General features: G+C 42.1%; 9 protein-coding genes across 11 annotated transcripts; 6 read left to right on the plus strand and 3 right to left on the minus strand.

The window, feature by feature from the left end:
- Window positions 1–7026: 7026 nt before the first annotated feature.
- prss16 (serine protease 16) lies at window positions 7027–17806 on the minus strand. The gene is made up of 13 exons (XM_085794409.1): window positions 17746–17806; window positions 17046–17212; window positions 15495–15594; window positions 14291–14420; window positions 13482–13605; window positions 12084–12161; window positions 10660–10707; window positions 10447–10566; window positions 10151–10315; window positions 9872–10016; window positions 9330–9509; window positions 8768–8925; window positions 7027–7217 (listed from the first exon to the last, which is right to left on the minus strand). The coding sequence occupies exons 1-13, from the start codon at window positions 17804–17806 to the stop codon at window positions 7143–7145; spliced, it is 1551 nt and encodes a 516-aa protein (XP_085650535.1). The 3' UTR covers window positions 7027–7142.
- A 3152-nt stretch (window positions 17807–20958) lies between these two features.
- Window positions 20959–22024, plus strand: LOC146975718 (lysophosphatidic acid receptor 4-like). Its single transcript, XM_085794410.1, has one exon. The coding sequence runs from the start codon at window positions 21041–21043 to the stop codon at window positions 21905–21907; it is 867 nt and encodes a 288-aa protein (XP_085650536.1). The 5' UTR covers window positions 20959–21040; the 3' UTR covers window positions 21908–22024.
- Window positions 22025–23321: 1297 nt separating this feature from the next.
- Window positions 23322–24281, plus strand: LOC146975719 (lysophosphatidic acid receptor 6-like). Its single transcript, XM_085794412.1, has one exon. The coding sequence runs from the start codon at window positions 23350–23352 to the stop codon at window positions 24208–24210; it is 861 nt and encodes a 286-aa protein (XP_085650538.1). The 5' UTR covers window positions 23322–23349; the 3' UTR covers window positions 24211–24281.
- A 1451-nt stretch (window positions 24282–25732) lies between these two features.
- Window positions 25733–26816, plus strand: LOC146975720 (lysophosphatidic acid receptor 4-like). The gene has a single exon (XM_085794413.1). It carries the CDS (start codon window positions 25761–25763, stop codon window positions 26613–26615), a length of 855 nt encoding a protein of 284 aa, XP_085650539.1. The 5' UTR covers window positions 25733–25760; the 3' UTR covers window positions 26616–26816.
- A 3554-nt stretch (window positions 26817–30370) lies between these two features.
- Window positions 30371–31259, plus strand: LOC146975721 (lysophosphatidic acid receptor 6-like). The gene has a single exon (XM_085794414.1). It carries the CDS (start codon window positions 30399–30401, stop codon window positions 31257–31259), a length of 861 nt encoding a protein of 286 aa, XP_085650540.1. The 5' UTR covers window positions 30371–30398.
- A 3766-nt stretch (window positions 31260–35025) lies between these two features.
- On the plus strand, window positions 35026–36006 carry LOC146975722 (lysophosphatidic acid receptor 6-like). The gene has a single exon (XM_085794416.1). It carries the CDS (start codon window positions 35026–35028, stop codon window positions 35881–35883), a length of 858 nt encoding a protein of 285 aa, XP_085650542.1. The 3' UTR covers window positions 35884–36006.
- Window positions 36007–37401: 1395 nt separating this feature from the next.
- itm2ca (integral membrane protein 2Ca) lies at window positions 37402–45009 on the minus strand. Its single transcript, XM_085794962.1, has 6 exons — window positions 44702–45009; window positions 42866–43009; window positions 41919–42107; window positions 41227–41337; window positions 38764–38914; window positions 37402–38566 (listed from the first exon to the last, which is right to left on the minus strand). The coding sequence occupies exons 1-6, from the start codon at window positions 44792–44794 to the stop codon at window positions 38475–38477; spliced, it is 780 nt and encodes a 259-aa protein (XP_085651088.1). The 5' UTR covers window positions 44795–45009; the 3' UTR covers window positions 37402–38474.
- A 3305-nt stretch (window positions 45010–48314) lies between these two features.
- On the minus strand, window positions 48315–58903 carry cab39 (calcium binding protein 39). Of its 2 annotated transcripts, none has more exons than XM_085794944.1 (10): window positions 58666–58903; window positions 54740–54895; window positions 54437–54601; window positions 53646–53764; window positions 51726–51894; window positions 50600–50659; window positions 50108–50173; window positions 49448–49591; window positions 48486–48689; window positions 48315–48455 (listed from the first exon to the last, which is right to left on the minus strand). In XM_085794944.1, exons 2-9 carry the CDS (start codon window positions 54851–54853, stop codon window positions 48501–48503), a joined length of 1026 nt encoding a protein of 341 aa, XP_085651070.1. In that variant the 5' UTR covers window positions 54854–54895; window positions 58666–58903; the 3' UTR covers window positions 48315–48455; window positions 48486–48500. The 2 variants fall into 2 exon arrangements, with proteins under 2 accessions (XP_085651070.1, XP_085651071.1); XM_085794945.1 differs by lacking the exon at window positions 58666–58903 and adding an exon at window positions 56660–56934.
- A 4874-nt stretch (window positions 58904–63777) lies between these two features.
- Window positions 63778–66415, plus strand: her8.2 (hairy-related 8.2). Of its 2 annotated transcripts, XM_085794418.1 has the most exons (5): window positions 63778–64054; window positions 64146–64241; window positions 64352–64430; window positions 65678–65828; window positions 65862–66415. In XM_085794418.1, the coding sequence occupies exons 1-5, from the start codon at window positions 63992–63994 to the stop codon at window positions 66094–66096; spliced, it is 624 nt and encodes a 207-aa protein (XP_085650544.1). In that variant the 5' UTR covers window positions 63778–63991; the 3' UTR covers window positions 66097–66415. The 2 variants fall into 2 exon arrangements, with proteins under 2 accessions (XP_085650544.1, XP_085650543.1); XM_085794417.1 differs by having other exon boundaries at window positions 63779–64054; window positions 65678–66415.
- Window positions 66416–69634: the final 3219 nt, after the last annotated feature.

A 69634-nucleotide genomic window follows, 5' to 3' on the forward strand; every position in this document is an offset into this window, starting at 1 on the left:
GTTAATCAATGAAAAAAACTCTTTAAAACTTATTTGCTCTAGAATAAAAACACACAACGTCGTCCACTTTACAAATAGAACGATCTAAATTGTGACAGTTTTTGCATCGTATCATTTATTTCCAGGAACTTCCAGTGTGTGCACATTACAGTATTTAGAGGTTGAAAACACAACTACATGAGTGGTGGTGGTGGTGGTGGTTGATTACTATAATACACTTTGAATGTGAACCAAAGGTTTCTTCATGTGGTTTCTCTCCTCCAACAGTCGGGGTGTTTCTCCTGCACCACAGACAGTCAGTCAGTCAGCTTCACTGTGGGACCATCCTGCATGTCAACGCTGCTGCAGTTATTTGTCACTCCCTGTCTCTGCTCATGTGCTCAAGCCTCCTCTGCACCCAACAAGGCCCTGTTGTTGAGTGTGCACAGGCAGGCGGACCCGCAGGAGTGTGTGTATGTGTTTTTATGTGTGTGTGTGTGTGTGTGTGTGTGTGTGTGTTCACAGATTTGTTTGCATGCTGCTGTGCGAGCATCAAGGTGTTCATCTTTTAAGTCGTGCCTCAGTGCAGGCGATGCTCAAGGCTAAAACACAACAAACAACCAGCCAAGAGTGAACATGTGTTTATGAGAGAGATGTGTGTGTGTGTGTGTGTGTGTGTGTGTGTGTGTGTGTGTGTGTGTGTGTGTGTGTGTGTTTACCTGCAACGCTTTATGTGTCTTGACTCATTTCATCCTCATGTGTGACATTAGAAACAGAGTTAAAGGTCAGACTGAATTGCAAACAGAGGCAAGCAGCTTTTCCCCCCAAACGAACTCCAAACACACTGCAAAAACTCAATCTTTCCAAGAATATTTGTCTCATTTCTTGTCAAAATGTCTCATTTCTAGTCCAAACTAAACTCTTTCCACTTAAAATAAGACTCATCACCTGTTTTCGGATAATTTTCACTTGTTTCAAACTAATTTTCAATTGAAATACTAAGTAGAAAAATCTGCCAGTGAAAACAAGTTTTTTTTTGTGCTTGTAATAAGAAAGAAAAACTTGCTCCACTATCAGATTTTTCTACTTATTTCAAGTGAAAATATGCTTGAAAGATGTTAAAAACAAGCTACTTTTTAATGTGATGAGTCTTATTTTAAGTAGAATTAGATTTGTTTTGACTAGAAATTACATTTTGACTAAAAGATTTTGAGTTTTTGCAGTGCAGAAACGATCCATCATCTGTAAGTTGAACAACAACAACAACAAGAAGAACCTGCAGTCGGTGCTGCTGCCACTGAAGTCAACTAAACTTGACTCCACCAGAGAGAGAGAGAGGAAGAGAGAGAGGGAGAGAGGGATAGAGGGAGAGAGAGAGGGAGCTGGAGGTTAGGCTGCAGGGCCACCCAGCCTTGTTGACTCCGGAAAATACGGCTGCTGCTGTGACCTCTGGCAACCACACACACAACCGCCCCAAACATCAGAGAGCTGTGACCCGAACACCGCCCACACGAAAGAGAGAAAGAGAAAGAGAGAGAGATAGAGAGAGAGTGAAGTGATGGAGGGAAGTAAAGGCAAGAAGAAGGAGAGGATGAGGGAAAGAAACCGAGGGGTAGAAAGAAGTGAGGGGCAGTCAGGAGGCGAGGGGAGGGGAGGGGTGTTGTGGGGTGCAGAGTGCATTTTTATGAGCTTGTGCCTCTCCAGTTTCTGGGTCGTCTGGCTGCATGGACATAAATTTTCTCCCTCTCTTTCTCTTTTTCTCCTTTTTCTCCCCCTCTTTCCCCCTCTCTCAGTCTCTCTCCTGTTTTCCTCTGGCACACTCGCCAAGCAAATCCGCCCTTATCGACCTGCTCTTGCAGCCTGTTTGCAAACTTTGCCTCCAGTTTCGCTTGTTCTGTCCCACCTGAGCCATTCCTCTTCCTTTATATCCCCTCTGTTTCTCTCACTCCAGCTCTCCACCACACCCCCCCTCCTCCTCCCCCTCCCTCCCTCCTTCCTTCCTTTTTTTGCCCTCCTCCCCCTCCTTTCTCCATCTCTTTTTGTTTATAATAAGCCAACACTACCTTTTCTGCCTTCGGTTATTTTCTTCCTCTCTTTCTCCATCCCTCTCTCTCTCTCTCTCTCTCTCTCTCTCTCCTTCTTTCCCCTCATCTCCTCTCTCCTCCTCCTCCCCCTTATAGATGGAGATTAACTGGGGAGTGCAGCGCCATCCGTCCTCGTGACTGTTTGTTGTTAAGGAGATGGATGGAGGCTCCCTCTGCCAGCCCCACGCAGCCACAATTACACCAGCCGCCATGATGGATGGAGGGGAGGGAAAGGAGGGGAGATGGAGAGAGGGAGATACAGAGAGGGGCATCTATCACGCCCCTTAATCTACCTGTCACTGCAGAGGCTTGGGATGGAGGGGCAGGGGCGGGGGCGGGGGGTGGGGTGGGGTGGGGTTTGTCGGCGTTACCTTGACTGTTGGTCGAAGGTTTATTTTCTTTAAACTGAATTTGTTTCTGTGTTTTTTTGTTTTTTCTTCTGCAGAATCAAGCCTGTGAGGAGTGGACTCATTAAATGTCCTGATCTCTCCAATTGATTTCCCAGAGGTGATTGGATTCTGTTGAACATACATGTGCTCTCTCTCTCTCTCTGTGTGTGTGTGCATGTGTGTGTGACATGCATCAACAGGTAATAAGATGCAGTTGCTGTTGGCCTTTGCAGAAATGCACGCTTTGCATATAAGGTCAATATCTTTTTTTTTCTTTTTTTTCTTCTGTGGCCTAAACTCCATTATGGCACAAACACACAACCAAGCAGCGTATAAACATGCAAACAGCGCTCACACACAGCAGCCACGCTCTGTTGTTTATCATCATCTGTAGCTATTGGCTCTGCACTAAACCCACACACGCACGCCAGTTCATCCTGATACCTGTTGAAGGTATCAAAGCGGTGACCTATCATCGAGTAAATCTGCATATATTACCTGTAATGCAGCTTCATTTTTTCCCCCTCCTACAATGCTACAGAAATATTATGGAAAGTAATCTGAGGTCGCCTACACTCCTCCCTCCCTCCCCCCGGTCCTCATCTCCCTCCTCCATCTCCTCATCTGTCCAGAGGAGTGAGAGATGGCATGGAGGGATTAATACTCTTCCGCCCAAGCCAACCCTGGGAATGATGGATGGACAGACGCAGGAAGGGGAGCGGAGGAGGAGAGAGGGAGAGATTAAAGGAGAGAAGTCTGAGGGTTCATAAATCCAAAGTGGGAGACCTGGTCCGCATCACACACTAACAAGATCTGCAAGAAATCCATGATGAGAGAGAGAGAGGGAGGGAGAGAGAGAGAGCAACAGAGTGAAAGACAGAGAGAGAGAGAGAGAGAGAGAGAGAGATGGGAGCAGTGTAATAGCATTAGATGTAATCTAATCATGGCAATAAGATGTGAATGGATGAGGGTGAGCATGGTGATTATGCAGAAGAGGGATGGTGGTGTGTTGATGAAGCTTTGAGGCGTGAGGACAGGCCTTGTTATTGGACAACACATCAACAGGGTTATAGTCGTCGCTGGAGTAAAGAAAACTTCCTGCTGCAGAGACTTTAGAGAGAAAAAAAGACAGAAAAAGAAAAACACTCTTAAAGCAAAGCCTGTGAATATTCTCATTTGTCCAGGTCATAGTTATCACAAGGAAATTTAAATTGAATGCAACTGGACTTGGTTATTTGTCTAGGAAGACGTTTCACCGAGGACAGTCTCAGCCTCAGATGTGAACATGAACTGATGAAGCCTCTTGGATGAGAGGTGAAACGTCTTCCTATAGACAAATAACCAAGTCCAAACACAAAATCTTTTCAAGAATATTTGTCTTATTTCTTGTCAAAATGTCTAATTTCTAGTCAAAACTAATCTCTTTCCACTTAAAATAAGATGCATCACCTAAAATTAACTTGTTTTCAGATAATTTTCACTTGTTTCAAACAAATTTTCACTATAAATAAGTAGAAAAATAATGTAATAATGTAATAAGGAAGAAAAACTTTCTCCACTATCATTTTTTTCTACTTATTTCAGTTGAAAATAGGCTTGAAAGAAGTAAAAAGCGTCTCCTGGTGAGCGCAGCGAGTCCTCTCAAACACGTGAAGGAGGGACGGATCCACCAACCACTGGACCACTTCAACCGACAGGCTGCTAACACCTTCCCTCAGGTGAAGATGCTTCATTTACACTGCAAAAACTCAAAATCTTTCCAAGAATATTTGTCAAAATGTCTCATTTCTAGTCAAAACAGTCCCTTTCCACTTAAAATAAGACTCATCACCTAGAAATTAACTTGTTTTTAGATCATTTTCACTTGTTTCAAACAAATATTCACTTGAATGAGTAGAAAAATCTGCCAGTGAAAGCAGGTTTTTTGTGCTTGTAATAAGGAAGAAAAACCTGCTCCACTATCAGATTATTTTAAGTGAAAATATGCTTGAAAGAAGGAAAAAGTGTCTAAAAACAAGCTGCTTTTTATGTGATGAGTCTTATTTTAAGTGTAATGAGATTTGTTTTGACTAGAAATTACATTTTGACTAGAAATAAGACAAATATTTTTAGTAAGATATTTGAGTTTTTGCAGTGCAGCAGTTGCATTCGATTTAATCAAATTTCCTTGAGACTCTTAAGGCGTCTTTTTCTTCTTCTTGTCGGTTTTGTCGTGGTGTCGTTTTGTGGCGACACAGACAGTGGCTGCAGCACGGCTGTGAAACGCCTCCGTTTGATGTAAATGTGAGATTATAAACAAAAATGTTTCCAAATCATGCACCTGCAGTTTATTTGTGTGTGTGTGTGTGTGTGTGTGTGTGTTATGTGTGTATGATCAAGCCTAAGTGTATAAAGTGCAGTCGTACAGCTGTGATCTGCCTCGGATCAGATAGAGTGCTCCTTCACCTCCCTGTTCTCCTGCGTGACCCTACCACCACCACCACCAGTACAACCACTCCACCCCCTCTCCCCCCTCCCCCTCCCCCCAGCTAACAGTCCCCAACCTCCCCTCCATCCCACCACGCCACATTTTTCATGGCCCAGCTGTCGGAGGGCCGTGATTGGTTGGCCTGGCAGACAGATAGCCGATAGGTTCTGATTAATAGTTGAGGCCCAAGAACTTCCTCATTGATCAACAGGACAGGCTGCAGGGGGAGGAGGGAGGGGGAGGGGAGGGGGGAGGAGGAGGAGGAGAGAGAAAAAGCATGCCCTGTCGCTCTGCAAATGCTAGCTGATAACCATGATAGTGGCTTTTGGGTGTGTGTGTGTGTGTGTGTGTGTGTGTCTATTTGTGGGTTGTTTACTACAGCGCAGAGATGAGGTGTTGTTGTGTTGTTGGTGGAAACAGGATGAAATGGAGCCGCTGCTGTGAGAAAAAAGTGCTTCAGGTTCACTCACTTTCTTCCTCCTCTGTCCCACTCTCTCAAACCGTCTGATTGTATCTGTGAGTTTCCCATGAATACGAAAGCAATCACACACTCACACACACAAAAACACACACACATAAACAGCCATAAGCAAAATGTCTCAGAGGCCTGCACTGCAAAAACTCAAAATCTTACCAAGAATATTTGTCTTATTTCTTGTCAAAATGTGATTTCTAGTCAAAACAAATGTAATTCTACTTACTAAAATAAGACCCAACACATAAAAATGTAGCTTGTTTTTAAGACACTTTTTAATTCTTTCAAGCATATTTTCACTTGAAATAAGTAGAAAAATCTGATAGTGAAGCAAGTTTTTCTTTCTTATTACAAGCACACAAAAAAACTTGCTTTCACTGGCCGATTTTTCTACTTATTTCAAGTGAAAATTTGTTTGAAACAAATGAAAATTATCTGAAAACAAGTCAATTTTTAGGTGATGAGTCTTATTTTAAGTGGAAAAAGATTAGTTTTGACTAGAAATGAGACATTTTGACAAGAAATAAGACAAATATTCTTGGAAAGATTTTTGCAGTGTGTATGCATGCAGCGACATGTGTGTTTGTGTTTTTGGATGTAATCAGCGTCACAAGAGAAATCTCCTTTCTCTTTTATCTATTCAATGTGGTTTTTTAAAAGTATTCCCCTAAAATTACATTTATCATGTGTTTCCCAGGTACATTTGTGTGTGTGTTTGTGTGTGTGTGTGTGTGTGCGTGTGTTACAGTATCTAGGTATGTGGGGTGTGTGCGTGAGTTCGTGTGCGTGTGTGTGTCCCCTCCTGCTGCTCTGTCCAGCCTCCAGTTGATTGATGATCTCCCACTCCCACAGGGTCAGTGGGGTCGTGACCTCCCACTTCTGACCCCCCTACTGAGAAGGTCTCTCTCACACACACACACACACACACACACACACACACACACACACACACACACACACACACACACACACACACAGACCCAGCCCATACGGAAACAGATGGCCTCAGGACAACTGGTGCTTCCTCACCTTTCATTATTTCTCTCACTGTCACACAAACAACAACGATCAAACACATTCACTGATTTAAATTCTCACTCACAAACACATTTTAAATAAATCTGTGTTAAATATTGTTTTGTTTTCAACAACGACTGCAGATAAACATCATCAGCGTAATAAACTGACCAGAGGTGTGATTCCCTGTGTTTTACACTGAGGGTATGGGATGATAAAATGCTGTAATAGCACGGCCTAGTGGTAGGACAGGGTTATGACAACTGATGAATAATGGAAAATAAAAACAAACCACAACCATAAAATTATATTTTACTGACCACACACAAAAGCCAATGAGGAAACTCAGTGAAATAAATATTATTATAAACTTAAACACAAACCCAGAGGATAAATATCAAATCCAAGAAAAAAAGAAATCCAATACAAACTCAAATTAAAGTTAGTGAGGGAAAATGATCTTTAAAAAAAACAACTCTCAGTTAAATAAATATAACTTTAAAAGACTCATAAATAACCCCCACAAAATAAAAAACCAAACCACATTGACTCACACGTGAAGCTGTGAGATGGTTATAGATGGACAGTGAGGAGGAGGAGGAGGAGGAGGAGGACAGGAAATGGAGGATGAGGAGGATGAAGCAGAGCAGGCTGCACACCGGCTTATTAACGGCTCCTTATCACCGTGAGGGGACGGCGATAAGAGCTGATCAGGTTATAATGTGATCCGATCAGACTCTTCTTCTTTCCTCCATCCTCTCCTGGGCAGCCGTCTTCAGCCACCGGGCCACGTGCTGCTCAATCTCCTGAGAGAGGAGAGGCGAGGAGAGAAAAGGAGGGACGGAGGAGCGTTAAAGATCCTCCAAACAAACACACTGACGCTTTAATATGTCGCAACAAACACACACACACGCGAGTGTTTTCTTGATATGACAGTAACAGAGTGATTCATGATGTGAATGTTTGGTGAATTTGACACATCTCAAGCTAAAATATTTATTTTTCTTATTTAGTTTTAATATTACATTAATCTATATATAATATTCTATATAGTATTATAATATAGATCCACCTTCATTCAAGTGTTTACAACCCTTACTTGTAGATGCACATTGAAATTGCTGTTCCTCTTCTCCACATGCTCCCAAGGTAAGAAATGGACGAAGAAATAAATGTGTTAAGTGCTAAATGTTGACATGAGTGGAACTGTTGCCATAATATGTTTTTACATTATTTATCTTTATGAGACCAATTCAATTATTTGTGATTTATTTGAGTTGCATTTATCACTTGTGTATTGTTTCATTTAAAATAATAAATAGTGCTTTTATTTTTGAAAGAAGAGGAAATCCTATTGGACTGCTGTCTCATGAACAAGACAACAACTGGCTTTTAGCACCTTACAGTATGTTATATCATTTTTGTTTTGTTTTGCTTTATTTCAATTTGTTAAATGTAATTCTGTGCTTATATAGAGCTGTTTCGTTTGTTTGTGCTTAGGTTATAGAGTGTACAGTATATGAATGCACCACTTGTGCTTGGAAGGCAATGTGTCTGGCAGCTTTTACAGTTATCACAGCACTCATCACTTCATCTCCTCCCACGAGGTAAACAGCACAATGATGTGTTCACGTGTCGGCATTTATCACCATGTTGGATGATGTTGTGTTGCAGCACAAGTTAAGGTCATTACCGGAGCCGTCACCTGCACGGTGTCAATTCATATCACTGAGAAACTTCTTCTTAACTATTATTGAAACTTTTGGTGTAAAGTTAAAGGGATAGTTCAACATTTTGGCAAATTGACCCATTGCCATAATTCCTATAGTTTTAGGAGTAGGTTCGTTACCTTTATTGTCAGTGCAAGCTATTTTTAGCGAGCTGCTCAGAGCTACGCTACGGAGGTTAATGAGATTTCTTGGTTTTCCTCATCAAACTCATCAAATACACAATCCAACAACTCCAAAACGCTCTGGTGGATAAGAAAACAAGAAATCCCACGAGCCCCCGTAGCGTAGCTCTGAGCAGCTCGCCGCTCGGCTCTGCCGTTCTAAAAATAGCTTGCACCAACAACTAAAGATAACGAACCTTCTCCTAAAACTATAGTGATTATGGCAATGGGCCAATTTGCCAAAATGTTGAATTATCCCTTTAAGTTGTGGATTTTATAGATGACATTGTGAGGAAGGAACATAGTAGTTCACACGGGTACGAAAGGAGAGTGTGTGGCAACAACACTGATTGATATCTGGGTGTTTTTATCTTGTTTCCGCAGATAGATCAGGAAGGAACATGATGTGACATTAAAATACACACTACTTCCTTTAAATACCAGCGTGTACATACTAATACACACCTTTCTGGCTTTCTTCAGTGAGTATCGGTCTGCGGCTCTTCTGCTCATCATATCAGCACAGTGAGCGGTGTCCTCGATGAAGACGGTCTGAGCCTCCTCCTCCTCTTCCTCAGCCCTGTCCCGGACCACGGACAGCGTCTGCCACGGGTCGATCCCACCTGTGGAAACGATGATATAGATCAGTGGTTGATGGGACCACTAGCAAATCAGAGGGGAGATAAGGAAACATACATAAAAAATAGACTAAAATCATTATCAATTCATGTCCATGCTGATAAAATAGCAGCCAAAACATCTTCATCAGGCCATAAACTCCTCCAACCACATGGTTTGCTTCTGAAATAACTTAATAAATACGTTTTTGACAAGGAAAAGACCCAAATATTGCAAATGTGATTATTATTGTATAGATAAATATAAGAAAATATAGTTAGAAGATCTGTACATTTGCTCCCCGACCAGAAGCTGATGCAACTCAGGGTCTTTGGGATGGAAATGTCTGGAAACCCCCTGTAGATAATGATTCATCTGAGTCTTTAAGGTTCAGTCATTTAAGTCTAACCGTTGACGTAGAGGACCCTGCGTGTTTGAGGTCTGTCCGCTCCGTAGTAAGCGTTGGTGAAGGCGATGCGTGCTGGCAGGGAATGCTGGGAAATGCCAAACAGGAGGGGGCAGAGCTGAGTATCAACACGCAGCGTCTGCATCCCGGAGAACGGACAAGTGGAATCCTCACAGGTCTGGTCTATACACACACACACACGAAAATGGGGGTTTAATATATAGACAATGATGTTTGATGTCTTTGCTGCTTCTGCACTTTGCACTTTTCACATTGCACTTTATTATTACATTACATGTCTGTCTGCATATCTGTGCTTATTTTTAATATCGTTGATGTCTGTGTTCATTTTTATGTTATATGTGTGTGGTAAATGTATGTTGAATGTTAATTGCACATTTGGAGTTTGGGGAAACGTAATTTCGATCCCCTGTGTCATTGACAGTTACACAGTGTGACTGACAATAAAGTTTACTACTACTACTTGATGTTGACCATGTGTGTGTGTGTGTGTGTGTGTGTGTGTGTGTGTGTGTGTGTTATACAGAAGCCAAACTCAGTGCAGGTCTGGTAGGTCCACTGTCTCTCTGTTCTCCGCCGGCCTGAGTTGACGGACGTGTCCATCAGATCCTTCACCACCTTCTCATGGGAGACGTCCAGACACGGTTTTTCACTGGTGGAGTGGTAAATCTGCACATACACACACAGAGAAAAGCACCCATACAAACAGACAAGTCGCCGCTCTCTGGTCAGAAATATGGTGCAGCAGTGACACCTGGTGGTAAAAGCTGCACGTGACCAGTGAACAGGGGTCGTCTCTGTACCTGTGCTAGTTTAACCAGCAGGTTGTAAGGCCCCATCTCCCCCTCAGGTGTCTCACTCTTATTGGTCATGAGGCCGCAGAGCTCATTAATAGACATGAGGAACCCCTCTTCGTTGTACTGCACGCTTCCCATGAAGATGTCGGCCAGGTTCTGCATCAGCTCAATCTGAAGTGGAGATTTTATTTAGTCGACAAATTGGAAAATTAAAGAAAAAAAGAAAAAGAAAAAGACAGAGAATGAAAACAAAAATGCCCAAACAACAGAGCACAGGTGGATTTTTCATCATTAGCTATCACCTGATCATTAGGATCCTTTGGGATCTGGCAGCAGCCAAAGTCCGCAGCCACCTGGCTAAGATTGCCGCCCATCAAGGCTTCCTCCACGGCAGCGAAGGCCTGACGCACCACAGCCAGACACTGCAGGAGGGTGAGGATGAGAGTGAATTCAGCACTCGAGTAGCCTATTTAACGTCTGTCATATGATGCACGCAGACAGACGGCTGGCTTCACCTTCTCTGAGCCACCAACTGCTTTGTTTGCAAGACTCATGCCGACGACCTGAAACAGAGAAAGCAGCAGATGTGAGAGTGAGAACGTTGTAATTTAAAAGGAGGCTTGTTTTTTTTTTTGTTTTTTTTTTTTAACCGGCCCTAATTAGTGATAACAATCGTTTCTGTTTATGCAGCATGCAGGTCTGGAGGTGCAGCTAGTGAGGACACCGAGGCCCTGCTCATATTTCTGGGAAATCTGGAGGAGGCCGATGACCTGAGAAGAGGTTCACACAGTCTGTGCATGCAAAAACACACTCATTACAATCATGGCACTAGCCAGCTATGAGGTCTTGAGGTATGAGGTAAATTTCAGTGAGAAAAAAATTGAAGAAGCTACAGCCTAAATAGCATGATAACCATATCTGAAACGACACACGGGAAGTTGATGTATCGGCAGAACGCAGAAAACTTGAATTGAGATGACAGGCGCCTTGGTTAAAACGTGTGTATGTGTGTGTGTGCATGGGGGCGCCGGTGTTGTGTCAGACCGGTTCTGCTCCATTTAAAAGGCGAAGGAAGCCTGTATGTGGATTATAGAAGAGAAGTATACATTTCAGGACCACTGACTCGTGTCATGTGCTCTGATTTTCAACCCCCTATAGGCTCAATACAATGCTGTCAAGTATTTGCCCCCTCCCTGATTTCCTACTTCTTGCATATTAGTCACTGTTGTTTAAGATCAACAAATAACTTTTATTAGACAAAGATGACCCAAGTAAATATAGAATGCAGTTTTTAAATGATGATTTCATTTACCAAAGGGGGGTGGAGGGCGTTGTTGAGATCCTTTATCCACTAATGGAGAAAGCTTAGAACAGTGGTGAAAACCTTCCCTAGATGGCTGCCCTGCCAAAATACTATATATAAAAATAATAATAAAATGAAAATTTAAGTGCATCTGCAAGAAAGTAAAAGAAGTGAAAAAGTATTTGCCCCTTGTGGATTTCTTATAAGAAATCCGCAAGGGGCAAATACTTTTTCACTGCACTTTATTTAATGGAGGGAGAACAATACCTGATCTCAGCTGTAGGTAAAAAAAAAGGCTGAAAACCACAGGACATTTCTTGCTAGTCAGCATAAAGCTCAATCAGCCTCCTTTCATATCAAATGGGTCTATAATAATAATAATAAGTCTATTTTATATAATTGTTGTGGGTCATTTTGATGTAATGATGTACAGGTACTTGTTAACTACTAGCTAGAGTGGTCTAAAGTGAAGCATAGTCTTTTGTCAATAATGTGAACATTTTCCACATGTTCACATACATAATAGGATTTTGAATTCTCAACCACATCTATACATAGAGATGATTGAGACCATAACGTTGTGGAAAGAAAAGTCTTAACAGGTATTATTTAAATGCTGTGATTGTGTGAGTTTACATTGTTGTAGTCAGAGAAGTCCAGCTTCGCCTTCACAGGAGCAGAGGAGGCCACAGCTCCGAACACGAGATGAGGAAACTGCAGCACGACAAGAAAGATTAGGAGAGAAGACACAAGAGGAGACACAAGCTTAAAAAACAAAATTAATATATAGGTCATTGCATTCATGCATTCATATAATGCCTCTTGTGTTGTGTATTTTCTGGCCCCTGCAGCATCTAGCAGAAAAGATGATGCATCCAGTGTCTCTCTCACCAACTGGTAATTCTCTGAATCTAAACCAACAACAATGACTAATAAGTATCTGTCTCTGTATCCAGAACCCATTATAGCTTAATCCTCTGTGCCACCGAGTTACATTGTTGTACAAAATGTGTGCAAAGTCAGTGAATCACAATCTCAGTTCCATAAACATCACGATTCTTCTTAAAATACTCTGATAGAGGAGCCGGATCTGAGTGCCTGATTGGTTATTAATAGATATTTACTCATGTTTAACACTCATTATCTTGACGATATCAACCTAGAGAATAACTGCAGCTTTACTCGTCAATTCTGAACAAACAAGTGTTGATTATTGATGATCAGAGGCCTGGGAGCTTGACACTGAATAAATTGCATCTCTACGGCATAAGTCAAAGTCTGACTTTGAGTCTTAATGTGTTAGAAACTTCTACTTTTTTCTTTTTTCTTAGATCTTAGTCTAAGTGATAGATTTGATAGGTGGGTATGAAGTTGGTAAATGAGCGTGAGTTCATTCTTTCTTATCTCCTTTAGGGTTTGACAAAAAAAAAACAAACAGCAGCTTTAAGGACTGAAAAGGAAATGTTTTCTTCAAACTATTCTACAGAAACGATAAACTGATTCTCGTCATTGATAAAAGATATAGCTACTTACATTTTACTTTGCTCTACAAATTTTTCAGAAATACTTTTCAATACTGAGGAATTGTTACTCAATTATTTAAGTTAAAGGAACAATAAAAATATTTTTAGGCCCTAATGCAGTGATTTCCAACATTGGGGTCGGGACCCCACATGGGGTCGCCTGGAATTCAAATGGGGTCGGCTGAAATGTCTAGTAATTGATAAAAAAAAAATTTAAAAAATTACTGATAATTTTTTTAACTAATTATTATTCTTTTTAAAATTATGATTAAAAACACCACACACAATCTTAAACAACTGTGTCTATACTTTCACTTTCTTGAATATAAATTGAGTTCAAATAAAATGCAGCATATAAAAATATCTGAGCTGGCGCATCTTGATTGTCAGCCATACGATCACGTGATCGCAGGGTCGCCAGAAATTTGTGATGTCAAAATGAGGTCACGAGCCAAAAAAAGTTGGGAACCACTGCCCTAATGTGGTTTTATATCTACATCCAGTCCGTCACCTTCCCTCTGAACCAGGCCGACAGAGCTCCAGAGTAGGAGCCACCGAAGCTGATCCAGGTGTTTCTGTGGCTCAGGTTGAAGCTCTGGCTGATGTACTGGTGAAACACGGCCAAGTCGGCGAGCCTGGACCAAGAGAGAGAGAGAGACAGAAATATACAAGTTCAGCATCTATCAGCGTACAGAAGAATAGAGGCAGGTGTCTATGGATACATAGAGACAGAAGAGAGACAGGTGCACGTGTTTAATAAAGGTTGATATGTGTCCTCGTTTTCCCTTGAATGTCCTTATTTCGGATTGATTTTCCTGGAAAATGTACTTTGGTTGTTCCGGTTTTTACTTGATCTATTTCTAAAAGTAGCTCATACTGCGTGTCCGTTGTTATCAGATGTTCTATGCCAAGGTGAGAGGGATATACTCGAATCTGATTGGATAGGAGGTGTCCATAATGTAGCTCCAATATGTTGGAAAACGCTTGCTGCAGGTGTTTGATTATTGTTCTCCCTTTTATCATTTCGACCTATAACATCATGTGGACTTGTGGTGAAGCAAACACTCACACAAAACACACACTCTCTCCACACGTGTATAGGCTACACACACACACACACACACAGCCACACACCCATACAAAGGAAGAGAAAGAGAGGGAAAACAGGACAAACATAAATTTATGACCTGAAAAGAGACATACGCACATACATATGCAATGAGGGAGTGTGGAGAAAAACAGGGCGCAACGCTGATATTAAGAATGAACACACACACACACACACACACACAAATAAAATGGTAGAGAGCCAACACTAACGCCTGCTGGCTGCTCAGGTCTGCCAGGTTCTCCGTTTTGAGGCCGTCAGGGTTGATGCTGTCGCCATAGAAACGATGCTCCACAGCCAATAGCAGGGCACCGTGCTCCTCAGCCATGTCGACATGGTGACCTGGGAGAAAGAATATGGTCAAAGTAGATAAGGTTCAGGGTGTGTAGCCAGGTTTGTTAAATGCAGGTAGAGTATAGACACTTGAGAGTAAGAAAGTAAAATACAGCAGATATAGTGTATTAATTATCAACAAACATAATTATTTTTAATAGTTAATTAAATGTCCACGAATAGATTAAAAAAAAAAGTCCATCACAGTTTCCTTAAGTCAAATGTAGTGTTTTCAGATATCAAAAATGTTCTGTTTACAAAAAAATGTAAAAGGAAAAAGCACAACTTCTGAAATTTGACACAAAAATCGTGCAATTATTTCATTTATTCCCTTCAAATAATAAAAAGTGCTACTTTTTTTTCAGTTTTTGCCATTGCATAGGGTTAACAGAAATTGGCTTAGCAGTCAGCAAGACTGAAAATCCTAATTTCTTTACTCAACAAGAGTTGTCTCCACGGATTGAAAGAATTGTCAACATTAAACCCTTGTTTTATTTCTGTTTCTATCGTTTTTTGCTTTGTAGCCGACTGAAATTATTATACTAACGAGCTAGCTAATATCAAGTCACTGTAGCGCCCAGCTCTGCCCTGGAAAATTAGCGTTAACGCTAAATTTGGCTGTGAAGCAACAGCAAAACAATAATATACATCACATAACCCTACAGCATAAATATCTGTATTGAACTAATTTGTTTTATTTTTCAACATATTGTTACTTCTCCATCCCTGTCTGTAAGTATTTCACTGATACTACTATGAACTTAGTAATTAGGCTAATTGGCAAACCGTCATCTTAAATATTACCAAATACTGAAATTCAAATATTTGAAAATAGAAACACAATAATAACTTTTTTTAAAAAATGGGCACAGAAGGAATAATAAAACCAGGATGATAAATATGCAGTGTCACCTTTACTTGCCTCGCTAACGCACAATTTGACGCTTCACTTATTGAGTTTTTACTTTCATTTCCAAACTTTTCACACTGTGTTGGCTCTTTAAGAAGCTGATTCAGGCATTTTCTGCTCTGTATCTGCTGTTGTTATCAGACAGGTGCTTCATCCTACTGTAGCTGGGCTACCTGCCAGGACGTCAAACTCAAAGATGGGCCCTTCTCCTCCGATGAAGAGGAACACTGGACCATCAGGACGCTGCCAGTAGGCCTCGTTCACAAAGAACCTCTGGAAGAACAACAGATCAGAAAGAACAAGAAAAACCCAAAAGAGAAAGAGAGAGAAAAAGGTTTTATGTAGTTTTCACTCAAACCAGCGGCAGTGCACATTCACGGCCTCACTGTGAGTAATCCTTTACTTTACGCTGCAGTGGACAAATTTGCACATTGGCAGCCTCAAATGGCAGCGAGGGCTAAATGAAGCCGAACATTTCAATTCACGTTGTCAGGAAACATCGTCTTGTCAGTGCCTGGTGGAGCTGGAGGGGGGTAAAAAGGTTCAACCGGTCTAGATTTCTCTGTGCGGTGCTGCGTCAGAGCTACTGTTGGATTCAGCTCTCAAACATGAAGCAGCGCAGTCCAGAAGAAAGCAGACTTGCAGCATCAGAAAGATCCTCTGACATACCGTGCAATGCTGAAGTTTTTGATGCTTTAAATAAGATATTTCATTCATTTACGCTTTGAGATCAAGGCTTTTGCTCAAATCTAAGTTTAAGTCTCGTAATTTTGCTTTTTATGGCTCAAATGTCGTAAGATCATCCATGGATATAGGGTCAAAAGTGAAATGTACACTGCAAAAAATCAAATATCTTACCAAGAATATTTGTCAAAATTTCATTTCTAGTCAAAACAAATCTCATTACACTTAAAATAAGACTCATCACATTTAAAGTAACATTGCGGAGTTTTTCGGCCTTAAAATAATGTTTCCAGACTCATTGCAGTGATAGAAAAATGGTTAATAGGATGAATGGTGCTGCCGCTGCAGCCTGAGCGGGGTCACGTCGGCTGAAACTGCACTATGTAACTTCCCTGCACGGGTACGAAACACCGCCCCCCTCCTCCCCCCTCCCCTCTGCGTCGGAGAGAGACGTGGTGGGTAAAAGCGAAACTTACGGTTCTCCTCCGGTCGTCGCCGCCGCCGCCGCCCCCGCCGCCCCCCCGCCACCCCCCCCCCGACCACCCGCCACACAGTCTCCTTGCAAATGTGGGAAATACTGTTGTTTATTAATGGGAATAGACGCTGGATGCGCTGGCTGATAAGTTTCGTTTTCGTTGTTCCCCCCAGACGATAGCGCTTCTCAACCAGATGGTGGGAGCACTGAGCTGAAACTCCGCAATGTTGCTTTAAAAAGCAGCTTGTTTTTAGACACTTTTTCCTTCTTTCAAGCATATTTTCACTTAAAATAATCTGATAGTGGGGCAAGTTTTTCTTCCTTATTACAAGCACAAAAAACTTGCTTTCACTGGCAGATTTTTCTACTCATTCTACTCATTTCAAGTGAATATTTGTTTGAATCAAGTGAAAATGATCTAATAACAAGTTAATTTCTAAGTGATGAGTCTTATTTTAAGTGGAAAGGGACTGTTTTAACTAGAAATTAGACGTTTTGACAAGAAAGAAAGAAAATATTCTTGGAAAGATTTTGAGTTTTTGCAGTGTAAATGAAGCATCTTCACCTGAGGGAAGGTGTTAGCAGCCTGTCGGTTGAAGTGGTCCAGCGGTTGGTGGATCCGTCCCTCCTTCACGTGTTTGAGAGGACTCGCTGCGCTCACCAGAAGATGCTGCTTGGCTTTCTGCAGCTGCAGCTCGCGCACACGCTCCTTGATCTTGTTAAAAAGTCGTCCTGATGTTCAAAAAGGAACAAAGAGACAAGAGAAATGATTTAATTTAATTTAATACAGTACTGAATGGTCTGGCTCTTTCTCCTGACCTTCAACTCTGAGAGGCCTCCTATTCAGTTTGAGCCACCTTATAAAGTTATAAAAGCGACTAAACCAAAACCTGCTCACATCTCTCTGGATTGTCTGACAGAAAGACTTTGAACTCCATGTACAAAAATCTATGAGCTATTTTGAGAACAGTCTACATCCAACAATAGTTTCCCTGGAGACTCAACATCAGCAGCACCAGGATGTTTTGTTTTTGCTTTTGTCTCATCTTTGTGACAACCGCAAACACAGCTAACAATGCTTGCATGTATAATAGAGCCCCACCACCACCGCACAACACAACACAAATGTCTGTTATTTGTCTGTTAAAAGTATCATTTGCAGGTGCTGTTATAAATCAGTGAATTGCTTCTCTTATATCCTCACAGATTCTCTAAAAGTGATGAATCTTAGGACAATGAGTGGAAATCAACATCCATCTACTCACCAGTGTCGACATAGTTGAAGATGAGTAGGAGGCCGAGGACTTGGACTGATGTGGGCAGCATCTTTACCACCAGATCGGGACACTTTAAGGTAAATTGAATGTATATCTAATCCAATCAGCAGGACTGAGTGTGATCTCTCCCACTCATCAGTAGGTAGCAGCTCCCTATATATAGTCCCTGGAAGAGGCTGTGGTGATGAGGCGATGCCTGACAAATGACCTGTGATATGACCTGTGCATTATTGTGATCTATACCCGATATATCAAGACAACAGACTGAGACTGTGTGTGTCTGTGTGTGTCTGTGTGTGTGTGAATGAGTGTCTGCCATATATAAACTGCTCAGCAAAACAGAGCGTCAGCTTGGTGATGTAATGCGATCTCTCTGCCTTGTAATGGCTTTTTCGCAATGGTTGAGTTACAGGAGCAGTTTTCAGACTTTTTCCCCCTCAAAGTCTTTAAAGGGATAGTTCAACATTTTGGCAAATTGGCCCATTGCCATAATCCCTATAGTCATAGCAGTAGATTTGTTACCTTTAATTGTCAGTGTAAGCTATTTTTAGAACGGCGGAGCAGAGCCGCGAGCTGCTCAGAGCTACGCTACGGAGGCTAATGGGATTTCTTGGTTTCCCTCATCAAACTCATCAAATACACAATCCAACAACTCCAAAACGCTCTGGTGGACAAGTTGTGACCTGCACATTCACCACGCTATGAGATAATAACAGAACCAGACAGAGTTGTTTTTGAGGTAAATTCATGCAAAACCGCTGATGCGTGTTCCCGTCTGGGGCAGTTTTTCGTTTCGTTTCGTAACGTCCCGTTATTATCTCATAGCGTGGTGAATGTGCAGGTCACAACTTGCCTACGAAAGCGTTTTGGAGTTTTTGGATTTTGTATTTGATGAGTTTGATGAAGGAAACCAAGAAATCCCATGAGCCTCCGTAGCGTAGCTCTGAGCAGCTCCCAGCTCTGCTCCGCCGTTCTAAAAATAGCTTGCACCGACAATTAAAGGTAACGAACATACTGCTATGACTAGCTATAGTGATTATGGCAATGGGCCAATTTGCAAAATGTTGAACTATCCCTTTAAATGTGATGAATGCTCTTTCTCATTGTTTGGTTGCTGTTCTGCTCTCAAAACATTTATAAAGGCCTATGTGAGTATAATTCGACGTGAGTCTTTTCTTTTAGATGTTGACCTGAGAGTCAGAAGAAACCTGCAGGAACTGTTCTTTCTTTTTCCATAATAAATACCACTGTCACATCTGTGCTCATTTGACTTGACACTATCAGTAGCCTACTTTGTAAAGGTAGATGAGTGGTAAAAGGAGAAACAAAAAGACAAAATGAAATTGTGTTAATTTAGAGCCTGAACACAAATCCACTCACAAATAAATCCCATCCAAATGACTGTCGTCCAGACTATAGGTTGTTTATTGATTATGGTTTTCAGGCAACATCTAACGTCTGTAGAAGCAGAGACAATGGAGAAATAGCCTAAATTAAAATCAAATAGGCTACAATATTCACACACAATTTGGTGGAGTTTGATTTAGGATTTCAAGAAATACGAGAGGGTTTAAAAAACAAGACCTAGCCTATGTGATTTTCTATTCTTTAAAAAAATGCACAAAAACTTGAGTTGTTTTTGAAGGATCTGTTGCGGTCAGCTAAATACTGGCTGTTTGGGATGAATAAAAACAGAAGGTAAAATTAGTATTCAACATCCTTCACAAAAAAAAACACCCTGTTTTTTAGATGTCTTATGCAGATTTCATTTAGAGGGGTTTTTACATTAAACAGAGCCAAAGCAAAGCAAAGCTAAGGGAAGCTAAACTAAGCTAAGTTAATATAAGATAAGCTATAAGATAAGATATGATAAGCTCACTCAGTTTCCTGGCTTTTGCTCAATGCACAAATCAGATTCCAGTCTTTATGTTAAAGCTAATTTAAAATAATCTAAACTCATTGATCTGCCTTTATGACGCATTTCTATTGGTTATTTTCCATATAGACAAACATTTGTGATATTAAAGCAGAAGTAAGCGATCCGGTCGTTTTGGCTAACTTTTTGTCAGCCGATGGAGTTAGCAGTCCCCGCCCTCGTCCCGCCGTCACCACATTCACGCGCATCCCTTGGCTGCACACACAGAGAGGACTGCCCCTTTATGCCGTTCTCTCTCCTCATTGGATAAAGGTTGTAGGATACAAGGAAAGTTTTCTCCTCGGCTTACAGCAGAGCAGAGTGACTGACAGACCCGTGTTTCAGACCAAACACTCTATATAAGTGATTGCTGTCGGAAGATATAACTATTTAAGACTTATATTAACACAAACATTCCACTTACTTCTGCTTTAACAAAGTTTGACAGCAGTATGAGAACATAAAGTTTAGCCAGTTCACACCACAGTTAACAGGGGTGGTGGCAAATGTGGCAACAAGGCAACAAACATGACTCATAATGAAAGCTGATTTGATCTTTATCCGTTTGGTTTGGTGTCTGTTTACTAAGAAGTTTGATTGTGTGATCAGATAATTGGCTACAGATTGAAAGTTTGTTCGGTTCATTTTTCCACATTCGCTTTCCACAGCACATCGCTTGTTATGGTGAATGAAGAGATTTTGGGATTCATTTAAAGGGATAGTTCAACATTTTGGCAAATTCACCTATTGGAATGGAAGGGACGGGAACCGTGCTATTTGTTTGTCTGCTTGTGCTTTGTTTTTCTGTCTGTTGTTTTTTGTTGATTGTTTTTTCTTTAAAGTACTATTATTATTATTTGGAATATATTACTGTGGGTATACAGTAAGTACATGTGTATGTATCTGTGTTAATTAAAAAAAAAAAAAAATCTATCTACCATTGCAATGAGTCTGGAAACATTATTTTAAGGCCGATAAACCCCCTAACCCTAACACCCTACTGACATTTTTCCATGTGGTTTTAGCAGCCTATAATCAATCAACAAAAATAAATCCATGAAAATAACAAATAAGTTAGTTACCAGAAACCCAATATTTTACTGATCATTTCGACATCTGAATTAGGCCTAATACATAATGTCCCACACAAGGTAAAGAGTGAAGTGGTCGTCACACTAACCACATTTCCTGTCTTGAGCTGAGTGCAAAGTTTCATGTTGTATTTTTTATCAAGCTGCACCTTCATTTTAAACATGTGACACCTCACACTGATAAAGACGAGAAGGAGGAACAAATGTTTAGTGTTGACAGCAGGATTTTTAAAGCAGCACACAGAAACATTGCTCCACTCATCGGACAGACTTGAACATGAGCATGAACATGAGCATGAACGTCACTGCAGAGCCTGTTTATGCTGTGCTCTTCGGCGGCATCCTGACCGTGGGTCTGCCTCTTAACGCCGTGTCACTGTGGATCCTGCTCCGCCGCCACAGCCTCAATAGCCCCAGTGCCGTCTTCATGGCCAACCTGGCACTCGCAGACCTGCTGCTCGCCATCTCCCTGCCCACGAAGGTCTACTTTTACGCCACGGGCACCTGGCCGCTGGGAAAGATAGCACGTATCATGATCTCAATACTCTTTCGCAACAACATCCGCTGCAGCTCCATCTTCATCACCTTCATCAGCATGGACCGGCTGCTGGCTGTGGTTTATCCTCTGAGGTCACGGCACCTACGGACCTCGCTCAACGCCTGGAAAGCTGTTATGCTCACTTGGTTGTTCGTGGTTGTGGTGAGCATCCCAGAGAGTTTGCAACTTTCAAAGGTTTTAATGAAACCAGAACACAAATCGGTCTGTTTTGAGCTTGGTCACTTACGTTGCTCTGTACCTGTACCTGAACTTGCTGTCTTTCTGATGGTGTTAATGTTCATCATGCTGGCCGTCAACATCGTGTGCACTGCTCTGGTGTCTTGGACTCTACGCAGACACCTGAATGAATCTGCAAGAGTCAACAACAAGATGAACGTCATGCTGATTTTTGTCATGAACTTGGTTGTGTTCATCATATGTTTTTTACCTCTGAGGATCGCTCTGATTCTAAATAACAAAGCTGCGATCACACCTTTAACATGTCTTGCAACTTTGAACTGCTGCTTGGATCCACTTTTGTATTACTTTTCTTTGGACTCCTTCTGGAAGAAAAAACACGACTTGGATCGTCCAGGAGAACAATAGACAACACACAGTTTTCATATTTTCACGAGATATGGCACCAGATTGTCTGTGAAACTTAGTAAAAGAGACAGAGTGAAGACTTGTTCATGTGAGTCAACAAGAACTGAGGAGGTTTAAGGTCCTCTCGGGATTCATAATGAAAGGTGATTTTGATCTTTATCTCTTTGGTTTTGTGTCTGTTTACCAAGAAGTTTGATTGTGTGATCACATAATGGCTACAGATTGAAAGTTGGATATTGCCATAATCTCACAGGGGTACGTTCATTATCACAATCCAACAACTCCAAAACACTCTTGTGGATAAATTGTGACCTGCACATTCACCACGCTATGAAATCATCATGTAACATTACGAGACAGAGTTGTTTTTGAGGCAAATGTAAAGCCGGAACTACATTCCAGACACGGCTGCTGGGCGGAGTGATTTCAAAAGCGCAAGTAGTTCTGAGTATTTGCTCCATGTGTCGTAATGTTACAGAATTATACATGATTATCTCATAACGTGGTGAATGTGCAGTTCACAACTTGTCCACAAGAGTGTTTTGGAGTTGTTGGATTGTGTATTTGATGAGTTTGATGAGGGACAGGGGACCTGTACCGTTACGTGTTCACTGAGCAGCTCCTGATCTCAGAACAACATGCATTTAGGGAAAGTGGCCTTTAGGCTGGAAAATAATGACATGGGTTATGTTGAAATTTGGGCTCCAATGGAAAATTATTTGATGTTGTTGTGATGTACATGTTTTTGTCCTTTTGATATTTCTTTTGAGGTTTGTAGTTATAGTGAGTGAAACTATTTAAGGAGTGGAGGGGTGGGGGTTTGGAAGGGACGGGAACCGTGCTATTTGTTTGTCTGCTTGTGCTTTGTTTTTCTGTTTGTAGTTTTGTTTTGTTTTGTTTTGATTGTTTTTTCTTTACAGTAGGCTACTATTATTATTATTTGGAATATATCTGTGTGTGGGTATAAGTACGTATGTGTATGTATCTGTGTTAATTTAAAAATAAAATTATCTATCTACCATTGCAATGAGTCTGGGAACATTATTTTAAGGCCGATAAACCCCCTAACCCTAACACCCTACTGAAAATTTTCCATGTGGTTTTAGCAGCCTATAATCAATCAACAAAAATAAATTCATAAAAATAACAAATAAGTTAATTACCAGAAACCCAATATTTTACTGATCATTTTTGACATTTGAATTAAGCAAATGTCCCACACAAGGTAAAGAGTGATGTGATCGTCACACTAACCACATTTCCTGTCTTGAGCTGAGTGCAAAGTTTCATGTTGTATTTTTTATCAAGCTGCTCTTTCATTTTAAACATGTGACACCTCACACTGATAAAGACGAGAAGGAGGAACAAATGTTTAGTGTTGACAGCAGGATTTTTAAAGCAGCACACAGAAACATTGCTCCACTCATCGGACAGACGTGAACATGAATGTCACTGAAAGGGAGCCAGAGCCAGAGCCTGTTTACGCTGTGCTCTTCGGCGGCATCCTGACCGTGGGTCTGCCTCTTAACGCCGTGTCACTGTGGATCCTGCTCCGCCGCCACAGCCTCAATAGCCCCAGTGCCGTCTTCATGGCCAACCTGGCACTCGCAGACCTGCTGCTCGCCATCTCCCTGCCCACGAGGATCTACTTTTATGCCACGGGCACCTGGCCACTGGGAAGTATGGCATGTATCATGATCACAATGCTCCTTTGCAACAACATCCGCTGCAGCGCCATCTTCATCACCTTCATCAGCATGGACCGGCTGCTGGCTGTGGTTTATCCTCTGAGATCACGGCACCTACGGACCTCGCCCAACGCCTGGAAAGCTGTTATGCTCACTTGGTTGTTCGCGGTTGTGGTGAGCATCCCAGAGAGTTTGCAACTTTCAAAGGTTTTAGAGGACCACAAACCGGTCTGTTTTGAGCTTGAACACTTTCTTCACTCTGAGTTAGCTGACAGGTTATTTGCTTTCTTTCTGATGGTGTTAATGTTCACCATGCTGGCCGTCAACATCGTGTGCACTGCTCTGGTGTCTTGGACTCTACGCAGACACCTGAATGAATCTGCAAGAGTCAACAACAAGGTGAACGTCATGCTGATTTTTGTCATGAACTTGGTTGTGTTCAATGTATGTTTCTTACCTCTGACGATCGGTCTGATTCTAAATTGCGGAAATGTGATCACACCTTTAACATGTCTTGCAACTTTGAACTGCTGCCTGGATCCACTTTTGTATTACTTTTCTTTGGACGCCTTCTGGAAGAAAAAACACGACTTGGATCGTCCAGGAGAACGATAGACAACACACAGTTTTCATATTTTCACGAGATATGGCACCAGATTGTCTGTGAAACTTCGTAAAAGAGACAGAGTGAAGACTTGTTCATGTGAGTAAAGACTTGTTAATGTGAGTCAACAAGAACTGAGGAGGTTTAAGGTCCTCTCGTGACTCATAATGAAAGTTGATTTTGATCTTTATCTCTTTGGTTTTGTGCCTGTTTACTAAGAAGTTTGATTGTGTGATCAGATAGTTGGCTACAGATTGAAAGTTGGATCGTTTCATTATTCCACATCCGCTTTCCACAACACATCGTCTTGTTATGGAAGGGATAGTTCAACATTTTGACAAATTCGCCTATTGCCATAATCTCACAGGGGTACGTTCATTATCACAATCCAACAACTCCAAAACACTCTTGTGGATAAATTGTGACATCATCATGTAACATTACGAGACAGAGTTGTTTTCGAGGCAAATGTAAAGCCGGAACTACATTCCAGACACGGCTGCTGGGCGGAGTGATTTCAAAAGCGCAAGTAGTTCTGAGTATTTGCGCAATGTGTCGTAATGTTACAGAATTATACATGATTATCTCATAACGTGGTGAATGTGCAGTTCACAACTTGTCCACAAGAGTGTTTTGGAGTTGTTGGATTGTGTATTTGATGAGTTTGATGAGGGACAGGGGACCTGTACCGTTACGTGTTCACTGAGCAGCTCCTGTCTCTGCCCCGCGGATCTCAGAACAACATGCATTTAGGGAAAGTGGCCTTTAGGCTGGAAAATAATGACATGGGTTATGTTGAAATGTGGGCTCCAATGGAAAATTATTTGATGTTGTTGTGATGTGCATGTTTTTGTCCTTTTGATATTTCTTTTGAGGTTTGTAGTTATAGTGACTGAAACCATTTAAGGAGTGGAGGGGTGGGGGTTTGGAAGGGACGGGAACCGTGCTATTTGTTTGTCTGCTTGTGCTTTGTTTTTCTGTTTGTAGTTTTGTTTTGTTTTGTTTTGATTGTTTTTTCTTTATAGTAGGCTACTATTATTATTATTTGGAATATATTTGTGTGTGGGTATAAGTACGTATGTGTATGTATCTGTGTTAATTTAAAAATAAAATTATCTATCTACCATTGCAATGAGTCTGGAAACATTATTCTAAGGCCGATAAACCCCCTAACCCTAACCCTAACACCCTACTGAAAATTTTCCATGTGGTTTTAGCAGCCTATAATCAATCAACAAAAATAAATTCATGAAAATAACAAATAAGTTAATTACCAGAAACCCCAATATTTTACTGATCATTTCGACATCTGAATTAGGCCTAAGACATACTTTCCCACGCAAGGTAAAGAGTGAAGTGGTCGTCACACTAACCACATTTCCTGTCTTGAGCTGAGTGCAAAGTTTCATGTTGTATTTTTTATCAAGCTGCACCTTCATTTTAAACATGTGACACATCACACTGATAAAGACGAGAAGGAGGAACAAATGTTTAGTGTTGACAGCAGGATTTTTAAAGCAGCACACAGAAACATTGCTCCACTCATCGGACAGACGTGAACATGAATGTCACTGAAAGGGAGCCAGAGCCAGAGCCTGTTTACGCTGTGCTCTTCGGCGGCATCCTGACCGTGGGTCTGCCTCTTAACGCCGTGTCACTGTGGATCCTGCTCCGCCGCCACAGCCTCAATAGCCCCAGTGCCGTCTTCATGGCCAACCTGGCACTCGCAGACCTGCTGCTCGCCATCTCTCTGCCCACAAGGATCTACTTTTACGTCACGGGCACCTGGCCACTGGGAAGTATGGCATGCAACATAATCTCAGTATTCTTTCGCAGCAACATCCGCTGCAGCTCCATCTTCATCACCTTCATCAGCATGGACCGGCTGCTGGCTGTGGTTTATCCTCTGAGGTCACGGCACCTACGGACCTCGCCCAACGCCTGGAAAGCTGTTATGTTCACTTGGTTGTTCGCGGTTGTGGTGAGCATCCCAGAGAGTTTGCAACTTTCAAAGGTTTTAATGAAACCAGAACACAAATCGGTCTGTTTTGAGCTTGGTTACTCTAGTAAGAAACCTCCAATTGCTGTCTTTCTGGTGGTGTTAATGTTCATCATGCTGGCCGTCAACATCGTGTGCACTGCTCTGGTGTCTTGGACTCTACGCAGACACCTGAATGATTCTGCAAGAGTCAACAACAAGGTGAACGTCATGCTGATTTTTGTCATGAACTTGGTCGTGTTCATCGTATGTTTTTTACCTCTGATGATCGGTCTGATTCTAAAATCAGAAATTGACATCAAACCTTTAACATGTCTTGCAACTTTGAACTGCTGCCTGGATCCACTTTTGTATTACTTTTCTTTGGACGCCTTCTGGAAGAAAAAACACGGCTTGGATCGTCCAGGAGAACAATAGACAACACACAGTTTTCATATTTTCACGAGATATGGCACCAGATTGTCTGTGAAACTTAGTAAAAGAGACAGAGTAAAGGCTTGTTCATGTGAGTCAACAAGAACTGAGGAGGTTTAAGGTCCTCTCGGGATTCATAATGAAAGTTGATTTTGATCTTTATCTCTTTGGTTTGGTGTCTGTTTACTAAGAAGTTTGATTGTGTGATCACATAATGGCTACAGATTGAAAGTTGGATTGGTTCATTAATCCACATCCGCTTTCCACGACACATCGTGGGATAGTTCAACATTTTGACAAATTTGCCTACTGCCATAATCTCACAGGGGTACGTTCATTATCACAATCCAACAACTCCAAAACACTCTTGTGGATAAATTGTGACCTGCACATTCACCACGCTATGAAATCATCATGTAACATTACAAGACAGAGTTGTTTTCGAGGCAAATGTAAAGCCGGAACTACATTCCAGACACGGCTGCTGGGCGGAGTGATTTCAAAAGCGCAAGTAGTTCTGAGTATTTGCTCCATGTGTCGTAATGTTACAGAATTATACATGATTATCTCATAGCGTGGTGAATGTGCAGGTTACAACTTGTCCACAAGAGTGTTTTGGAGTTGTTGGATTGTGTATTTGATGAGTTTGATGAGGGACAGGGGACCTGTACCGTTACGTGTTCACTGAGCAGCTCCTGTCTCTGCCCCGCGGATCTCAGAACAACATGCATTTAGGGAAAGTGGCCTTTAGGCTGGAAAATAATGACATGGGTTATCAGTGGCGGCTGGTGGTCAAATTAGTTGGGTGGGCTAATAAATAAATTATACCCATTAAATGGTTAACACAGCTAAAAGTTAGGGTTATCCCATCTCACAAAAATATAGCAACTAACTAGGCCTACACACTGCATTAAGTAGAAGGGTCTAGTCCCAAAAAAAAAAAAAACTTCACCTGGTTATCTCACACATACACACACAGTCTCTCTCTCTCTCTCTCTCACGCACGCACGCACGCGCACACACACACACACACGCACGCACGCACGCACGCACGCATGCACGCACACGCACACGCACACACACACACACACACACACACCCGACGATATTGCTCAATTAAAAAAAAAAAAAAAAAGACGATATATGCAGCTCATATCGACGGCCATTCTGGTCTGTTATCGCCATGTCATTTAAGTCTGGTGCTCCCGGTGAGTTTAGAAACTAGATTCTCCACTTCGTTCATGTTAGCAAAGACAGTTTAGAGCAGTAAAGTAGCTAGGCTAATGCTACCTGTGATGCTAGCGCCTAGCGCCGCTGTTTCTGTCTTCTCCCTCCCACAACAACACAACTTTTCCTCCGGTTCCTGTCATTGGTCTGAAAACAGCGGTGTTGGGCTAAATGAAATTAGCCCCAATGACAAGTGAATCAAGGGGGCGGGACATGACGCCTGTCAATCACTGACCCTGCGTCAGCCTGCTGCTGATTGGTCAGAACCGCTCGGCCTGTGGGCTGAATGAAATTAGCCCCAACAGTCGGTCAATGGCGAGGGCGGGACATGGCACCTGTCAATCATCCACAGTCGGAAAATGAATGAGAGCAGACTCGGTGAGCTGGGGCAGAGACGTTCTAATATGGGGCTGATTTAAATTAGCCCATTTAGAGATATATCCTGTGTTTTTCTTGAAACTATTTAATATTGTTGCCAGTTCCGATTTTACTAAGACTTAGAACAATCTTTTGTATGTTATTTAGAGAATATAATATAATATTTTTTCCTCATCTTTTGTTGTGTAATGCAGGGAGGGCTTAGCCCCACTAGCCCATTGATACCAGCCGTCACTGTGGGTTATGTTGAAATGTGGGCTCCAATGGAAAATTATTTGATGTCGTTGTGATGTACATGTTTTTGTCCTTTTGATATTTCTTTTGAGGTTTGTAGTTATAGTGACTGAAACCATTTATGGAGTGGAGGGGTGGGGGTTTGGAAGGGACGGGAACCGTGCTATTTGTTTGTCTGCTTGTGCTTTGTTTTTCTGTTTGTAGTTTTGTTTTGTTTTGATTGTTTTTTCTTTATAGTAGGCTACTATTATTATTATTTGGAATATATTTGTGTGTGGGTATAAGTACGTATGTGTAAGTATCTGTGTAAAAAAAAATGTTTTAATATTTTTTTTTTATTAATTTTCAACATCATAATAAAACAAGGTAAAAGGAATGACAAGTCTGCTGCATTGCACTGCAATGTACATATCCAACCATACCTCTCACCAATGCACACACACACACACACACACACACACACACACACACACACACACAGGGGCACACATGCATACACACACCCAGACACCACAACACTCACGTAGTTACAAAACAAAACAAAAACAAAAAGGGGGCGGGGGGGGTTGTAGCGTTGGACTTAATATTAATAACAAATGAAAAACATAGGTTGCAGGACAATATAGACAACTTTACAAAAGCATATTGGAGTAGTGCTGCTCTTTTTCCATGAATATCCGTGCAATGTCCCAGTGTCCTTGAGTGTTCGTGTCATAGTCAAAGAGCAAGTTGGAGGCGCGTTCCATGCTTAGCAGGTCCAGATAGTCTCTAATCCATTCCGATAATGCAAACATGAGGGTTTGTGTTGCTTCCAATTCATAAGGATAATTCACTTTGCAGAGAGAAAGCCTAAATTCACAAGTGTAAAGCTTGATTTGACATGTTCCAGTGATTGTCCGAGAAGGCATGTGATGGGACAGACAGGTACATGACCCTTAAACTTATCTGTTAGCACCATTGTTATGCCAAGCCAGAATGTTTTGACTGCCGGGCAGTCCCATAAAAGATGTAATAATGATCCATGCCCCCCACAGTTATGCCAGCATTGATCTGACAGATCTTTATTTATTTTGGATATACGAGAAGGTGTCATATAAGCTCTACATAGTATCTTAAATTGTATGATCCTGTACTGAACACACCTGGATGACACAATACCCTTCTTCCATATAGCATTCCACTGTTCTGGAGTCAGTGACACACCAAAATCCTTCTCCCACGCCTGGTTGACATTAAGTTATTATCTAGTTCTGTTTTATGTGCAAGGGTAAATTTGCCAGTGTAGCACTCCCCTAAATAGACCTTTTACTAAGGGCAGGCTTCTGGGTTCATCTGTTCTAATTTTAACCCTGATTTACAAGTAATTTTTTAAAGGTAATTTGCATTTCGTTTTAAATGCACACTCACTGATACACCTATGTGAATTGAACTTTTAACTCTGGCAAAGAAATAGCATAGCTCAGGCTACAGCGGCAGCACCATTCATCCCATTAACCATTTTTCTACCATTGCAATGAGTATGGAAACATTATTTGTGCAATGTTGCTTTAACCCCTTAACCCCAAGCGTAACACCCTACTGAAAATGTTCCATGTGGTTTTAGCAGCCTATAATCAATCAACAAAAATAAATTCATAAAAAAACAAATAAGTTAATCACCAGAAACCCAATATTTTACTGATCATTTCGACATCTGAATTAGGCCTAATACATAATGTCCCACGCAAGGTAAAGAGTGAAGTGGTCGTCACACTAACCACACTTCCTGTCTTGAGCTGAGTGCAAAGTTTCCTGTTGCATTTTTTTTATCAAGCTGCACCTTCATTTTAAACATGTGACACATCACACTGATAAAGACGAGAAGGAGGAACAAATGTTTAGTGTTGACAGCAGGATTTTTAAAGCAGCACACAGAAACATTGCTCCACTCATCGGACAGACGTGAACATGAATGTCACTGAAAGGGAGCCAGAGCCAGAGCCTGTTTACGCTGTGCTCTTCGGCGGCATCCTGACCGTGGGTCTGCCTCTTAACGCCGTGTCACTGTGGATCCTGCTCCGCCGCCACAGCCTCAATAGCCCCAGTGCCGTCTTCATGGCCAACCTGGCACTCGCAGACCTGCTGCTCGCCATCTCCCTGCCCACGAGGGTCTACTTTTACGTCACGGGCACCTGGCCGCTGGGAAGTATGGCATGCAACATAATCTCAGTATTCTTTTGCAACAACATCCGCTCCAGCTCCATCTTCATCACCTTCATCAGCATGGACCGGCTGTTGGCTGTGGTTTATCCTCTGAGGTCACGGCACCTACGGACCTCGCCCAACGCCTGGAAAGCTGTTATGCTCACTTGGTTGTTCGCGGTTGTGGTGAGCATCCCAGAGACTTTGCACCTTTCAGAGGTTTTAATGAAACCAGAACACAAATCCATCTGTTTTGAGCTTGGTCACTTTCTTCACTCTGAGTTACCTGTATTTGTTAACTTTCTGGCCGGGTTCATGTTCATCATGCTGGCCGTCAACATCGTGTGCACTGCTCTGGTGTCTTGGACTCTACGCAGACACCTGAATGAATCTGCAAGAGTCAACAACAAGGTGAACGTCATGCTGATCTTTGTCATGAACTTGGTTGTGTTCATCATATGTTTCTTACCTCTGACGATCGCTCTGATTCTAAAATGCAAAGCTGCGATCACACCTTTAACATGTCTTGCAACTTTTAACTGCTGCCTGGATCCACTTCTGTATTACTTTTCTTTGGACTCCTTCTGGAAGAAAAAACACGACTTGGATCGTCCAGGAGAACAATAGCAGCTTTCCTGTTAAGGCGGCCGCCTGAACAACAAAGAGCTGCCGCCTAAACTAACGTCTTAAAAAAATTTAAATGTAGTGATATTCTTCGCCGCCGTTTTGTTTTGTTTTGATTGTTTTTTCTTTATAGTAGGCTACTATTATTATTATTTGGAATATATTTGTGTGTGGGTATACGTATGTGTAAGTATCTGTGTAAAAAAAAATTTTTTAATATATTTTTTTATTAATTTTCAACATCATAATAAAACAAGGCAAAAGGAATGACAAGTCTGCTGCATTGCACTGCAATGTACATATCCAACCATACCTCTCACCAATGCACGCACACACACACACACGCACACACTTCACAGCACACCCAGAGGCACACATGCATACACACACCCAGACACCACAACACTCACACACTCAAACACTCAAACACACACAAACAAAACAAAACAAAATCAAAAACAAAAAGGGGGCGGGGGGGGGGTTGTAGCGTTTGACTTAATATTAATAACAAAAGAAAAACATAGGTTGCAGGACAATATAGACAACTTTACAAAAGCATATTGGAGTAGTGCTGCTCTTTTTCCATGAATGTCCGTGCAATGTTCCAGTGTCCTTGAGTGTTCGTGTCATAGTCAAAGAGCAAGTTGGAGGCGCGTTCCATGCTTAGCAGGTCCAGATAGTCTCTAATCCATTCCGATAATGCAAACATGAGGGTTTGTGTTGCTTCCAATTCATAAGGATAATTCACTTTGCAGAGAGAAAGCCTAAATTCACAAGTGTAGAGCTTGATTTGACATTTTCCAGTGATTGTCCGAGAAGGCATGTGATGGGACAGACAGGTACATGAACCTTAAACATATCTGTTAGCACCATTGTTATGCCAAGCCAAAATGTTTTGACTCCCGGGCAGTCCCATAAAAGATGTAATAATGATCCATGCCCCCCACAGTTATGCCAGCATTGATCTGACAGATCTTTATTTATTTTGGATATATGAGATATACGAAATAGTATAGTATCCTAAATTGTATGATCCTGTACCGAACACACCTGGATGACACAATACCCTTCTTCCATATAGCATTCCACTGTTCTGGAGACACACCAAGACCCTTCTCCCACGCCTGTTGAGTGGGTATAAATGGATTAGGTGAGGCAAGTAACAAAATCGTATAAATACTCGAAGTTGTGCCTCTTTTTGTAATGGCTGACATTAAAGCTATGGTCTACGATTTGAAAGAGGATGAGAAAAATTTGAAAAAAGCACCTCTCACACACCCCCGCCCCTCCCCTCCGAGCTCGTATGGCCCGCCCCTCGGAGCCTCCTCGCGACACGCCTCCCCCCCTCCCCTCACAGAGCATAGCGGAGCAAGCAACAAGCCTGCTGCCTGCAGAAACCAAACGAGGCTTTGAATGCGGAATAAAATGTCATTTTCACAGTCACAACTTCCACAATAAAACCAAAGATTACCTGTTCAACATAAACTCAGCACCGCTGCTGCAGCCTGGGTCTCTCTGCACCGCGGCGCCGCGGAGCAACAAGCCCCGACTCTTCCTGCTCCTCTCCCCCAGACACAGGACCCTGTCCTGGGTCACCCAGCGCCAAGAGTCTCCCTGTAGCATAAGACTGCACAAATACACCCATCCTAACATGTATATGATAATCCATTGATCCACCGATTATTTATCCTACATTTTTTTTTTTTTAATTCAGTAAAATTAATACTTTTATTCTGCACCCCTCTAGACATTCTGTGGATGCATTATTTTTGAAAAATGTATCCTTTTGATGAAAAAGTTGTAGCTATGACGAGCTGAAACTTCTGGAGCTGAACACTAAACAGTTACTCCAATGTCTGGGTTCTGACTGTCGAGCAGACAGTCTCTAGACACGGAAAACTACACACTTAACTATTATCTCTGTAGAATTTCACTCTCGCAGCCATGCGTCTCCGTTGTGCCTTTTTTCGTCGTTGTCCCCCTTTTTTTTCTCTGTCAAGTTTTTTCCAGCTTGTAGGCTAGTTGTCTCAATTCAGGGGCTGCAGCCTTCGAAGGCTGCATTTGTAGGCCGATTACGTCACAGCGTAGCGACTAGGCCTGTCTCAATCTTTACAGTCTATGGTCTCAATTCAATTTAAGTCGAAGGCTCCTCCAAATGCAGCCGACAAATGCATCCTTCAATCTCTCGAACTTGCTCACTTCCGGTCTACACCTGTCAATCACAACCAGTAAATGACCTAGGATTTTTAACAGGGTTACACCAGTAATTGATTAAATTTGTAAATAGGCCAGAAACACTGCTTCTGATTCTGCGTATCTGTGTTAATTTAAAAATAAAATTATCTTCTGTAACGCAAAAAAACAAAACAAAAAAAACAACATGCACAGATAATTAAAGGTATGAACTTACTCCTATGACTATAAGGATCATGGCAGTAGGCAAATTTGCCAAAATATTGAACTATCCCTTTCAATGCATTTAGCTGTTAAAGGGACAACGGGGAGTTTTGGAAAAGCGAAGCGTTTTCTCACTACATTTAACCGTGAAATTCTTTGACCGGCGCAAGACAGACTCATGTTTTCATTCATCAATAATTAAAGTCAGAGGTTCGAAGATGATCACATACCGTCGTAGTTCCGACCATAAACGGCGATTCGGCTGCGTTATTCTCATGACTCGCCACGAAACCGAAAGTACAAAAACGCTGTCGGCTCGACCAGCATCTCCGCCACCACTAATAATAACAAAATAACGATAGAGACAAAACTATATATTTATCGAAATGGGCCCATTAACAAGTGTGGGTAACATAGATTCATCCACATTAACGTGAGACTTTTTTATAACCAAATAGAAACTCCTCGTTGTCCCTTTAAGGAAATATAGTCAATCACTATTAACTTGTATTGAGCAAATATGTTGAAGTATACATAGCGGCCTACAGAGTGCGTTTTTAGGGTGTTAGGGTTAAAGCAACATTGCGGAGTGTCCACTGAATATTTGGGGTCACTACGCGAGTAGTTTGTCGACGGCTCCATAGCATGGATCTATAATACATCCATGCGCCATACACATACGTATATGGCCGGCTCACTCTAGGCTACAGTCAGGTAAAAAAAAAAAAAAAGAAAAAGGTGTGTGACATATGCCGTAAAGCAGGTCGCACTCCACGGCTCTACGCAGAGAGGGGAGGCGCGATGTTCCTATACCCACACAGGGAAGTTACTGTAGATGCAGTTTCAGCTGACGCAACCCGGCTCAGGCTGCAGCGGCAGCACCATTCATCCCATTAACCATTTTTCTACCATTACAATGAGTCTGGAAACATTATTTTAAGGCCGATAAACTCTGCAATGTTGCTTTAACCCCTTAACCCCAACCATAACACCCTACTGAAAATTTTCCATGTGGTTTTAGCAGCCTATAATCACTTAACAAAAATAAATTCATAAAAAAACAAATAAGTTAATTACCAAAAACCCAATATTTTACTGATCATTTCGACATCTGAATTAGGCCTGATACATAATGTCCCGTGCAAGGTAAAGAGTGAAGTGGTCATCACACTAACCACATTTCCTGTCTTGAGCTGAGTGCAAAGTTTCCTGTTACATTTTTTTTTATCAAGCTGCACCTTCATTTTAAACATGTGACACATCACACTGATAAAGACGAGAAGGAGGAACAAATGTTTAGTGTTGACAGCAGGATTTTTAAAGCAGCACACAGAAACATTGCTCCACTCATCGGACAGACGTGAACATGAGCATGAACATGACTGTCACTGAAAGGGAGCCAGAGCCAGAGCCTGTTTACGCTGTGCTCTTCGGCGGCATCCTGACCGTGGGTCTGCCTCTTAACGCCGTGTCACTGTGGATCCTGCTCCGCCGCCACAGCCTCAATAGCCCCAGTGCCGTCTTCATGGCCAACCTGGCACTCGCAGACCTGCTGCTCGCCATCTCTCTGCCTACGAGGGTCTACTTTTACGCCACGGGCACCTGGCCGCTGGGAAAGATGGCATGCAGCATGATCACAATGCTCTTTTGCAACAACATCCGCTGCAGCATCTTCTTCATCACCTTCATCAGCATGGACCGGCTGCTGGCTGTGGTTTATCCTCTGAGGTCACGGCACCTACGGACCTCGCCCAACGCCTGGAAAGCTGTTATGCTCACTTGGTTGTTCGTGGTTGTGGTGAGCATCCCAGAGACTTTGAACCTTTTAACATTTTTAAAGAACCAGAAACCGGTCTGTTTTGATCTTGTTGACTTAGGTTACTCTTGGATACCTCCAATTGCTGTCTTTCTGATGGTGTTAATGTTCATCATGCTGGCCGTCAACATCGTGTGCACTGCTCTGGTGTCTTGGACTCTACGCAGACACCTGAATGAATCTGCAAGAGTCAACAACAAGGTGAACGTCATGCTGATTTTTGTCATGAACTTGGTCGTGTTCATCGTATGTTTCTTACCTCTGACGATCGGTCTGATTCTAAAATGCAAAGCTTTGATCACACCTTTAAGATGTCTTGCAACTTTTAACTGCTGCCTGGATCCACTTTTGTATTACTTTTCTTTGGACTCCTTCTGGAAGAAAAAACACAACTTGGATCGTCCAGGAGAATAATAGACAACACACAGTTTCCATATTTTCACGAGATATGGCACCAGATTGTCTGTGAAACTTAGTAAAAGAGACAGAGTAAAGACTTGTTAATGTGAGTCAACAAGAACTGAGGAGGTTTAAGGAGAAATTATCAGGTTTTAATAAATAGACAATTTATGCTCAGCTGTGCCACTCGTATCTGCAGTAAATATATGCTACCAGCTTGAATAAAACCAAAATGCAATAATACACATTAGCATTAATGATTTTATTTGCCTAAAAGATTTAATATGAATACCACTCCAAAATATGTATGTCATTGGGAAAATGTTATCAGATGTGATCTTTGACATTAGCTCAAAAACCAGGGAGTGGTAAGCTTGTTTTGTGCCAAGACCGGAAAAACATAACCTCAAAATTGTGGGTTTTGTTTTTTACATTTGGGTTTCATACATTTATGTTGGTGGACTTTTCTTCTTTTTTTTACCGTTCAACAGAGGGAACTTAGCTCTTCCCCTTGCTCCCAGGCGATAAGCTAATAGAGACCAATTCTGCAGCTTTTTGGTGTTTAGTGTGGTTGAACAAGAGAAGTGGGTTTCCCAAAATGTCTATTTTTTATGTCATTTTTTGAATCTTGTGTTGTGTTTTTTCTTTAACTTCAGCTCTTAAGTCTGCCACATCTTGTGTGTTTAACATCCTGTTCTGGTTTGTTTATTTAAGTGGCTGAGAAAGGTTCCCAAAAGATGGACACAACATTACCCTTACAGTATCACCGTCATTGTGTATTTGATTATGTGTAATGATGCTGGTTGACTGGTTGTCTTTTATGTACATATTCTTCCTAATAAATCTGTTGATGTGACTCAGGCTTTTGGTGTATTTGAGAGTGTCTCAGCCGTGGAGGCAGCAGATCTCCAGGCTTAAACCCCACCAGACTGCAGAGCATCTGTGAGGATCTGGTTAACCTCATGTGCAGATTTGAAATGATCCAAAAGTAATCGCTGCTAATGTGACTGAGCTCTGAGCGCTGGCAAAATAGCCTCGTGTCTCTGACTGGTTTAATATCATCCATATTATTCCTCCATATACAGTATATTAAAAATAAGCACAAATGTCTTAAAAGGTCAGATGAGTCAACCAGTGGAGGGTGTAGTGCATCATTGTTATCTGTTCAAGATCCGACCACACGGACGTTCAGAGAGGAAATCCTCGCTGTAAGGGAGGCGTGGTGGGTGTGATGCAACAGCTAGATAAAGAGTGCATCCAAACCAAACTAAAACTATTTGTACAAATAAAAAGAAGAAACCCAGTTTAAATATTTCTGTTATTAAGATGCTTATTTTAATGAATCAGTGCCACAAGTATTAATAACTCTACTAATCTCATATCTGATAAGAATACCTCTAGTTACCTGGTTTGCTACTGAGAAAACACAAACATTATTACACAAAGCTGAGATGTATGATAAATTATAAATAATAATGTTATCACCTCACTGCAAAAGGTACTTACTGGATTAAATAAAGCATTTATGGATGCTACATTTTTTCACTACTTTATTCACAGACAGATTTCATTGGCAGACAAAATATACAGATCAGAGTTTGTTTTGTTTAACTAACATATCATATTATATGCTCCCTCTCAGTAGTATTGACTTTAGTCCAGACCCCCGGACTAAGGCTTTAAACGTTGGTTTACAAAACATTCTAACAGTGCTGTTTTTTCTCTTAGATAAACACATGCACGGAAAAACAAAGACATTAATGCAGCAATGAGAAGCTTTTGAGGAGCAAAGAGAAAGAAAAAAAAGAGCACAATGAAAGAGAAAAGCCGATGAAATAAGAGAGCATCAAATATAAATATGGATGTCCACCAGTTTCAATTATGATGGGATATTATACAAAAAAAAAGAAAAAGAAAAAAAGATGAATGCACTCTAATGCCCGATGCAACTTTCTCAATCTACAATGAAGTGAAGCTTTTTAAATCGGAAATGAAAATCTTGGGGGAGGAGCGGGGGTGAGGAAGCAACAGGCAAGAAGATTAAGATGCAAGCAACTAGTCACCAGCAGTTACATGTTTATATCACTGTGAGAGAAAAAAAAGATAGAAACTGAAATCTGGATAATGTTTTGCTCAAGAAAACAAGATGTCATGCTCTGCGTAGATGTTGTACTGTATGTGTTGGCAGAAACACAAAGTAACCTCGGGGGAAGGCCGGAAAAAAAAACAGTCCCCTCCCTTAACGACAGTAACTATCACACACATCCCCAAAGAGCAGGAGGAGAGGTCTTGAAAGTATAATTCATTACTGGCTTAAGGACTTTGCTACATGGAAAAATCCTGTGATAGAACCAACAGCTTGGTATTGCGTCACGCTTCAGGGTAATTATTACCTAGGGGGGATAGAAAAGAAAAGAAAAGAAAAAAGAAACAGGTAGGTAGTGACATAAAAGAAAATGTTCTACAAAGGGCATCAAACCAAAATCACAAGTAAAGTGCAACTCAGACGTGATCCGATCCACCGGAGGGTGCTACAGTGGCTGGGGGATGTGACTGGAGATGTGGCTTTGGGTGTGTGGGTGGGACGGCAGGGACAAGCGCGGTGTTCACGCTTCATCGCAGATCACAGTCTCCACCACAAATGTATTCTCGAAGTGACGGATGTGGTGGCAGTCCTTCGTCTCGCGCTTGTTGATGCCTGCGAGGGAAACAGGGTGAGACACAGAGAGGGGATCGGCAATGTGACTTTGTCCGGTGCGTGCTGAGCTTCAGATTTAATCACAACAATAAAGCTCCTTCTATTCCGCCCCCCCCCCCCCCCCCAACAACAGAAACAACGCACATACCGCCATCTATCAGCCAAATAACGACCATTTATCTAAAAATGTGACTTACGTCTACGGGTGACTCGGCGGTTCAGGCGGTACGTGTCCTTCCCGTTGCACAGGCGGTAGATGAAGGGTCCCAGCTGACGCATGTTGTGCACTTTCCCAGTCACCACCATGTCTTCGTGGATGATGTAGGTCTGAGGCAAGTATGTTCCTTTCTGCAAGAGACAAAGAGGAAGTGGCACCATAACAACAAGCTCACTGGGATAATGTTTTCCAACATTGACGGGCTGGATCATGGAAAAAAAACAAAAAACAAACACACACACACACACACACCACACTCGACTCGTCACACTAGCACTAAAAACTGCTTCCCTCTGCAGCACAGTGGGGTAAATATTAATAAATCTTGGGGAGAGTTATTCAGAAAAGAAAAATGATTTTGAGCCAACTATGGGTCCTTAAAGGGACATTGTGTAACTTCTCCTGTATTTCCGAAAATCGATTATTTGGTTCAAAAGTCTGTTTTTCATTAACCAGTAATCCCCCCCATCAACAAACTGAAGTGTTCCTTTCAGCTCTGAATTTGCCGTTCATATCATTCATATCTACATGGAGCGGGTAAGCTGGCTGCCATGTCGTGTCGCCATGTTTTTACGTTCAGTGGCAGCGTGACGGTAGGAAACCACGGAAACTCAGCGGAGACACCAAAGCTGTCGGCTCAGGTCGAGTCTGTGAAAAGTCACCGCGGTAACGCAGTGAGGAGGAATGGAGCGTTACACTGATGCTGCATTCACGTGCAGTCAGGCAGACAGCCATCGGTAACAAACCAGATGTCACTTTAGAAGTCGAGAGAAAGCCGGTAAAACGTGCGTCAGGTCAACAATACGGCATCGCCATGACAACATACTGTCACGTTTATTGTTTTGCCTCGTGCTGACGGACCACTTGTTTACATAGAGGCTTGTTTATGTCGTTACCTGCAGCGGCTGTTGTCCGTCTGCCGTCTGCCCAATTTCAGTGAATGCAGCATGAAAAATACGATTGAGTTGCTTGCGATATACAACCGCAACACTAGATGAGTAATTGCTACACAATGTACCTTTAAAATTAGTGTAATCACTATCAGACGATGTAGCCCAAACTTGTGCAAAATTATATTTGAGTAAATACAGGATGAAAGTGGGGTAGTCTTTTTCACATTGGATAATGCAGGCGAACAAATTATGCGTCACGTTGCTCACGATTCATCAGGCAATGATATTGGATCCGTCATCTGTCAGTCTGAGAAATCCCTGCGGTCCATCACTTAGCCCTGCTAGCTAAGTTAGCAAGCTATAACGTAGCAAGCCTACTAGCTAACAGGTAGCTACGTTAGCTAAACACACTCGCACACACACACACACAAACCACACCAAACATTGAATATCCCGCCCGCTTGATAACGACCAATCAAATTCGTTTTCCTTACTCAGGTAAACTCGTGCGGCAACTCACAAACTGCCATTTCTGAACACCATTGGTGTGTCCCAAATCGCGCACTTCTGCACTTACACTTAACATTTTGAGTACAGAAGTGCGTTCACACTGAGCAGTGTGCGAAAATGTAGTGCGCTATGCGCACTCAAACGGCCAGAAAATTGAGTGTGGATCGATGGACACTTTCCACACTTAACGGCCGCCATCTTAGTGACGTAGCGGAAACACGTCACTACTTTTCAAACGGCAGCGGTTGCTTTGAGCAGCGACGGAGCCGACACCGGCGTAAATGTCTTTAAAAAACACTAATAACAACACAACAACAACACTAACACAATAAAACACAACTTAATAGCTCATTTTGATCGGCAAAAAGCGCTGTCAAGTGTCGGCGATAGGGTTACAACGGCCGGTTGCTATGGTTGCAATCAGAATTTAAAAAATAGAAGAATAAGCTGTGGAGTCATTTCCGGTAAGTGCGCAGCGGCAGTGTTTGATTTGAGACGGTACTAGCCTGTCCAAATTAGGCAGTGCACTGCCTTACAGTGTACTGTAAAGCAGTGCACTAAGAGAAGTGTGCGATTTGAGACACACCACAAGTCAAAATCTGGGGTTTGACAGGAATTTGGAGGCAGATATTGTGCTATGGCTTATTAGTCATTTGGCATGGCCTCCTTCTTTTATCTAAATGGGCTATTTATTAGTTTTCTCTGGTGCTAAAAATGGTTTTAATGTCGGTAAAGGTGGCACTGATTGTCACTTGTCAAGAGCTTCAATGCATTTACCAGACAATTTATAATGCTCGCTATGAGTAGCAGAAAGTTAAAAAACAAGACACCCTAACCCTTCACAACTGACCTGTGGGAATTCATCTTCCCATTAGATAAAGAACAGCAAGCTAACTGGCTAGCTCAGATATTTTTTTGTACAAAGTGCAGACAAAAGACCAAGAAGTATAATTAGGGATTAAGCAGCGCTAGCATTTTCCTAGCATGCAAACTCTGCGGCTACAGCCACAAAAGTTTCCTTAAAACTGCAGTTTTGTCACCTTGACGTTGATAAGAAGCTCCCAGAGGTTGCGTGGAGGCATCACGATGGTGGTGTTCAGCTCAATAACGTAGCATTTGTCCAGGGCGATGTCATGGTAGGCAGTCAGTCCCTGGGGAGAAAAATAATGTAGTTTTAACTTCTTATGATCTGCCTAATTTTAACTATGCTACCTGCAAATGCCCGAGAATGTGATCCCTAACATCATAATCAGATCTGAACTCAACTTGTCCAATATTTTTGCAATTAGCAAGACCAAACTATTCCTGTCATTGTGCTCTTTATCGGTTATTAGCATCAAGATGGTAAACATGGAAACAATTACAGCTGTTTCCATTGTCACCGCAGGCACATCGGTATGTTGACACTGGCGTTAAGCTCAAAGCGCCACTGTGCTAAGTTTAGTCTCTAAGATCTCAAGGTGCCGTTTTATATTCAAGTTCAAAGTCGACTCAATTGTCAAAGCCGTCATGTGAAAAAACACAGAAGAATGATGCAGTTTCTCACAGACCTCCTGCTGTAAACAAATAACAGATTGTACAAAATCATTATTTAATAGATTTTCTTTTCAGATTCCTTTTGAAATTAGTTGCTTGTAGTTGAGAAACTGTGCTCTTTTCTCCGTCTCCCTCTGTTCGAGTTGCATCACGTCAAATACAACTCTGCATGTGTGCGTGTTTGTATCCTCCTCACTCTGTGGAAGTCGTGGATGATGTCAGCCGGGTCGCTGCCTCCGAAGTGAGGCACGGGCACGGAGATCTTCTCGTAGTTGTCGGCCAAGTAGATGCCCACGTTCTCCTCCAGCTCCTGGCGCCCACGCAGCGGGGCATACACAGAGTCTTCGTACAGCACCCGGCAGTGGAACAGGTTCTCCTCCGGGATCTGAACGCACCACACGAATCCAAAACATCAGGTCAACACAACAGCTAGAATATAAGTAGGGATCGACCGATATGGTTTTTTCAGGGTCGATACCGATACTGATTATTAGTCATCAAGGAAACCGATAACGATATTCATTTGCAGTAAAAATTTAAACTTTGGTGTCAGAATTAAGAATAACACACCTAGGATTAGAGTGAATACAGTAAACAGTTTGCTTCTTTTTTGTACGCTGTGAAAATCTGTGATAAAAAGGCCTTCAATTTTTGCAGAGTAATAGTTAAAGGGATAGTTCAACATTTTGGCAAATTGGCCCATTGCCATAGTTTTAGGAGTAGGTTTGTTACCTTTAATTGTCGGTGCAAGGTGTTTTTAGAACAGCGGAGCAGAGCTACACTACGGAGGCTCATGGGATTTCTTGGTTTCCCTCATCAAACGCACCAAATACACAATCCGACAACTCCAAAACGCTCTGGTGGACAAGTTGTGACCTGCACATTCACCACACTATGAGATAATAACAGAACGTTACCAGACGGAGTTGTTTTCGAGGTTAATTCATGCAAAACCACTGATGAGCGTTCCTGTCAGGGGCAGTTTTTCGGCAAGCAGTCTCTGCATCTGTCTTGAAAACAACTCTGTTCCATTATTATCTCAAAGCGTTTATTATCTGCCATGTCGATAATCGGTCTATCACTAAATATAAGACCAACCAGAGACACACACAAGGCACATAGTAGAGTGTATTTAGATCTTACATGAGGTATAAAGTAGTAGCGGTACACGTAGATGGAGGCAAGGACCAGGCCGGCCATGAACACGACCAGGCCAAATGTCAGGCAGCACAGCCCATTGAGGACAGACTTCTTGGGCCTCAGCGGCAGAACCAGCTCCTCCTCATCCTGGATAACACACACACACACACACATATTTATTAATACTTCAAGGAAAGAGAGCAGAGAAAAAGGATTTCCAGTTCAAACTTTCAGCCTACTCATCATAAGCGTGACGAGCAGCTAAAAAATGACCTGAATTAACCGACTGTAGAAATAGAAAGCTCGCATTATAAGTGGCGATGCAGCATTTCAAGCAGGAATTAGCAGCACGGAGCTCAGCCAGGAGAAGGCACGATGACGGCGCGCTCGCTAATGAAAAAAAAAAACTTGACATGAGATGGTGAGTAATCTTTCCCAGACGCCTCCAGTCTCGCAGCCCATCTGCCGGAGCCACGCGCCCAACCTGTGTTGGCAGGGTGGCACTACACCCAGATAGTAGCCGCTCACTCACTCACTCAGTGCGTGCTGCCATTTACAACGATAATGACTAACTTTAGAGGCGCCTGTGCTCACTGTACTGTAGCTGCTCTGCCATGTGTGCACGTGGCAGGTAAAAAAAGAAAGAACAAAGGTTGCTATTCTTAACCAGAGACAACAATTGTGTTTGAACTTCAGAGAGAGAGGATGACAAAAAGGAGGCAGCGAGGATTTGTTTGTTTTGCAATGCAGAAGAATCTGGGGCTGCAGAGAGCAGGGTTGCATTGCACACGTCTGAGATGAGTGTTACTCGAGGAGAAACATTTTGGAGACAGAGAAGTACAAGGCGACAACTGTGCGAACACACAGTTCTGCGAGACTGAGTTCTTTGTGTCCTCCCTCCCCACTGAGACGGATAGAGGCTCTTTAACACCAGCGGAGAGCGTGACACACCATGAGGCCTGTCTGCGTCCTGTCTGTCTGTCTGTCTGTCTGTCTGTCTGCCTGCTCGGTGCATCTTTGGTTGAACACATCTCTTTAAAAAGTCAGCACAAACCTCCCCCCTCCTTCCCTCTCCCCCTGCACTAGTGTAACAACATCCACTTCATATGCGTGCCTATCTACACTCCATTATGCTGCCACCTCTTCGGGGGCCTCGGCCATGTAAATTTGATAAGGGCTGAGCTGGAGCCATACTGGGATGCCCCTACAGCAAAGTTGAGGACTCTCCGCCGCTCCGCTTCCTTTAAGGATTTTGCATGTGCTGCAAGCCACAACAACCCATCTGCCATTTTGTCAGCTAAAGCTTCTGCATTTCTTGCATTTCCTTTTTTTTTTCTCATATTTCTATAAAGCTGGGGAGTTCATCCAAATCTGCACTGGAGGGGATAAAAAAAAACAACAACAACATCATTAGCAGCCATGTCACTTCAAAAGGACAAATCCTAAACAAAGAAAAAAAAGCATCTGGCATTTGCACACTGGCATTAATAATAACTTGCAACACAGGCTGCAATAAGCGCACTACTCTGGCGCAGTGGGAACCATCACAGCTATGACATGTTTTTTGTTTCCAACCAAATGGCGAAAGATGCTGTCAAATAAATAAATAAAAAAAAGAAAGAAAAAATCCCCCTGCTGCTGTTCATGGCTGTGCAGGTGCAAGGCTGCCCCGAAAGAGCACACACACACACACACACACACACAAAATAAAACAACAACCAGGATGCAGACAGGAGGAGGCGCCGCTACAATGACATGCAGGCATTATGGGATTATAGGAGAATATAATGATAATATTGATAATAATAATAATAATGATGATAACAACAAGGCGCTCACCAGCGGATGAGGGATGAGGATTTCGGTCTTGTCGCCATCATTCTCCTTCTCCACTTTCTGTCCCGCGACGGACTGGAAGCTGATCTTCACCATGGCTCCGGGTCACGGCTGTGTCCGCTCGGCTGCAGGCTGCAGGCTGCTCCCCGCTCTCGGTGCGCGGTGTGTGTGCGTGTGTGTGTTGTGTTGTTGTCTGTCTGACTGACTGACTGTGGTGGTGGTCTGGTCCCCCTCACCTCGTCGACGGGCCGCCCTCTTCTCACCGCTGGGCTGCTTCACTGTCTGTTTTTGTCTCGATCCACCGGAAGTGTGTTTCTTTCTCTTTTTTTTTTTTTTTTTTTAAAGCTGCCCTTAAAGGACCAGTCCGCATCAGCTGAGCTCCATTAAAAACAAAACAAAACAAAAAAAAACCCATTGAATGTAATACCGTCAGCTCCCATTCGCTGTTTAATTACACGTTACAATTAATTAACTAATCTATATTCATCTGTCTGGGTGAATAAACAATAAAATAACAAAGCCTGTGTAATGCTGTTAGGGCGCTGTAGAATAATAATACAGGTGCAGATAGAAACAGATGAGGTTGAAATTGACACAGTGCATGAAAATACACTTCTTAAGGTGATTATTGATGATAAATCACTATATTGAATGTGTAAAAACTAAAGCTAAGCTGTCAAGATGCATTTCAGTGTTTAACATCACTAGGGGTTACTGTTTATTTATTAATTTGGTTATTTAACAACATTTTTTCTTAGATTATCTTCCTCTTCTTTGTAAATAATTGAATGTTTTATATATTTGATTCTATAGTTGAGGATGCTAACCAATTAGCATACTGTCAATCAATTATTTTGTTTAAGTTTTTTCTTCTTCCCACTTCTTCTCAAATACAAGTTATGAGGTGTTTTATTTGCTTTTTGTTTTTGATGCTTATTATCATCATTATTACTACTCCAACTGCTATGCTTTTCATTTTTGTTTTATTTCACTAGGTTCTCTATACCATCTTGCCTGTTACATATTCAAAATCTAAATAATATTAAATGTTAATGTGCATTTTAGGCTAAACTTCACGGCTTCTTCTTGTGCATGTGATGAAATTAAATCAGCTAAAATCAGTGTTGTGTTTGTAGCAGTGTACGGAGTGAAATGACAGTGTGACATTGTGCAGCTGTTTCCAGCTGAAGGCGTTAAAACCCCACTGAGCACCACCTGCTCTGCAATAAACTGCAGACTGTTGTTTCCTCAAAAAACAAACATATCAGTGCCGTGTCCCTGCAAATATGACTTCAGTTACCTCTGATAATAATAAGAGTAAAATCTGAAGTTTACTGTTAATGAGAAAACAGTGGAAATGTTCTTTTAAATGCATCACTGTTGTGAATGGCCCCTGCAAGCAATTACAAAATGAGTGTATTATATCTGGTGATTGCTTATAACAAAAGAAAAAAAAGGGTAGTGAACACAGGAAGAAAATGACCACAGCTTTATTTTATTCCAAATGTTTTTTTTCTTTATTTTGATTGTAGGGCCCAGGCCTTTGACACTTCTGAAAGCACCCACACACTCTATGCTGAAACTGGAGTCAACGTCAGCATACAGCCTCATAGCCAAGAGTTCAACTTCTGACATTTTAATGTTGTTCAATATTTGGAAGAAAAAAAAAAAAGAAGAAAAAAAAAAAGAACAATTCCAGTACAACGCCTTTAGTACAGCATCATGCACAGCCAGTGGAGGAACATGCATGTTCGATGTGCATGGAGGAGGTTGTGATCTGCACTGAGATGGTTTTTTTATTATTATTCATTTGCCTGTTTTGTAAATGTGTAAATAATGTCTCGTTACACAGAACCGTGTCGTTTGCAGCAAATTAACAAAATCTGTGGTTTTATCATCAGTTTTGCTCAGCACCAACATGCCCCAAAGTACTCTGCTACCCACAATGCTTTACGCTCATAATTGTACTGGAATTATAAACCTCCCCCTTTTGTTTTTTTGTTTTTTTCAAAGAGAACGGCTCCAACGTGAGAACAAGGGAGGGAAAAACGTAAGAATGATGTGCCGAGTTGCCAATGTCCTGATGAGCTCACTCGCTCACCCCCCCCATGAAGCACACTCACTGTGGGGCCACACAGCACTCCCAGGCCGCCAGCCGAGTGGTGAGAATGAGTGAGCCGAGAAAGAAAAAATAATATTAACAGGTAAATGAAATTGAGGAGGGGATCCTCGACTCCAGTTAGGTGATGTTGATCGCTCAGCACCTCACAAAGTGCACAAACACACAGGCTTTAATTTTTCAGATAATACTCTCCCAAGTCCCTCCCCTCCCCTCCCCTCCCTCCCCCTTCTGCACTGCTCACACCCCTGCAGCAGTCTGAGATACTCAAAATGTAGATGGAGAATAAAAAGAGGATTAACAGATCCAGAGCTAATACCATGACATTCCTCCGCTGTACAAATTGTTAATATCCTATAGGTTAGCTAAATGTGAGCTGGCCCTTTAAGTTATGTACAAAGAAACCCACCAGCAACCATTTCAGCAGTAAAATGAAATGCAAAAAAAAAAAACAATGTCACTTAACTTGTTTGTTTCTTTTTATGGTTTAGAAAGTAATTTGATTACAATTAACCAAAAACGTGATGTTTAAGGTAATATATATATATATATAATATATATTCATATGTCAAGGTTAAACAAAAAAAATCTACAAAGCAAAAAAAAAAGAAAAGAAAAAAAAGGCATATGTACATGTTCACCCTGTCCCAGAAAACAAAAAGAGACCCGACTCTCAGGCTTTGACAAATTTATACCTTGCATCCCCTCCCTCCCTCCCTCCTTCCCTCATGTGCTTCAAGTGCTGTGTCGTAACAGAGCGCACAGGAGGTAAATGGTTCTGTGTGATGGCATCTGAGAGCTTGTCCCCCACAAAATCGGTCCAAAAAAAAAAAAAAAAAAAAAAGATGAACCACTGTTGCTTTATCGGATGAAGGCATTGATGCGAACTGTTAGCGGTTGCTGTGATGCACGTGCATTTTCCGAGTCTGCGGCGCTTGAACACGGGGAGCCAGACTGGGCAGGCCATCACAGAGCCGACACCGGTGTGGGGGGGTCGGGGTCGGGGTCGGGGGTGGGGGGTACAGCCTTGGATCCGTCACATTTCAAGGCATGCAACAAACACACCAATGTTCAACTTGCTCGTACCGTTTCCGTCACAAGGTTTTCAGCGGATATTCTCGCAGTATGTGTGTATGCATGTTTTTGTTTTTGTTTTTTTTAAATGTAATACATATACGCGTGTAAACTTGAGTCTAGTTTTGATCCTTGGTGCCGATCAGGAAGTCTGCCTCACTTTGAATGTATGCACGGACATTTTCTGTCACTATGTTTCGATGGACTGTTTGTTTGTATGTGTGTGTGTGTGTGTGTGTCATTATAATATACTTTACATGTCTCAATGTGCAAGAAAGCAGCAGCATCTATTATTTTCTCTTATTTCTTTTGAAGGAAAAAAGACTGAAACAGAAAAAAAAAAAAAAAATCGCATGTTCTCTGAGGAGCAGAGGAGCTGGCGACTTCCTGATGAGTTGACATGGGTACGTTTTGTGTTTCGTCGTTTTGTTTTTTTTCATTTGTTTCCTCGATTTTTGTTCAGAAACCTAAGAACAGCAGCTGCTCATGGTTCCGTTAAGCAGACGTTGTCCGGAGGGGTTTTTCCAGACGTGGTCCTGGTGGCTCCTGCCCCTCCCATCCCATCTCCCCTGACCCCCCACCCACCCCCCCAACCTCTGCACCTCCCCCTCAGGCTTCCTGCGGGGCGGGCCTCTTGAGGTCCCTGATCTGTTTGACCAGGTAAGTCTTTTCGTCGTTGAACTGTTCGTCCTCTGTTCTGTCGTTCTGGAACTTGCTGAGAAACTCGATGAGTTTCGTCTGGTTCTTCAGCAGGATGTCCAGGATGGGCTGAGTCTTGTTGGGGTTGGCTACAAACACCTGGTGGGGGTGGAGGAACAGGAGAAGGACGTCACTGTACTGAATGGAGATTAACGCTGAGCACACACACACACACACACACACACACACAGTATCCGACACAGCTACAAGGACACGTGTCCGCTGGGCCCGTGTCGTTCTCAGGTGATTTACAGCTGCTGCTTTATGTGACACCACATTTGAGATTACTTAAACTTTTCACAGAGGTGCTGCGGTGTTGTCGCTTTTTTTTATGAGTTGTCAAAATGGAAAAGGAGGGAGTTTAAAGTTGATTGATATCGCTGCTTACAACTGCAGAAGTCACTTTGTCGATATTGCACTTTTAAAAAACAAAGGACTGATCCAAAGTGCAGCAGCGTTCAGCAGCACAAGGTGAGACAAAAGGATTAAAAGTGTGAGGATAAAATCTAAATCAGTGCAAGAGAAATGGGAGATGTCCACTGTCCAATTGTCCACTCAGAAGTGAAAATTGATTGAATGGACATTGATGGAAACTTAATTGGACCATGCTCAGTTTTCCTTGTAGTTTTTGTGATTTCCTATATACCGTGTTTTCCGGACTATTAGTCGCATCTGTCAAAAAATACGTCATGAAGAGGAAAAAAAACATATAGAAGTCGCATCGGTCTATAAGTCGCATTTATTTTTTAAACATTTAATGAACAGCCGGGTCTCATATAATGGCTTTGTGTACACGGACAAATAACGGTAAAGTTATTTAACAAAAAGACACATTAAAACCATGATTTGATTTTTACCTTAAAAACATGGAAAGCCTCAAACTGGATGTTGCGGCTTTTGTCCCGTAGCAGATTCATCATTAGTTTGAGATTCTCCGGTTTGCTGATGTATTTCGTCATTATGGTGAAATTGTGCCGGTCGAGAAGCAACTCCCCCAGTAGCTGGATCACGTCAGAGTGAGAGACACCAAGTATTATTAATTAAAAACTTGCAGACTGAACATTTACAAAAGTGTACTTTCTTTTGCCCTCAAAAAAAATAAGTGTAGTTTATATGGAAAATCAGCATAATTGAAAAAGAAGAGGCTTTTCCCCCTTTCAGTAGAAACATTAATAGTGTCAAACAACATCAGATGTGTCAGAGACAGCAGGTTTCAATCTTAGGTAATATTTTATGCAGTGGTGGATCTGTTGCTGAAATTCTAGTTTTAAGAGCTACAAAATACTTAATTTTCACATTAAAAACAGCAGGCAAGTGAACAGAGCACAAGATTAAAAGTGGTTTTCAGTTGCAGTATTTCTTGTTTCCACCACTAGATGGCAGTCACAACAAGTCAATGGAGGTGGAAGGATTTTAGAGAAACCCAACACTGACAAGACCCCATCTTTAAATAGATCCCTGAACAGAGTTTCACTACGACGTGGGACCTATTTACAGGGACGAATCAGAGCCCTTACCTTGAGGGACTGCCTTTTAGTCACGTAGTTTTCTGAGTGGAGTAATTTCTCGTATTCGCTAAAGAACTACAGAGAGAGAGAGGAAGAGAGAGGGGTAATCAGGGAGTGGGAAGGCAGTAAAAAGAAGAGGAAGAAGTGGTTGGCAGTGAGAAGGAAGAGTGTCATCTAAATGCATCATGTTGTGGTTGTATCTGTGTCTTGTATCAAAGTGCAATTACAGGAAAATTAGAGACTTTCACACACACACAGGCTGACAGCTACTTGATGTACACAGCCTGCACATGTTATACCAAATGGCTGGTTTCAAGACTGAAATTCTGCCAAACACCCCAGACGGCCACAGTTTTTATTCATATTTAACTCGTCTAACAAGAGCAGTTTGGTTCCTCTGCTCCATTATGATTAAAAAACAAAAAAAAATCAATACTTTAAAAATATTGGTACATAGTACATTTTAAGATCTCCATCATTAAAACGCTGGTGTGGACTTACTCTGTCATAATGCTGCTCCAGAAACTCTGCACTCAGTAGCTTGTGTCTTGTGAGGAGGTCCTGGAAATAGACAACGCTGACTATTAGTTTTATTGATTCAGACTCAATGGTTTTGACTTTGCAAGGTCCCGTTTGGACAATAAAGGAACAACAAAGTCACACACAAACACACGCACAAGCAGAAATAATCCTTAGTAATACATTCCAAAAAAAAACCCAGAAAACCTCTGAACCTAAAATTAGAGAGAGAAATTGTTTTGGGTTACAGTGTGATTACTGATATTTAATATAATCCCTTCCAAAGACAGAAGACTACTGCTTTATCTGTAGTAAATTAAGCTGCTTTTTTTTTTTTTTTGGGTGGAATAAAAATAATAACTTGCTTTGTATTAAAAGAGATCCTGCTGTTAATGCTACGATTAAAATCTGACCACTAGTATTCATTTAGCAGTGGTGTCAAATTTATTTGAATAGCTCCACACTGACTTCAGACTTTTTTAAAACTGGGCCCTTGTGATACAAGGCTCCACAATCAGCAGTGGTTTAGCCGCTAATGTGGTTAAACGTGGGCTGTTAATTCATCTAAATGTAATCAGAGACTAAATCCAAGTGGAACATTTCATACATTTTTCACAAGAACCGCTGTGACTTTCTGTTTTAAACCATCATGACAGCTTCAGTGGTTCGTTCAGTCTCTAAATCTTCACTCTAAAATCTGCATAACAGCCCAGTCTCTCCTGTTATAGCAGCTCCAAACCCACAGTCTGCAATGCTGTTTGTGTCAATGTGTCATTGTAATTGCAATATCAGCAGAAGCAGCAGCTGCTACTTGCCACCAACACATCATCAAATTTGCCGTTTGAGCTGTCAAGTTAGTTACTGTGACTCAAATCTTATGACGGAAAACCAACGACAACAAAAATTGTAGAAAGTTGGAAATGGGGGATGTTGAAGACAGATGTCAGCGAACTGTACAAATCATCTCAGCTATAGTAAACAGTCATTTGGTTACTTCTAAAATTATGTTTTATGCCAAAGGCTTTGACATCGTAGGGTTAAGCTTTTACAGAGCTTAAGCCTACATATAAACATATAAATCATCGGCCGAGCAGCTGAGCCAACTTACTTTAAAAGTGGCAAATGCGTCTGAGGCGATGTCGAACGTTGACATCTCCACGTATCTGAAGAAGTCGTAGAACTGCTCCGACCACAGCGTGATTTTGGCCAGCGGTTCATGTCTGATGCACTCTCTCAACATGATCCCGCAGTTTAGGGCGATCTCTGGAGACTCATACCTGGACAAGACGAGAAGAAAAACACAGAGACACATCATTTATTGTGCTTAATACTGGAAATGACTTATTACTTACTCTATATACAACACTTTTGTTTGCACATGGTGGCAGTTCTCTTGGAGTACGGCTTTGTTATCATATTTAAATGGGACCCATTAGATGTAATTAAACAAATACAGAGTAATGGAAAACCACAGTGTGTGTGTGTTGAAGCCAACATATGCAAATACGGTAACGAGGAGTGAATGTGATAAAGCTGCTGCAGCATCAAAGTATCTGGATGCCCCTGCAACGATGGAGATGCTTGGTATGAAAGGAATAGTTCATCAAAAAATGTCCTAAATGACGTTTTTTCAATAAACTCTGAACTATATCCCTTCAGGACACTTGGATTACAGTGGACGAGCAGTGTATTACAAGGTTTTTGTGTAGTTTTATGGACCTTTTTGTGTCTGGTCAAGTGGCCATATTGACTCTCATATTGATGTACCCCACTCCCGGGTCTCCAGATGCACTTTGAGGAATAAAAAACTACTCTGGAGTATTCATCAGCATGAGGGTGAGTCAATAATATGAAGTTAATTTTTTGGTGAACTATTCCTTTAAAGAAAAGATTTTTAAGTGTTGTCGGGGTTGAAATCACATTCATTTGTGTTGGCATCTGCATCTGCAGTAACTACAGACTCCACTAACAACAGCTGAGCAGAAACATAAACCTGTGTATTCACAGGTTGTAAAAGCTGTTTTATTTTTATTTTTTCTCTCTTTTCTCTTACTGAGGGAATTCAAACCAAAGAACCAAAGTTAAATTCTTCATGTTGTTGTATCACAGGAAGCTGCACAGGCACAGCTTGTGTTAAAATCAGGGATGCAAACGGGTCAGGACCAAAAAAGAGAGGAATTGTCTGGCGTGTGGGGGGGGGGGCTCACCATTAACAAATAATTACATTACAATATCATGGAAAAGTCAATTTCCAGTAGTTCAACCCCAACCAAGTATTGGGTGCATATAGATGGACATAGTTTTCAGAAGGCCAACATTTCTATATTAAAAATGCTTAAAAAAAAAAAAATCCTTTGCAATGTGTTAGTTTCACTTTAATTGAATACATTCTACATCGCGGAGGCGACGTTTCCACTCAGGGCTTCCTTCACCTCTGAAACGGGGCAGAGCTCCGTGGAAACACCTGCCTGACACAGCAACGTAGGGAACCGTGCATGTCCGCGGCGCACAGCTCCACATGCACGGGGGGAAAACGGCGTCGCCGTCGCACCGACTGCACGCGGATACGCGCCGCTTTATTGAGCGCGCATGTCGCGCGTCTACATTGGAGGTAGGCTGTTATCAATATAATCAGAGGCAACCATGAATGAGTTCGCCTCAGTTTCACGTGATTGTCACTGTCAGCCTGTTAGAGAAACATTTTACTGACCCCAGCTGAGACGCTGAGACCCCCCCCCCCCCCCTCAAAACAAAAACTCTTCGGATCTGAACGATTCACACAAGTCACCTAATTGGTCATGAAAAAAAGCGATTTTCGCTTCTCGGCGCGCTGTTTGCATCCCTGTAAAATACAATCTTGCCTAATTGGCACAAACATGTGAGTTTATTTTCATTCTTCGTCTTTAGGCACAGTTGAAAACACGCCCCTCGTTTCCTTTGATGTTAGGAAGTTATTTAGGAAGTTGCTCGGACAAGAATTTAAATGATCAAGGGGAACGTGATCTGTGTGTGTGTGTGTGTGTCTTACCCTTTAAGCAACATAAAGAGGATATTCTGCTGGGTGCAGAGGTACTCCACCGTGGGTGTCCGAGTGCCAATCTGACGCCTTAGGATGTTGTTGAAGATCTGAGCCACGTCTTTCTTACCCTGGTGGCAACATAATAAATCAACACAGGCCTCATTAAGCTAAATTGTAGATATACAACACACAGGAGGGAGATCAGGGTAGAGAAAAAAAGAACAAAGAAACAAGATGTCCTCTACAGATAATAACAAGGATATTGACAAATAGCCTCAAAAACAAAAGTGTCATGCTGCCAAAAATGAAGCGAATGAGTGAAGAACTATTTAAAATAGCAATTGAGTCACTGTCATATTTCTCTGTTGCATCCTTGTGATTTGTTATTCTGCACCAGGGAGGGAGGATGAGAGAGCGTACAAAAGGAAGAGAGAGATCACACAACACAGTGAGTCATACAGTCACAGGGGGAGTCTACAGAAGCAGTTACCACACAGCACCAGTCTGACACATTGCAGAGAGACATGAGTTTATACACACACACACACGCGCACGCGCCCGTGCAAGCACAGACAGGTCTGTCACGTACACCTGACTTCTCCTACTACATTTTTAAAACATATATATCCTCTTCTTTCACCGTTTGCACCGACCTTAGACAACATACTCACTGTGCAAACCCCGCCGCATTAAATAATTAATACTCCACTTTCTCTTTCTTTCACTCTCATTCATTTATTCATTCATTCATTCAACACTTTGCTTGTTTTACTACTTCAAAAGGAAACAGGAAGTCTCACCTCAAAGTCGATGAGCTGCAGGTCTGCTATCAGGGTGCTGAGCAAGCCGCTGTTGTAGAGCTCCTGGGCGAGCTGGGCCACTGCTTCTGTCTGGGGCTCCTTCTCATTAGTCCCGTATAGGATCTCCTTCATGGCCACCAGGCTCTTCGATACCTCCTCCGTGGCCTGAGCACATTGCGTATACAAGCACACACATCATCATGACTAATTCAAGCTTTAAAAATCTCTTTATGGCCCCAATTGATGTTTCAAACATTATGAATGCGAAAAGAGCGACTGATATTGTGTAAAAATCAACCGTACCTTCTCTGCCTTTTTGTCAGAGATGTCGTGTTTTTCAAGCACCGTCATGCTGTCCTTAAGGTTTTTGACGATGTCCGCCGGCGACTTGTGGGACTTGCCAAAGGGGAAAGGCATGGCGGAGCGTTACCACGAGCAACCAGGCAGCGGACTGTCCACCTGAGGAACGAAATGTAAACAGAGGAGTCAGAGCTCTGTAAACATGGATGGGATCTGCGATAACGCGCCGGTGTTGCACTGACTGAATACTGCCGTTCCAGACAAGTGGGTGGTGTTGTATTAAGCAAATACTGTAAGTTGATTACAAATACAAAGCCTGTGACTCACACAAGTCATACTCATGCAAACAAACAATGCAAGTCTGGAGACTAGAAAGTAGAAACTGACGACAGGTCTTGATAAGATCTGAACGGTTGATACAGAACAACAACATGTGGAGGTTCAAACTTAACATGTCAGGACGTGGACATGGAAAATAAAACAATCTCCATACTGTATGGGTATTACACAATATAAACTAACCAAAAATGTTCCATTAAACATCGTCACCTTCATGACTGCAGTCTGACTTTGTCTACCACTCACTGTTGATGTGGTGAGACAAGTGATCAGTATTGCATAACATTATTACACCACCGTCTCTCGCAATATGTTATTTATAATTTAGCATGAGTGCTGTGATACTTCTGTGTTTGTGATGTGATGTTGTACTTCCTTTCTGTTATACTAGGTCTAAACATATTGACTCTTATAAGTCAGATGTTTTATAGCTTATGGTATTTTCTTTTTCTAAAATAAGAGGCAGGTATTGAGGCTGTCAAAATTACCCCCACCTGTTTACAACACACACTGATTTTGAACACTTATAATAATAAACTGGTGAATGAAATCTAAGGTGAACTCATCTGAGTTGTCATACTACTGATGTTAGTTGAGGCAAATTATCTCGGCAGTCGGTGAGTTACTTCATTGACCTCATGTCGTATCAAAAATAACTTGAGACTAAGAGACAGAAGCAGGTGTGCTGTCTGAGCTCATCTCCGAAAATGCAGATGTAACGCAATTGTTGCTGCAATTGGTGTGGTCATCTGGACAGAAAACCCAGGTACGGACGGTACAGTCCAAGTATCCCACTGAAAAGCCAAACAACAACACACTGGCAGGGAGCACTGATGCCAAACTGTGACTTCAGCCTTAACACAAGAACCCGCAGGTCTGTACTTAACGCTTATAAAACTCACAGAGGCAAATATTTAAAATACAAAACACACAAGAGAAAAAGATTGTGTCTTAATGGTGAATGTCGTGTCTAGATCTGATTCACCATGTCATAGACCAAAACCCTTTGTATAACCCACCCCGCGGACAGTGTTTAACTTATCTCTATATATTGTCCTTTTCTCTACCAAAAAAAAAGATCTATCCCAGGGTAAAAATGAACGATGCCACAAAAAACAAGAAAGAAAAATGAAGCACAGGCATGAGTAATGCATCCAACAGATGTGACGACCATATCTCGCTGTTGCTATTATTTAACTGGGTTACTTAACAAGGCCCCTTATCTGCTCAGTTCAGCGACACACCCGGCCACCTTACTGTGGGGCGAAAGCCAAGTTTTCTGAAAGGATAAGAAACAAGCTGAGACAACCTGGGGCATAGGAAGGGGTTGATATTAGCAGCACAACAGCCTATATGTGCCTCTTTGCTATCAGCGCAGGTCATGTGACCCCACACTACCTATTCTAAGAGGACCAAGACAGAAAAACACATCAATAAAACCTAATCCCAGTCTCATGATCATTTGGACTAAAAATATTTGCATTAAGCATGCTGCACCGTGGGACATCTCCCCAAGGTTTTACCACAAGAACATCAACATTTACTCTCTGACTGACACATAAAATGAAGTAGTATGAAACCAACCTGTTGTCCTGCTGGGATCCTCTAAAGCTCTAAAAACACAAACCCTTCGACAGTCAGTCACACTCTTCCTCTTAGGTCTTGGCAGGGAGTCCACATTTAGAAAGCAACGCTGAGGCCAGGAATATAAACCAAGCAGCACTGAAGTGGGAGGTGCAGCAGGTCACCAACCATTCATATATGATGTGTCATGAGTGACTGGGCTGAAATGTTACACCTGTCCCCGCCGGTGGTTTCACTGGTCAGTCAGTCAAGCTCTGGTACTTGCTACTTGCTTGCTTACACGATTATTAATCTAAAGACACACACCTCAACTTCGCCAGGAGGCCAAATCCGTCTTTCGCTCAGGTTAATGCCCCGTTAACGTAGCCAGGAGCCAGCAGACAGACAGCGGAACCGCCCCCTTCATGCTGACCCGCTTCAGTTATCAGTGACGCAAATAGGGAGGCAACGCATATGGCAGGTTCACAATCAGCTGGTCACTGTTGTTAACCCACAATGACTCCTAGTCCTGTACTAATCAGGTATGCTGGAGCTGGAGTGATGTCAGGCCAATAAACGTCAGGGGGAGGAGGGGTGGGGGGTGATGTGGGTCTAACTTTTACACACACACACACACACACACACACACACACACACACACACACACACACACACACACACACACACACACACACACACACTCACACACACACACACACACACACACACACACACACACAGAGATTGACCTAACATGGCCCTTGCAGAGACGGAAACAGGTCCAAGTACCTGCCGGCTGTCTTTAAAAAAAGGGAGATTTTATATACATACTGTATATATATTATATCGGTTGGCGATAATTGCCCGTCATAAAACATAATAAAAGCTTACCCGAAAACCGCTGAAACGTCAAAGTCACTCCCACCCCTTCAGTCATGCTCTGCTATCATCATCATCATCATCATCAGCTGCAAACTAAGCTAGCGAGCACCTTGCTAATGCTAGTCAAGCCATTATTAAGCCCAACTTATTAACATGTTTCGCGAGGTTATGCATCGTATTTTCGCTGCACAGTTAAAGGCATAGCTTAACAAAAAGAAACTTAAAAAATAAAGTTGCAAACCCACCCACTGTGAGTTAGTTGGTGACCACCACACTGTCCTGACAGTGAGCAGCACCGCCCATCTGTGTTGTTGTATCCATGCCTGTCTGCTTGGTGGTTTGTGATGGTGTAAAACCTGCCAACTTTGCGCAATGCTAACAAACAAAATGGATACTACAACTTGTACTACGTCCTCGTGGAGATATATTCTGTGTTTAGCAATAAAAATATACATCTACCTACTCATATTTATTCCTCTCTCTGCAGCTTTTATGTAGCCGTTTACCAAGCTAACGTGGCCTGTGATATATTTGGAAGCACTGGTACAAAATGCTTTTTAAGTGTTAATTGTGACATTATTTTTTTTAAATGTCTTCTTTTTATTTTATTTTGTTAAATCTTTGTTTAGTGTGTATTTATATGTGGACCCTTAGTCTGGAATAAAGTCTATCTATCTAACAGTTATCCATCCAATATTCAATCACTGTCCACCTAACAACAACACTGCTGCTGCTGCTGCTGCTAATGCTGCTGCTTTTTCTTGTGAGGCCTCGGTAGGCCCTAATGCTTATGTTAAACCGTATCTGGCTGCTTCATCTTCTTTTATATATAAATATATATAAACAGCTTAAAGTGTAAGCAGTAAGTCTGTCGTGGTCGGTTTTAACCACGTAATAATATCGCTAGCGCTGGTTAGCATCACGTTAGCTCGGCCTTTAGCAACAGCCCGTCAACACGGAGCTAAGTGCTAAAGGCTAAACACGTTTCTACTTCACAGACTGAGCTAACGTTAGCTAAATGGAGCTAACTAGCTGGCTAACTTTAAGGCAGCAGTTTCTAGCTAAAGAAACGCTTGCACACGTTTATTCACAACAATATACACATTCACACACGCACGCACGCACGCACACACACAACACCATACCTTGTATACGGCGTTTTCGCTAATTCCCCCCCTCGATTTGTCAAGACAGCAACAAAAAAGGCAACTCCGACAGAGGCTCCTTGGAACAAAAAAACTGCTGCTTTGTTTTTTGTTTTCCTTGTCCGTCGCCTCCCCTTGTTTGTAGCCTACTACTGTTAATTGTTGTGCGGCGGTCCCTGTTTCCTAGTTCTTTCTCTGGTGTCGGACTGGTGTCGCCAGCAGCAGCGGAGCGCTGATCACTGCAGCAGCGCCGTCTACCGCCTCCTCTGGCCGTCTGATGTCATGGCAACGGCGGCGGCGGCGGCTCGCGCTGTGCAACCAGAGAACCAGCACAGCGCGAGCGCAGCAGGTGATCGTAGGAGGGCGCGCTCACCCCGTGGACGGAGCATTGGACATTTAAATATGACGACGACAACCAGGTCCAGGTGTACAGTGTTTGGATTGTTTTTTTTCTGGAACTGTCTGCGTATGAATAGAAAAGAATAGAATAGAATAGAATAGAATAGAATAGAATAGAAAAATACTTCATTCATCCCCCTGGAATAAAGTCGTCCAGCAGCTTACAAGAACACGTGACAAGACATACACACACACAGAGCAATAAATAGGCTAACTTTACTTTAAATTATATAAATGATAATATAAGTACAATGAAAGTAAAAATAAAAAAAAAAGTGTATAGCTTTACAAATGGCGTTGTGCATCTTGGTGGCAGATCTTTCTGTTCTGCAGGTCAGGGAGATCATGAGCCTGTTACTGTGGCTGCTTCTCTGACCTGTGGGAGTCCTGTATAGAGTCACCCATGGCCTTCAGCTTACACCCTATGCTCCACTCAACCACAGCCTCCACCAGCTCCACTCCCCCTCCCATCAAGTTATGTTAAACAATATATGTATCTCCTCTGGGCTACGTGAAAATAAAAAAAGCTGTTAAGACATGTGATCTTTGTAAGCTTTACAAAACATTCATTGAATATGTTTGTCTTGTTGTCACCCTTAACCCCCCTGGCATGTTTATGATTGTATGTTTGTGTATATGTTGTATAGATAGATAGATAGATAGATAGATAGATAGATAGATAGATAGATAGATAGATAGATAGATAGATAGATAGATAGATAGATAGATAGATAGATAGATACTTTATTTATCCCGAACGAAATTCTGTTTCTCATCTGCACAATCAATCACCAAAAAATCAATCAATAAAACTAGTGCATAGAAACGAATAATACACAAAGTGCTTTACATTTGAAGCAATCAAACAAATACATTTAACAGCATCCATAAAATACATTTAAAAGGGGAAAGTTAGAGCAAAATAAAAACTGGTTTTAACACAGAATAAAACTGGGTTAGCCTAACTAAAAGCCTCCCAGTAGGTATGTTTGTTCTTCTTTTCTTTTCTTTTTTAAAATGTCCACAGAGGTTGTCTGTTCACCTCACATATAGTTTTGGTGCAAAGCAACTTCCCCACTTTGTTTGTGGAGTGATTTGGGCAAAATCAAAAGACCATGGATCTCAGGGCTTTTTGAAATAACAACAATAAAAACAATAACAGAAATGTAGGTGAAAGGTGCTTGACAGGTGACTAAAAGGGAGCCAGTGCACAAGTCAGCTAAAACAGGAGTGGAGGCACTGCTCAGGGACTGAGTCTGTTTCCATGGTATGGTCAGAAACGATGGTGAGGGGCTGGCATGTTGTCATCTCATCCTCAGGGCCAGCAGCTGATTGAACTTCACGTCAGTCACTCAGCGTTGCAGTATTCTGGAGAAAACAATGCATTTAAAGAAGTTTGATGATGCAAAATGCAAAGAAAACATAAAAACACGCAAACCAACATAGGTATTCTGCACACACAATAGATTTTACAGATGTTGTGTTAAATGAATAACCAGTGTAGGAATCACTGATTTCCGTCACGCCTTTAAAGCAGAAGTAAGCGATCCGGTCGTTTTGGCTAACTTCTTGTCAGCCGATGGAGTTAGCAGCCCCCGCCCTCGTCCCTACGTCACCACATTCACGCGCATCCCTTGGCTGCACACACAGAGAGGACCGCCCCTTTATGCCGTTCTCTCTCCTCATTGGATAAAGGTTGTAGGATACAAGGAAAGTTTTCTCCTCGGCTTACAGCAGAGCAGAGTGACTGACAGACCCGTGTTTCAGACCAAACACTCTATATAAGTGATTGCTGTCGGAAGATATAACTATTTAAGACTTATATTAACACAAATATTCCGCTTACTTCTGCTTTAAGATTAACTTTATTGTCCCACAACAATGTGGGAAATTTGTTCTGGGCCATTCACCCATGCTGCATCCACAAGTAACACAGAACATGCAATTACACACAATCACATAGCTACAATAGATGTGCACATCAATATCATACAAAGTGCCGGAGAGTGCAAAAAAACATGGTGCATTGAAAAATGAAATAGCACCAAGTAAAAAGTGCTAAAATTGCAGTAGGAAAAGTAGCTACTAATTTATACAGAACGAGCAAACGCAAGTCACTTGAGCTCTGGTCTTATCTGACCTTATTTACTGTACAGTAACAGCTTCATTGACACGGGAACAAACAAGTTTTTGAATCTGTTAAGTCTGCAGTGAGGAACTCTAAACCTTCTACCAGACAGGAGCAGCTCATACTCACCATGCAGGATGTGTATGGCGAGTGTTATAAAGTATTATACAGTCATATATCTAGATCATATTGTTGCTTACTGCACTCTAGTAATAATTACAAGATTACAATTCAGCAGTTGGTCCAGAGGGCAGATCTCCTCCTCACTATAGTAGGTCAAAGGTTAGAGGCATCATAACTTCACAATGCAGTTACTGTAAGTCTTTAATGCCTTAATGACCAGCAGCGAATATAAGTTATATTTTTTACTGCCTCATAATGTAGCTGTTTCATATTTCACTGACATTTTAATGGCCGCGTCTGTTTAATGTGGTTAATGTGGCTGTTTAATGGCAGCAGCTAATTTAATGATTTGCGGTGGCCATCACTACATGCTACTGTTGCTGTCATCACTTTGTTTTGACTGGATGATTAATGGCCAGAGTTAGCAGCTAAAGTTACTGTTTTTATGAGACTTTAGATTTGCAGTTGCTGAACTTGGCAGCTGATTTGTGTTGTGACGTTAGATTGATGATGACCAACTTGAGCGAGCAAGCTTGATGTTAGTTTTTAAAGTTTTTTATATTATCGAAACATTAAGATTTGTGGTGGCCATGTTTAGCTATTGGAAAAAGGGGTTTTTATACGCACATCAGGCTGTCTTGAGGTACAGGGCAATAAAAAGTGTCATGAAAAAACCTCAAAAAGATAATGTCCCCAAGTGTTTCCTCAGGTATTCCCCTCTACATGCTGGTCCAATCTGACCTAAAACCAATCAAAAACACTACATTTTTAAATGTGTCCTTTGGTAATTATAGGTGTGGCTTATGCATTCAGTGCAACTTTACCTGTAAATGCACAAGTTTTTTTTTTTTTTACTACACATGGGTTCCCACTGATTATATATGTATGTGATTGTGTGTTTTTCTTAGCCCAATTGTTGAATGATAGTGTATGATGTTATGTTCTATTTTTTTTTTTTTTTTTAATTTCTACATTTAAAAATTGTTTAACTTGTCCACTGGTTAACACAGTGAGGTAACTTTAAGCTGAAGGATGTGCCCCTCACCTTCAGGCCCAATTGGACCTGACATCAATACACTTGTGACCCATGTGGTCCATGTTCCTCTATATATAGATGTGAGCGTTCTTTTGTTCTGTTAGAACCTGAAGACCCACACGGTCGAAAGCGTTAGTGTGCAAATCAAGTCACTGTGATATCCTACCAGAGTGTACGGGCATACCTTCTCTTTTTTCCATGTTTAGCTATTGGAAATGTTACAATACATGTCTATAATTTGAAAGAAGCAAGAGAGAAAAATATGACCCTAAAAATAGTCTTTAAGCTAAACGTGTGAGTGTGTTAGGCTATTCTTCAATACTGCTTCCACACAATATGGTGGAAGAAAACATTGCATGGCTGCGAAACTGAAAAGACTGGAACAAGATGCAGATTTTTTGTTCATTGTTAATTAGGCTTTGTTATTATTTCCCATGGCAAAGGCTTCAAAAAGAGATGCAGCCATTGACACTTGTTGGAAAATGAGGCTGCTGAAATTTCTGAGCAGGTTAAGTAGACATAGGCCTAATTGATGTTTTAATGAAATGATGACGTGGGCTAATTGGCTTGTCTGAAATTTTCACAGCATGCTGTGTTGGTATATAGGACCTATACTACCATTACACACAGGGCACACTGGTCATCTACTGGTCACCTGCCAAGGCCTCAGCGTCCTCCTCCTCCTCCTCCTCCTCCTCTGCCGGACTGTCCGCCCTCTCTGGAGGTTATTACTCTCTTCATGCTGATTAGGTTTGGATGAATGGAGGCCTTTGTTTGACTCCGGTTCCCACGACCCGGCATTCGCCTGGCAGTCGCGTGGCTCTAAAACAGCCCCCCTCCCCCGTCCTCCCCTCTCCGCCTCCTCCGACCTCCTCCCACTTTAAGGGACCTAAAGGTGGAGGGACATCTGGTCAGTCTGACATCTGCTCACTAACTGTTATAGCAGCAGACTTAAAAACACGGATTGTGATCAAAGCAGCGATCTGAAAAGACCCCCCCCCCCCCTCCAGAAAACAAATAAAGGAGACTATAGTGTGTGATGTCATTAATATTCAATATCAAACCAATTAGTCCGAGTCTAATCTGGAGAATTAACAGGATTTATACGGGTTATAAATCAGAATGACGCAGGTAAAGTTGTTTTAACAGGAGCAGGTATCCTCTCAGGTGATCTATCAGTCTATTGTATGTTCCGCTGAGCTTTGAGCTTTTTTGCAGGTAGTGTAATGTTGCTTGACAAAAGAAAGGGCCTGGGGCTCCCCGGAGTCCAGCACGGTAACTGCACACTCTTGTTCATCCCTGGGAGAAGAGGAAACTGCAGTTTTTTTTTTGTCGGCTGGAGGGTGGAGAGGGGGATGGTGCATGGTTTCAGGCTGGACATCTGTCGCTTTTGAGTATTTTTCCTTCTTCTTCTTTTTTTTTTTTCTAGGCCGGGTCTCTCGGTTATTGAATGGAGGCAGTGACCTGTCAGTCTTGACTGATGGGACCCCGTGTGTGGGAAAATCCCACAGCCAAAGAGTTGGAGCATTCACATGCTAATGGTGCCCTATAAATACGAGGGCCGTGCCGCGCCGAGGGCCCTAGAGACGCGTTGAGATCCAGAGCAGAAGCGCACGGACACCAGAGACAGACAAACAAACATGACTGCTTCATCCATGGCGCACAACGCGGGGAAACATCCCAGTGCCAAGGAGGAGAGAAAGGTATATTGAACACCTGGAAATGCCGAAAGGTGAACTTCCTAATGGGGGGGGCCAGCCTTTAACCGCCTTTTTACCCTCTCTAACTTCACAGCTGAGGAAGCCGCTCATTGAGAGGAAACGACGGGAGAGGATAAACAACTGTTTGGACCAGCTGAAGGAGACGGTGATCGGAGCGTTCAGGCTGGATGTGAGTTCACATTTCGACACATGTCTCATAGCTACAAGTAAAAAAAATAAAAAAGAAAGAAAGAAAGAAGTGGAGCCAGTTTAACTTTAATGCTGCTCATCCTTCCACAGCAATCCAAACTGGAGAAGGCAGATATTCTAGAGATGACGGTGAAACATCTGCAGAACATCCAGGGCAATAAACTCAACGGTGAGGATGAACGCGACTCTGTCTCTGTGCACCTGTCACTGTGTATCTATCACATGATATCTGCAACTTATTGATGTCTATGAAGCTTGGCTGATGTGTAGTATGTCGCTAAACCACTTGATGGAGATGTTGAAGCTCTTGACCTATAGCTGACATTAGGCAGCAGAGGGCAGCATCAGCACATGCAACACTAAACGCTGCAGGGTAATTCTGTTAGGAGTGGATGGCCTCAGCTGTGAAGTGTAATCTGGTTGTTTTGAATAGTTAAATAAAACTGTTTAGGTGAGCTGTGTACTAAGCGGCCCCCTGAGGAGGAACAGCAGTAGTTCAAGCAGGTTTTTCCTGGATGCATGTTGTTGCCTTCACCACCAGGTGTTGCTATGTAACCTGTTGTCCACTGGGGTCAAAGAAGGAAGGATGAAAGGAAGGAAGGAAGGACAAAGGGATAGAAGGAAGGAAGGAAGGAAGGAAGGAAGGAAGGAAGGAAGGAAGGAAGGAAGGAAGGAAGGAAGGAAGGAAGGAAAGGAGGGAGGCAGAAAGGATTGTGGAAAGAAGGAAGGGGAAAAGGAAGGAAAGAAAGATGGAGGGAGGGAGAGAATAGATTTGTTCAAGGAAGGAAGAAGCGAAAGAAGGAAGAGAAAAGGAACGAAAGAAAAATGGAGGGAGGGAACGGGCTCTATGCACAGCTCCAGCACTTCCTGAATTTAAGGCAGGTCCTTCATTTCCTGTCTTACATTATTGGACACACTGATTAATCCAGGTGTGTCTGAGTAGTCACAATGGTCAGACACACCTGGATTAATCAGTGTGTCCAATAATGTAAGACAGGAAATGAAGGACCTGCCTTAAATTCAGGAAGTGCTGGAGCTGTGCATAGAGCCCATTGACCAGGCTTTATGCGCAGCTCCACTACTTCCTGATCTTAAGCCAGCTCCTTTATTTCCTGTTTTACATTATTGGACAAACTGATTAATCCAGGTACAATGGTCAGACACACCTGGATTAATCAATTTGTCCAATAAGGAAATAAAGGAGCTGGCTAAAGTTCAGGAAGTAGTGGAGCTGTGCATAAAGCCTATTGGATCAAAAGAGGAAAGGAAGGGGAAAAGGATTGTGGAAAGAAGGAAAGGAGAAAGGAAGGAAAGAAGGAAGGATGGAGGAAGGGAACAGATTGGGTCAATTTGAGCCAGAAGGACAACAGAACAGGAGGGTTAAACATCTTTTTCCAAAACCCTTCCCTCTTGCAGACCCCACAACAGGCCTGGAGGCCCAGCAGAAATACAGCACAGGCTACATCCAGTGCATGCACGAAGTCCACAACATGCTCCTCACCTGTGACTGGATGGACAAAACGCTGGGCTCGCGCCTCCTCAACCACCTCCTCAAATCCCTGCCCAGGTCCAACACCAACACCAACACCACCAGCAGCAGCAGCAGCAGCGAGCGGCCTCCTCTCAGCCAGCTCTCGCCCAGACACGGTGTCCCTCCTCCTCCTCCTCCGGCCGGCCAGGGCGTCGTCCCCGGCACACCCCTCAGAGGAGAAGCTGCTCCTGGGAGGCAGCTCCAGAAAGAGGGGCCCAATTCCTGCCACGCCGCTGGACGCCAAGAGAGAGCCGCCCTCCACAGCTCCCACCTGGGGATGCTGGAGATGTGGAGGCCGTGGTGAACGGGCGGGGTGGATTTAATGATCGTGGTTCTCCGTTTTTGTTAGACCATCCTGTGTTATGTATCTTATAGATATGCTGCTCAGAAGACAAACGTGGGGCAGTTTTGTTCCAATGACTATTATTGTAGGTGTGCTATAATGATTCTATACAGACCTTCTCTCAGTACTTCCCTTCAGAAGTCGATCTCTTGTAGCCTGCATTATAGAAGGCTCTTATTAATCTTTCATGTATTTATTGTATTAACAGCTTTATTTATTTGATATTATGAGGCATGACTTTGCTTCTTAGACCACTTGCTTCTGTCTTTCTCTATTGCTGTATTCTTAACCTAAATATTAATAATAATAATAATAAAACATATTCACATTTTATTCAGCTTTCTGAATGATGCTGTTCATGCATAGTTGCTCTGTCTCTCATGGTGGTCAAGCTTGGCATCAAAAGGAGAACCTGGACTATCTGTGATGTGTTCATATAAATAGGCTACTGTAATATATAACTTTCACTATTAATTAGGTTGCGATTAGCATTAAAATCCTATTTAAAATAAGAAAAAAGAAAGATATTTTGTTCTAGCTAAATTTCTTGTAACACATGACGCTGTATTAATCCAATATCTTTGTATACATTTTTAATCAAATATTAATTAGCTGTGAAATTGGTAACTCCCAAAAGAAAAATCAACTCTGTGGCTCATATGTTATAGCCTATAGCTTGTTGTTTTAATGGCTGCAAATATGCTAAATAATTGAGTGTCCCTGCATTAGCAGCAGCAGCAGGCAGCTGTTTTCAGTAAATAAACTTAAGATAAACACACAACTGGCCTAGCAACAACTGTCAGAGAAGGTTAATGGTAAAGAAACATGCAGCTTGGTACGAGTTAAATCCAGATAAATCTAAATGTTTTTGTCTTTTACTGTATTTTAGCTCAGATTGTCTTTAGCTGTGTCGCTCTGTGTGAGAGCACAGAGTCGTTACAGTCAGAGACCCAGATGTTATAGATAACACAGGGGCTCTGTTCTTCAAAGCTGCATGTGACAATGGAAAACTACCAGGACCCTGAAAACTGAAAATCATCCGTCACCTGTGGCTTTCCTGCTGTCATGTGTCAAACTGTCGGACATGGAAAAAAACCCACATCAGATAACAGGAAACGTGTTATGTCATGTCTGTTTGTTCGCTAACATAATAGTCACAACAACTGTGGTTTAGGGGTTTAGACCAAAACCATTCAGGGTCACAGCCAGGTCATCAGTGGAAGTCAGTGCAGCCGAATCACCAAACCTATTTGTTTTGTTTTTTAAAATTATTATCACAGGTAGAACTGGTTATTGGTTAATGTGCTGAGGATTTTAAACTTGTGCTGCCCAGTGACTGTGGATGGTGACAACAACAAGGCATTTTAATCATGTTGCAGTGTGAAACACCTGCTTTTTCTACTTTATGTTGCTGACCAGATATGACCAGTTTTTCCAAGCATCATTTTCTGTTTTATGATGTTTAAACACCACAAAACACAACAGGGAGGTAACTGAAGTCACAAAACCCTAAATTATCTACATGGCACAAGACACTAGAAGATAATGTAGAAAATGTGTTTAAAAGTGATTCAGGTGACCTGAATTGGGAATATATCACTTTTCAAAAGTTATTTGCAATTCACATGAAAATATCCATAAGAAGATAAACACAGGGATGGAAAGACAAGTGATGTGACAGTCTGTCTGGCTTGTCTGATATTGGTGTTGACTATAGTACTGAAGGAATGTGGAAGCCTCCAATCAACCAGCAGCAGATCCCAGTGCTCTTGTAGTTTGGAGGGGAGTTACTATTTGATCCTGACTGGCAGCTTTAAGATCACCTCTCCATGTAACAGGAAGACAGACACAGGGCATCTACTAGATAAGAGTCTCCCTCCACTCGTTACTGGATAGCTGCATAAGATGAAGTCTGTTTGGTTTTTCCAGGAGGTCAGTGCAAAGAATATTATTATAATCAAATCTTTAAATAATGATAATAAAGTCACAAATCTGATTTCAGTCATCTGAAATGGTCATAACTTTTACATTTCCTTATGTGGCTAAGGTTGAGGGTTCATGTTTTCATCAGGGACTTTAAATAATAACTAGTTGTGACCTCAGTTTTGATCAGAGGAACTAATTTTCACACATCAGTGATGCAAACATCAGTATGGTGTAAAAGGAGTTTAAAGCTGCAGCTCTTTTTGATGATTAAAAGGACCAGACACCTTCAGTCTGATGATCTGTATAGGGCTGCTGATTTCACTTGTTCTCTGACAGACAGATAGGTCAGCATTTTATAAAGTTGCAGCATTTGGGTTTGGGAGCCTCAGTCTCCTCCATCTGTGCACAAAAAGATACAGGAGTGGAGGTAGAAGAGGTTTTAAATGAAGCTGTGATTCATCATTTGTGAAATAGAAAAGGTAGATAAGTGCATATGGCCATCTCTCCAGCTATTATTACTGTTATGATTGGTCGCCACATGGCGCCAGTCGGCGGGTCTGAAGGGGAGAGGTGGGGGGGTGGGGGGTCCCCTCTGCGAGCACACCAACAAAAGCGAGCCGGGACAGCTGCTCCCTCCACAGTCCACACCATTAAAGATCTGGAACAGGGATCTGGGGGTGGCGAGGTGCCAAAAATCCTCCACTTCAAAGGTCTGAAACTCTTCCTTTATTTGGGGCACTAGAGTTTAGTGGCGCTTTTTTGCGGAAATGCTGCGCAATTGTGGAAACACCGTGCGTAAAAGTCTGCGTCTGGTGATGGGCTGGATCATCACATGTATAATACCTGGAAGGTGGCACAGATGCCTGCTGGGGCCTTTTCGGAGCAGACAGAACTGACTATTGTAGAGGACATTTGCATGATAATACCTTGTACAGAACTCGTATAATAACGAGGCCAGAGGGCTGAGCGCTCTTATTAGACATAAACAAATAGACATTGTGCGTAAAAGACTAAAGCAGCACCTCCAACTACAAATGATACTGATACCACAGCTCAGCATCGGTCCTCACAGGCTGGCTGTTATTTAATGGATGACAACCTCATGTTTGGCATCTTTGGAAAGAGAAAAAAATAAAGACACCGTGCTGCAGGTGCGTTGAAGTTCTCTCAGCAAAAGCAACCAAACATTATAGTTCACTACAAACTGTGGCAGCAGAGCAACGTGAGAATGCAGTTGCACACAAATCAGAAGTCACAAAACAACGAGCAGAACAAACGAGGCGCAGGGGCAACACCTGTCGCTTTCTTTGGAGAAGGGCCCTTAATTCCCCCGGCTGATTCAGTTTGGGTCGAGGGGCCGCCAGCAGCAGCTGCCAACTGAAGGCATCGCGTTACATCCGCCAAACAGCCGGGTAAATCTGCAGAGGAGCGGACACAAAGGGCGGCCAGCAGGGAGAGTGGGGAGGGCAGGAAAACAGACACAGGCAGACTCTGATGGAAAAGTGCATTTAAAGCTGGGAATATGAAGCAGCATTTATATAATGCAGGTAATTAGAGGATTATTTGAATGCAT

This window comes from Trachurus japonicus, chromosome 13, assembly GCF_045865225.1.
Source record: "Trachurus japonicus isolate A0001 chromosome 13, Traja_1.0".
Classification (NCBI taxonomy): Eukaryota; Metazoa; Chordata; class Actinopteri; order Carangiformes; family Carangidae; genus Trachurus; species Trachurus japonicus.

Coding starts and splice junctions, on each gene's coding strand:
- prss16 (XM_085794409.1), bottom strand. CDS start 17,806: ATGCTGCCCACATCAGTCCAAGTCCTCGGCCTCCTACTCATCTTCAAC. Junction 10,567..10,659: donor CAGTTGGTGGCTCAGAGAAG/GTGAAGCCAGCC, acceptor ACCCTCCTGCAG/TGTCTGGCTGTGGTGCGTCA. Junction 7,218..8,767: donor CACTGAAGAAAGCCAGAAAG/GTGTGTATTAGT, acceptor CTCCTCTCTCAG/GAGATTGAGCAGCACGTGGC.
- LOC146975718 (XM_085794410.1), top strand. CDS start 21,041: ATGAGCATGAACATGAGCATGAACGTCACTGCAGAGCCTGTTTATGCT.
- LOC146975719 (XM_085794412.1), top strand. CDS start 23,350: ATGAATGTCACTGAAAGGGAGCCAGAGCCAGAGCCTGTTTACGCTGTG.
- LOC146975720 (XM_085794413.1), top strand. CDS start 25,761: ATGAATGTCACTGAAAGGGAGCCAGAGCCAGAGCCTGTTTACGCTGTG.
- LOC146975721 (XM_085794414.1), top strand. CDS start 30,399: ATGAATGTCACTGAAAGGGAGCCAGAGCCAGAGCCTGTTTACGCTGTG.
- LOC146975722 (XM_085794416.1), top strand. CDS start 35,026: ATGAACATGACTGTCACTGAAAGGGAGCCAGAGCCAGAGCCTGTTTAC.
- itm2ca (XM_085794962.1), bottom strand. CDS start 44,794: ATGGTGAAGATCAGCTTCCAGTCCGTCGCGGGACAGAAAGTGGAGAAG. Junction 42,108..42,865: donor GCTACTACTTTATACCTCAT/GTAAGATCTAAA, acceptor TGGTGCGTTCAG/ATCCCGGAGGAGAACCTGTT. Junction 38,915..41,226: donor AGCTTCTTATCAACGTCAAG/GTGACAAAACTG, acceptor TGTCTCTTGCAG/AAAGGAACATACTTGCCTCA.
- cab39 (XM_085794944.1), bottom strand. CDS start 54,853: ATGCCTTTCCCCTTTGGCAAGTCCCACAAGTCGCCGGCGGACATCGTC. Junction 51,895..53,645: donor CTCTTTATGTTGCTTAAAGG/GTAAGACACACA, acceptor CGTCTTGTCCAG/GTATGAGTCTCCAGAGATCG. Junction 50,174..50,599: donor TGGAGCAGCATTATGACAGA/GTAAGTCCACAC, acceptor CTCTCTCTGTAG/TTCTTTAGCGAATACGAGAA.
- her8.2 (XM_085794417.1), top strand. CDS start 63,992: ATGACTGCTTCATCCATGGCGCACAACGCGGGGAAACATCCCAGTGCC. Junction 64,055..64,145: donor GTGCCAAGGAGGAGAGAAAG/GTATATTGAACA, acceptor CTAACTTCACAG/CTGAGGAAGCCGCTCATTGA. Junction 64,431..65,677: donor CCAGGGCAATAAACTCAACG/GTGAGGATGAAC, acceptor TCCCTCTTGCAG/ACCCCACAACAGGCCTGGAG.